This window comes from Panthera tigris, chromosome B2 (assembly GCF_018350195.1).
Source record: "Panthera tigris isolate Pti1 chromosome B2, P.tigris_Pti1_mat1.1, whole genome shotgun sequence".
NCBI lineage: Eukaryota > Metazoa > Chordata > Mammalia > Carnivora > Felidae > Panthera > Panthera tigris.
The window spans coordinates 46731222-46803310 of NC_056664.1; the positions used below are offsets into that span (position 1 = coordinate 46731222).

Below are 72089 nucleotides of genomic sequence, written 5' to 3' on the forward strand. Positions count from 1 at the left end.
AAGGGCGGGGTAAAATTGTGCCTCCCCTACCGTCTCCACATCCCTTTACCTTCTCCACAGCATGTTTTGACTCCTCCTCTGCTATTGCTTGGGGCAGAATCAGGGGCAACAGATGCTACTGTGAGCAGTTGGAGTCCGGCAGCTGATCTGCATAGAGGAGGAGGTAATCAGCTGACACAGGATGCAGCAATCGACTAAATGTTCTTTTCCAATTCTGCGTGGGCTGTTTAAGACTAAGGATTATTTCATGGTTCCAGGCTGACTAGAGAAACAACAGTGATGTATAAAAGGAGATAGTTTATGTTTTCAAGTAAAAACGAAAAGTGTTTATGACCCCCCTAAATGATAAATACACGGTCTTCATTCTACTGTTGCAGCTGATACTTTTCCTTTTGAAAATTTGTCTTACTGTGGCTTTAGAAAGACTCTTCTCCCCTGTGTGTTTCTCCTTTGTTTGCATTCATTTCACCCAGTAAATACTAATTTTCTCTAGGATTCTAAACTCAACCCTGTTTAAATAATGTAGATGAAGAGCCTGGCATAATGTCTATAGGCCATAAATAAGGTCTTTCCTTCCTTTCTCTTCAGACTCCCCCTCTCACCCTTTGTGGCCTTATTCACCATCAGCAATTCAATGCCCATCTCCAGCAGGAGCCTGCAAATCTGTCTCCAATCCTGAAACCTCTACAAAGGCCCAGGTCCATGTAGATAAATGTTTTTAGTCACTTCCTCAAATTTTTCAGTCATTTCAAAGTCAACTTCCACCGAACTGAAAATTTTTATCACCACTCTCTAAAAATGTTTCCCTCTCCTATGCTTCCTATAGCTGTCTAAGTTATCATAATTATTTGCCGCAAACACTGAAAATATTTTTATCCTCTTAGAGTTTCTCATTTCATCTTTCTTCTATTTTCCCTGCTCCTAGTCTATTCTACTCCCCATAATTTCTCACTAGGACAATGGCATCTAACACTTGTCCCTGCTTCCTGTGTCCTTCAACACCAGTATATCCATCCCTGTGCATCAGAATTATATTTTTATAATCCTTTCCATATCATCGTACACATCTTCTCTGAAGTCATCTACAGCTCTAGCTCATTGCCAGTTGCACCAGATCTCTATTTACTGTTCTTGATATGTCCATGTTGCAGCACCATTGTTGATACAACTTCTGCCTGAAATTCTACCCTTCTGACTTGATAAAATCCATATCACCCTTTAAACCTTAACTCAAATTTCTTCTTTTCACTGAAACTCGCTTTGCTCAGGCATGTTTCACCTCTGCTTTCTCTATATTCCTGTAGGAATTCATCAAACTTTTTAAAGATTTTAACAAATGTGTATGATTAATGAGTATACTTCAGTCTTTCTTCAATTCATCAACAGCTTGAGGTTTGCGATTACAACCTTTACTATACCATATCATTGGCCTATTTATATATACAAATCTCCCTTTCCTGTATATGTGTGCTTCTTGAGAAAAGGGGTGAAATCCTTGACACCTTCTTATACTCTGTGTCTACCACCAGTATCTTGCTTATAGAAAGTCCTGAAAATGTTGTTTCTCAATAAGCTTCACTGCACAAGAATTCAAATTAGGTAGTTTGAACTTTTGTATGAGTATCTCACTTATTTTTTGATAATTCCTCTTTATTGCTTAATTGCATATCTGTCACTACTGACACTTGGGAAAAGGACCCAGCCTTTCCAGTTCACATGAGATACCACTGAAAATGATGAATATTGGGGGAAAAGAGGAGTTAAGATGGCGGAGCAGCATGGAGACCCTCAGCTTGTCTCATCCCTGAAACGCAGCTAGATCAGCACCAAAACATTTTTCACACCTAGGAGATTGCTATGAGGATGAATACAACGATCTGCATAACTTGAGCCACAGAACTCAGCAGGGACACAGTGTGGAGGGGTGAACTGGGGGAGAGAGAAGCTGTGGAGGGTAGGAGCCTTTTTTTGTGGAGAGGACAAAGAAAGGGGGAGAGTGCAGTGCATTGGGAGAGTGCAGGAAAAACATTCCCCCGAAAGTACCTGGAAAGAAAGAGGGAGAAAGAATGAAAACACTCACAGGGAAATGAACAAGAAATCTGTTTCTCAAAACCACTGACAGTAAGAAAGGTATCCTTCAACACCAGCAGGATTAATACAAACAGTGGATTGCAGAGTCTGAAGTTTTGGAGCTCAAGTGCCTGGTGCTGGTGAGGAAGCAGAGTGAATCCCCAGAAGCAGGCAGCAGGGTCTGAGGGGTCCGTGTGCCACATGGAAGAAGTGGTTCCCTTGTTTGGCAGTGGTTCCCCCGCTTGGAGAACATTTGGTACAGCCCATATGGCCTCCCAACAGGCAAAAGTCCCAGCAGATCCCAGAGACCAGCCTCGGTTGCTGATACTGGGACCAAGACGCCAGAATGTGGTGAAACCTGGCCTTGGCTGTGTGTTGTGATTTGCCATGATCTCTGAAGCTCTGCCACTGCATGGTCACATGAACGTTTTCCAGGGCAAGTTCAGCGAGACTCTCCTCCAGAGAGTCAGCATGGGTCTGAGCCATACGGGTCTCCGAAGCTTGAGGTTTTGAAACACAGCCCCATCTGAGGTAAAACTCTGGAGGGAGGTGCTGCCGGGCAGGCCGATGGCTTGGACACCGACAGGGTAGAGGCGGGGAGTGGATGGAGGCCTGAGACAAAGGAGGGGTGCTTGATCGCGAGTTGGTCAGAGCACAAAATACCTGTGCCAGAGATTAGGGAACTGGGTGAAGCCATTACCACCTCTTCCCCACACACTCAGGTGTACCACACTGATCCACCCCTGTAACTTAAGCAGTGCCACAAGGTGGACAATGGAGCCGTTACATCAAGCCCCACCCAACTGCACCCTCCAAGCACATCCCCTAGAAGACCAACACGAGTCCCTCCACCTGCTTAGTAGACAGACTATAGAGTGCTTCCTAGTTTGAGTTCTAGGTGAAAGTGGTTATAACGTCATCCAGCTTTCATTCTGTTTGCTGGTTCATCTATTCTTTTTGTTTGTGTTTCTTTTCTTTTTCTTACATAAAGAAAGAGAAAATTTTATTTTTATTTTCTTTTTTTAATATTTTATTTTTTCATTATTTTTTACTTTACTTTTAAAATGTTTTTATTCGACTTCATTTTCTTTATTTTATTCTATTCTATTTTATTATATATTTTTAAATTTTTTAACCTTTTTCTTTATTTTCTTTCCCTTTTTTCTCCATTCCATCAAGCTTCTTTCAACAAGCAGACCAAAACACAACTAGGATCCAGCTTCCTCTATTTGATTTTTGCTTTTTTAAAAAATTTTTTAATTTTAATTTTTAATTTTATTATTTTTTTACTTCTCCAAAATGACAAAACAAAGGAATTCATCCCAAAATAAAGAATAGGAAGAAATGACAGCCAGGGCTTAATCAACACAGATATAAGCAAGATGTCTGAACTAAACTTTAGAACCATGATAATAAGAATACTTGCCAGAATTGAAAAAAGCATAGAAGCATAGAATCTCTTTGTGCAGAATAAAAAAAAAAAAAAAAGAAGAAGAAGAAGAAGAAGTAAAATCTAGTCAGGATGAGATTAAAAATGTTATAACTGAGATGCAATCTCGAATGGATGCCATGACAGCAAGGCAGCGAATCAGCAATGTAGAAGACAAAATTATGGGGAATAATGAAGCAGAAAAAAAGAGGGAAACAAATGCAAAAGAGCATGGTACAAGACTTAGAGAACTCAGTGACTTATTAAAAAGGAATAACATCTGAATCATAAAAGTCCCAGGAGATGAAGAGAGAGAAAAAGGGCAGAGGGTCTATATGAGCAAATTATAAGAGAAAACTTTCTGGGGAAGGACACAGACATCAAAATCCAAGAATCATAGATAACTCCCATCAGATCCAACAAAAAGTGGCCATCAGCAAGGCATATCATAGTCAATTCACAAAATACACAGGCAAGAATTATGAAAGTAGCAAAGGAAAAAAAGCCCTTAACCTGTAAGGAACACAGAAGAGGTTCTCAGCAGATCTATCCATAGAAACTTGGCAGGCCAGAAAGCAGTGGCAGCATATATTCAACGTGATGAATCAGAAAAATATACAGCCAAAAATTCTTTATCCAGCCAGGCTGTCATTGAAAATAGAAGGAGAGGTGAAGAGTTTCCTAGACAAAAACTAAAGGAGTTCATGACCACTAAACCAGCCTTACAAGAAATTTTAAGGGAGACCCTTTGAGTGGAGAAAAGACAAAACGAAACAAAAAAGACCAAAAGCAACAAAAACTAGAAAGGACCAGAGAACATCACCAGAAACACCAGCTCAACAGGCAACACAACGGTGCTAAATTCATATCTTTTAGTATTCACTCTAAATGTCAATGTACTAAACACTCCAATCAAAAGACACAGGGTATCAGAATGCAAAAGAAAACATACCCATCTATATGCTGCTTACCAGAGACCCATTTTAGACCTAAAGACACATGCAGATTGAAAGTAAAGGGACGGAGAATCATCTATCATGCTAATGGATGGCAAAAGAAAGCTGGAGTTGCTATACTCATATTAGATAAACTAGATTTTAAAATAAAGACTGGAACAAGAGGTGAAGAAGGGTATAATATCATAATTAAGAGATCTATCCACCAAGAAGATCTAACAATTGGAAATATTTATGTCCCCAATATGAAACACCCAAATATATGAATCAATTAATCACAAACATAAAAAAACTCATTGATAATAACATAATAATAGATGATTTCAACACCCCACTTACAACAATGAACAGATCATCTAAACAGAAGATCAACAAGGAAACAATGACTCTGAATGACACACTGGACTGGATGGACCTAACAGATATATTTAGAACATTTCATCCTAAAGTAGCAGAATACACATTCCTCCCAAGTGCACATGGAACATTTTCCAGAACAGATCATATACTGGGGCACAAATCAGCCTTCAACAAGTACAAAAAGCTCAAGATCATACCATACATATTTTCAGACCACAACACCATGAAACTCAAAATCAACCATAAGAAAAAAATTTGGAAAGACAATGAATACTTGGAGAGAGTAAAGAGCATGCTAGCAAAGAATGAATGGGAGGGCACCTGGGTGGCTCAGTCTCTTAAGCATCTGACTCCAGCTTAGCTCATGATCTCATGGATCATGGATTCAAGCTCCAGATGGGGCTCTGTGCTGACAGCTCAAAGCCTGGAGCCTGCTTCGGATTCTGTGTCTCCCTCTCTTTCTGCCCCTCCCCTGCTCGTGCTCTGTCTATCTCTATCTCTCAACATTAAATAATTGTTAAATTTTTTAAAAAGAATTAATGGGTTAACCAAGAAATTAAAGAGGAATATTGATGAAAAATACTGATAAAATTAATTAAATAATTATTTTCTCTTAATTAGAAGATAGGGTAAAAATGCTTTCTTGAGATGATTTCCTCTTTTATTTTTTTATTTGAGGAACTAGAGTAAAACCTCACAGTTAAAATGTTATCTATTTGCTTACTTACTTGATTTTATTAGTTTCTTTTAATATGCCAAATACAACACATAGTGTTTCTTATTGGCGGGCTATAGCATGCAAAGTCAAATAAGACATTGCCTCTACCCCCAAGATATTTATAGGTTAGTTCAGACTAGACATGTAAATAATTAACAACAAAAGCCAAATTAATCAAGTGATAAATAGAGGTATAGGCAGTGCTGTGAAAGAACAAAATAGGAAAAATTAGTTTATACTGAGACCAAGAGCGATGTCACCAAGATAGTAGCATAGGTTGTTTCTGACCTAACTCTCCCTCACAAGAACAACTAACAGCTACTCAAGAACAAACCAGCCCGAGAGAATCCTAGAATACAGGGGTGAGGCTGAAGTATCCTGTACCACAGAGAGGAAAACACCATTAGAAGGGTAAGAGAAGTGGCTACAAATTGACCTCATTGCCCCTCTCCCCAGCCAGCAGAGTACCACGTGGAGAGGTTTCCCCCAAGCCTTTGGTTCCTCCAGTGGGAAAAGAAAACCCTGAGTGGACAACCAGAATCCCCCCCACCACCAGCATTTTGTATTGCTTTGCAAGAACCCATACTCTGATCCCACACCTTTGAAATTTCAGGGGAATCTGTGGGGCTCAGCCACAGGGAATCTGACTGTGATGGAGAAGGGGAAAGGGCTTGAAGACTGACTTCATACCAGCAATACTCAGGTAGTAATACCAACCATCAGCTTTGCTCATCTGCAAAACAAAGTTAGGAGCACACATTGACCAAGGAACACAGGTGGGTACAGATCTGCCTGATGCAGATCCTCAGATAAGGGGTTTTTCTGGCAATAGAGCCTGGGTTTTCATGCCTGAGCAAGGAACTGAATCACAGCCCCACCTGTTCTGTAGAGTATCTTGTGGCCACATCTGACCAGAAGGGTTAGAGACAAATCTTGGAAGCTGTGAGGTCCAGGGGCACTTGAGCTGAGAGGTGGGCAAGAAAGACTGATCACCTGCAGAGCAAAGCCAGAATCAGGTACAGAGTGTCCCCATGCTATGCACAGGCCAGGGATGATTTATAGCCAAGGCTGAGGGTAGCTTCCAACTCCTCCCAACTGGAGAGACTGCTTGGGAATATGAGAGTAGCCAGAAGTGACTTTCCTCCCCCTGCACAGGCAAAAGAGCTAATAATAGCCTCAACCACTGTGGAGAGTGTGTTCTGGCCTCATCTGACTAGAAGAGCTGGTAAAAACACCTGGAAGCTGAGCTGCTGATACGTGAGCTAAGAGGGGATAGAGCTAACCACTTCCAGAGCAAAGCCAGTGGCCCTGTTTGGTCAGGGAACTTGGAGGGCAAGTCAGCTTGAGTTAAGACAACAAAGAGCTTTACCAGCTCTAGAGCTGCTTCTGCCGAACCAAAGTAGGGAATTTAATTCATAGTCCCACTCATTGTTGAATACAGCCTTCAGCCTGCTCAACCAGGAAACCTAACCAGAGCATGTGAGAAGCTGCATAACCCTTTCAACAACCCTAAGCAAAGTAGCACATGAACAGAGAGCACAGCCCATGGCTTCCTCCTTCTATGGAGCAAAACTAGTGGCCTCACCTGACCAGGTAATTTACCATTCTGATTTGGGTCCTCAAACAACAAACGGTATAGGTTCTGGGTCCCATCCAGCTGCCCTGCCAGGGCAGGGATACTAAGTCACAGCCCCATCTACTACTGAATATAGTACCTAATCCCAACCACCTACAAACCTGACCAGAGAACCAGGCAACTGTGAAGCCCATCCTTCAGCCTCCTTGAGTAGGGAACCAAGCTAGCAGTCCCATCCAACTATTTCAGCCAGTGCCACACTCTCTCATTCCCTACCCTCAGAGCTTGAACAGTTGCCTCACCCAAAATTGGACCATAATGGCAGGCCCCACCTACCCAAGGACATTACCAGTAGACACACCCAGAAACTAATAGATGACTGGTGAAAAGCTATCTCTGCCAAAGGAAATCTGTAAAGTCTGAAACAGGAGCCCAATTATTCAAATATGCAGGTACAAATGTAAGGATTATGAAAATCAGGTAAATATGACACCAAAAGTATAATAATATGTTATTGGGTACACAATATTTTTTTAAGTTTTTTAATTGATTTATTTTAGAGAGAGAGAGAAAGTGTGTGCAAGCAGGGGAGGGGCAAAGACAGAGGGCAACAGAGGAGGATCTGAAGCAACTCTGTGAGGAGAGCTGAGAACCCAATGTGGGCCTCAAACTCATGAATCATGAGATCATGACCTGAGCCAAAGGCAGATGCTTAACTAAGTGAGCCACCCAGGTGCCCCCACAATCTTTTTTAAGTCATGTAAATTTTAATAGTAATAACATAGAATATGAGTGAGAAGAAATACAAGTGTAAATTTTATGAATTCTATTGAACTTAAGTTGTTATCAGTTTAAATAAGATATTATAAATTTAAGACATTTTGTGTAAGCCTCATGGTAAACACAGGGGAAAATCCTGTAGTTATTACACAAAAGCACATGATAAAGAAGTCAAAGCATGCTAATGCGAAAAAACATCAACACACAAAAAAAGACAGCAGGGTAAGAAACAATGAACAATGGATCTACAAAACAGCCAGAAAACAATTAACAATATAGCAATAATAAGTCCTTAACCTGTCAATAAGTACTTTAAAAATAAAAGTATTAAATTATTCAATTGAAAAAGAATAGCTGAATGGATTAAAGAAAAAAACAAAACAAAACGCCAAGATCCAATAATATGCTGCCTACAAGAGATTTAGTTAGTCTTTAAAGATACACATAGGCTGAGAGCTAAGGAATGAAAAAAAAGATATTTTGCAATCCTAAAATTCATATGGAACCACAAAAGGCCCCGAATAGCCAAAGTAATTTTGAAGAAGAAGACCAAAGCAGGAGGCATCACAATCCCAGACTTTAGCCTCTACTACAAAGCTGTCATCATCAAGACAGCATGGTATTGGCATAAAAACAGACACATAGACCAATGGAATAAAATAGAAACCCCAGAACTAGACCCACAAAAGTATGGCCAACTCATCTTTGACAAAGCAGGAAAGAACATCCAATGGAAAAAAGACAGTCTCTTTAACAAATGGTGCTGGGAGAACTGGACAGCAACATGCAGAAGGTTGAAACTAGACCACTTTCTCACACCATTCACAAAAATAAACTCAAAATGGATAAAGGACCTGAATGTGAGACAGGAAACCATCAAAACCTTAGAGGAGAAAGCAGGAAAAGACCTCTCTGACCTCAGCCGTAGCAATCTCTTACTCGGCACATCCCCAAAGGCAAGGGAATTAAAAGCAAAAGTGAATTACTGGGACCTTATGAAGATAAAAAGCTTCTGCACAGCAAAGGAAACAACCAACAAAACTAAAAGGCAACCAATGGAATGGGAAAAGATATTTGCAAATGACACATCGGACAAAGGGCTAGTATCCAAAATCTATAAAGAGCTCATCAAACTCCACACCCGAAAAACAAATAACCCAGTGAAGAAATGGGCAGAAAACATGAATAGACACTTCTCTAAAGAAGACATCCGGATGGCCAACAGGCACATGAAAAGATGTTCAACGTTGCTCCTTATCAGGGAAATACAAATCAAAACCACACTCAGATACCACTTCACGCCAGTCAGAGTGGCCAAAATGAAGAAATCAGGAGACTATAGATGCTGGAGAGGATGTGGAGAAACAGGAACCCTCTTGCACTGTTGGTGGGAATGCAAATTGGTGCAGCCGCTCTGGAAAACAGTGTGGAGGTTCCTCAGAAAATTAAAAATAGACCTACCCTATGACCCAGCAATAGCACTGCTAGGAATTTACCCAAGGGATACAGGAGTACTGATGCATACGGGCACTTGTACCCCAATGTTTATAGCAGCACTCTCAACAATAGCCAAATTATGGAAAGAGCCTAAATGTCCATCAACTGATGAATGGATAAAGAAATTGTGGTTTATATACACAATGGAATACTACGTGGCAATGAGAAAAAATGAAATATGGCCTTTCGTAGCAACATGGATGGAACTGGAGAGTGTGATGCTAAGTGAAATAAGCCATACAGAGAAAGACAGATACCATATGGTTTCACTCTTATGTGGATCCTGAGAAACTTAACAGAAACCCATGGGGGAGGGGAAGGAAAAAAAAAAAAAAAGAGGTTAGAGTGGGAGAGAGCCAAAGCATAAGAGACTGTTAAAAACTGAGAACAAACTGAGGGTTGATGGGGGGTGGAGGGAGGGCAGGGTGGGTGATGGGTATTGAGGAGGGCACCTTTTGGGATGAGCACTGGGTGTTGTATGGAAACCAATTTGACAGTAAATTTCATATATTAAAAAATAAAAAAAATAATAAAAAAAAATAAAAATAAAAAAAAATAAAAATAAAAAGATATTTTAAGCAAATGGTAACCAAAAGAAGCAGGAGTAGCTATACTTACATTGGACAAAATAGACTTTAAATAAAAAACAGTAAAAGGATACAAAGGTCACCATATAATAATAACTGGGTCAATACATAAAGAAGATATAACAATTGTAAATATTTATGTCCTCAACATTGAGGCACCTAAATATATAAATCAAAAATTAATAGTGCTAAAAGGAGAAATAAACAGTAATAAAATAACAGTTGAGGCCTTTAATCATTCTCAATAACAGATAGATCATGCAGACAGAGAATCAATAATGAAACAGTGGTTTTGAACAACACTTTAGACCAAAGGGACCTAACAGACATATATAGAACATCCTATCCAACAACAGCAGAATACATATTCTTCTCAAGCATATATGGAACAATTTTTTTTAGAATAAACTATGCCTTAGGCCACAAAACAAGCCTTAGCAAATTCAAGAAGATTTAAATCATATCAAATATCTTTTCTAACCACAATGACATGAAACTATTAAAACAAGAGGAAATTTGGAAAATTCATGAAACGAAACACATGGAAATGAAACAACACTCTTCTAAACAATTAATGGATCAAAGAAGAAATTAAATTTGGGGGTAAATTTCTGGAACGTTTTTAATGAAAATGGAAACACAACATACCAGAACTTGTAGGATGCAGCAAAATCAGTTCTAAGATGGGAGTTCATAGTGATAAACACCTACATAAAAATCAAGATCTCAAATAAACAACCTAAGTCTACACCTTAAGGAACTAGGAGGAAAAAAAAAAGACACAGAGAGAACAAACTGAGCCCAAAGTTAGCAGGAGAAAGGAAATACAGAAAAACAATAGGAAAGATGAACCAAACTATGATTTGGTTCTTTGAAAAAATAAGTGACAAATCTTCATTAGAAAAATCAAGGAAACAAGAGAAAGAACCCAAATCAACAAAATTATAAATCAAAAAGTTGATATTAGAACTAGTAACACAAAAATTCAAAGGATTGTAAGAGACCTATGAACAATTTTATGCCAACAAACTGAACAACCTGGAAAAAAAATTCTTTTTAATCTTAAAAATAAACAATTTACTAAAACTGAATCAGGAAGAAATAGAAAATCTCAATAGACCACTTACTAGTAAAAAGATTGAATCAGTAATAAAAAATCTCCCAGGGGCGCCTGGGTGACTCAGTCAGTTAGCTCAGGTCAGGTCAGCTGACCTCAGCTGAGCTCAGTCAGCTCAGGTCATGATCTTGCAGTCTGTTAGTTTGAACCCTGCGTCCAGCTCTGTGCTGACAGCTCAGAGCCTGGAGCCTGCTTCGGATTCTGTGTCTCCCTCTCTGCCCCTCCCCTACTCATGTTCTGTCTTTCTCTCTCAGAAATAAATAAAAACATTTTTATGCTTTGACTGTTAAAAAACTGAGAACAAACTGAGGGTTGATGGGGGGTGGGAGGGAGGGCAGGGTGGGTGATGGGTATTGAGGAGGGCACCTTTTGGGATGAGCACTGGGTGTTGTATGGAAACCAATTTGACAGTAAATTTCATATATTAAAAAATAAAAAAATAATAATTTAAAAAAAAAAACAAAAAACAAAAAACATTTTTAAAAAATCTCCCAAAGAAGGAAAGCTCAGGGCCAGATGGCTTCACAGGTGAAGTTTACCAAAAATGTAAAGAAGAATTAACACCAATCTTTCTCAAAGTCTTACCAAAAAATGAAGAGGAAGGAATACTACCAAACTCATTTTAGGAAGTCAATATTATCCTGATCCCCAAACCAGAAATGGACACTACCAAAAACAAAAATAAAAACAAAAAACAAACAAAAAACTATAGACCAATATCCTGATGAATATAGATGTAAAAATTCTCAACAAAATACTAACAAATTGAATTCAACAGCACATTAAAAAGATTATTCATCATGATCAGGTGGAATTTATCCCTGGGATGCAAGAATGGTTCAACATTTGCAAATCAATCAATGTAATATATTACATTAATAGAATGAGAGAAGAAAATCATTTAATCATCACAATAAATACAGAAAAAAAAAAAACATTTGGCTAAATTCAACATCTGTTCACAGTTAAAAAAAAAATTAAGAAATTAGGCATAGAATAAATATACCTCAACATAATAGATGCCATATACGGAAAACCCACAATTAACATCATACTCAATGGTGAAAGGTTGAAAGCTTTTCATATAAGATCAGGAACAAGATAGGGATCTCCATTCTCACTATGTGTGTTCAATATAGTACTAGAAGTCCCAGCCAAACCAATCAGGTAAGAGAAATAAATAAAAGATATCAGAATTGTAAAGGAAGAAGTAAAATTGTCTCTATTTGCAAATGACATAATTTTATATATAGAAAATCCTGAAGACTCAACCAAAAAACTGTATATCTAATCAATAAAGTCAGCAAAGTTGCAGGATAAAAAATTAACATACAAAATCAGTAGCATTTTTATACACTAACAAGAAATTTTCTAAAAGAAATAATGAAATTTATCCCATTTACAAGAGTATAAAAAACAATAAAATACTTAGAAATAAATCTAAGGAGACATTGATGAAAGAAATCAAAGAAGACACAAGTAAATCAAAGAAGGTATCCTATGTTCCTGGATTAGAAGAATTGCTATTTTTAAAATAATAATATAACAGCCATCTACAGATTTAATCAAATTCCTATAAGGATTCCAGTTATATTTTTTACAGATGTAAAACACTTCTAAAATTTATATGGATCCACAAAAGACCCTGAATAATCAAACAAATCCTGAGAAAGAAGAACAAAGTAGGAGGCATCACACTTCTTTATTCCAAGGTATACCATAAGGCCATAGTCAGAAAAACAGTATGGTACTGGCATAAAAACAGATAAATATATCAATGAACAGGATTGAGAGCCCAGAAATAAATCCAAGCATATACAGTTAACCAATATCTGACAAGAGAGACACAAATATTTAATTGAGAAAGGTCACTTCAATAAATGGTGCTGGCATAATTGGATCACATGTAAAAGAATGAAACGGACCCATATCTTACTCCACTCACAAAAATTAATTCCAAATGGATTAAAATGTACTCCAAATGGATTATAAAATTAACTCCAAATGGATTAAAATATAAGACAAGAAACCATAACTAGAAGAAAACATAAGAATAAAGCATGGTAATTGCTTTTTGGATATGACCCCAAAGTACAAGCAACAAAATAAAAATCAATGAGACCAGGGGTGCTTGGGTGGCTCAGTTGGTTAAGTGTCTGATTTTGGCTCAGGTCATGATCTCACAGTTCGTGAGTTCAAACCCTGTGTCAGGCTCTGATTTGACAGCTGAGAGCCTGGAGCCTACTGAGATTCTGTGTCTCCCTCTCTCTCTGCCCCTCCCCAGCTCACACTCTATCTCTCTCTGTGTCTCTCTCTCAAAAATAAACACTAAAAAAAAATTAAATAAATAAATAAATGGGACCATATTGAACTAAAAATCTTCACAGCAAAAGAAACAATCAACAAAGCATAAAGACAACCTATTGAATAGGAAAAAAAATATTTGCAAACCATGTATCTGGCAATGGATTAACATCAAAACAATATAAACAACTCACATGACTCAATAGCAAAGAAACAATCCAATTTAAAAAATGGGCAAAAAACCTGAAGATATTTCTCCAAAGAAGATATATGAAAGGCAAAGAAATACATGAAAAGATGCTCAACATCATTTGTCATGAGGGAACTGCAAATTAAAACCACAGTGAGATATAACCTCGCATCTGTAAAATGGCCATCATCAAAAAGACAGGAGATAACAAATAGTGTTATGTGTGAATGTAGAAAAAAGGAAACCTCACACATTGTTGGTAGAACTGTAAATTGGTACAGCCACCATGGGAAACAGTATAGAGGATCCTCAAAAAATTTAAAAAAGATCTACCATATGATCCAACAGTTCCATTTCTGGGAATATATCCAAAGAAAACGACACCACCAATTCAGGAAGATATCTGTGGCCCCATATGCACAGCACAATTATTTACAATAGCCAAGACATGTAAACAACCCACGTGTCCATAGATGGATGAATGGATAAAGAAGTGTGGTATATATATACAATGGAATACAATTCAGTCACAAAAAATTAGGAAATATTACTGTCTGTGACAACATGGATCAACTTAAAGGCATTATGCTAAGTGAAATGAGTCAGACAAAGACAAACACTGTGTGATTTCATTTATATGTAGAATCCAAAAAGAAAAAAAGAAAAAAAAGAAGAACCAAACAAACAAACTCATAGAAAAAGAGATCAGACTTGTGGTTACCAGAGGTGGGGGGTGTGGGGAGGGGCAATTGGAGGCAGGTGGTTCAAAGATACAAACTCCCAGTCATGAGATCTACAAACACTTTAGATGTACTGTACCACATGATGACTACAGCTAACACTGCTGTATGATATACAGGAAAGTTCCTAAGAGAATAAACCTTGGGGCACCTGGATGGTTCAATCAGTTAAGCATCTATCTGACTCTTGATTTCAGCTCAGGTCATGATCTCATGGTTTGTGGGTTTGAGCCCTGAGTTGGGCTCTGTGCTGACAGCACAGAGCTTGTTTGGGATTCTGTCTCTTTCTCTCTCTCTCTCTCTCTCTTCCTCTCTCTTTCTCAGAATAAACTTAAAAAAAAGAGAGAGTGTAAATCCTAAGAGTTCTCATCAAAAGGAGAAAACTTTTTTCCACTTTTTTCTTTCTTTTCTTTTTATTGTATCTGTATGAGAAAATAAGTGTTAGCCGAACCTATTGTGGTAATCATTTCACAATATATGTACTATACACCTTAAACTTATACAGTATTGTATGTCAATTATTTCTCAATAAAACTGGAAGAAAAAAAAGAATATATTTCATGGAGGAGTTGGCCATTTAAAGGACATTTAGCAAATTCAGCCTTGATTCTTGGCCCATTTGTAACAATGATTAACTCACCTTGGATACCCTTATTGCAATTGCCTCAAACAGTAACTTGTTTATTTCTGTTCCATCTATTCTGTTTTGTCATAGAATAATAGAACCTTACACATTATGTTTACTTGTTATTTGTTGTTTAACCATTACAGAGTTAGGTACTATTAAATGCGACTTAACAGAATGTGTAGAACTTTCAAGTTAATTACCTGTAACAATGCTACTAATCGAGCATTTCTGAATTCAGGATCATTTGCAATAGCTGATAGATAATTTCAAAAAGTACTGCGGACTTCACTGATTATTTTTTATGAAAAAATGTCATTTTTCTTAATGAATCTCTTCGAGACAAAAAAGGATAGTTGTTTTAGGGTGCCTGGATTGCTCAGTCAGTTGAGCATCCGACTTCAGCTCAAGTCATGATCTGCCGGTTCGTGAGTTCAAGCCCCGTATCGGGCTCTGTGTTGACAACTCAGAGTCTGAAGCCTGCTTAAGAATCTGTGACTTCCTCTCTCTCTGTCCCTCTCCCGCTCATGCTCTGTCTCTGTCTCTCAAAAAATAAATAAATGTTAAAAAACAATTTTTAGAAAAGATAGTTGTTTTGAGGTACTTAAATTTACCTTAAGTAAATATTACATTTTATCAATCTATAAGTAAAAATTAGTTTGCATAAACAGCTATTCATTTATTGATTATAATTGGAATATTAATTAATCCACCTCTTTTGTAAACTACTTAAAATTGTTATCCTTAAAAAAAAGGCAGTGAAAAAAAGAACTTCTCTAATACTGACTTCTAAGGCAAAAAAACAAAAAATAGCCAAATTACTTTATTTTGTATTTTATGTTATCAGTATAAGCATAATAGAAAGTTTTAAAATGTCTCAAATTATTTGCAAGCTTTTTTCTGCATTCCTGACCCTGTTCCAATTTCCACAATATAATTTACAATCCTTTTTCCTACAACAATGGATATAAGGAATCTCATTCCTAGAATAAATTTATTCTTAGGATAAATTAAAATCTAGGAATGTATCAATCCAAAGCAGACTTCTACAAACTGGAAAGAGTAATCATTTTTGTGGAATAGTGGGGAGAATAATAAAAATATGTGCTGCTCTTTAAGCGTGTTCAGTTATAAATTCCTTTCCTAAGCCTCTGAAATTTTAAAGACGTTCTATGCATCATTAAGGTACTTATGTCAAGGAAAGGTAAATGATTAAAGAAACATCCTAGACAACATCCTCCACAAGGAATATCAAACAGACATAATGATTATTAAAGTATTAACTACTCATTAGTGGCAGTGCTGATTAATGGAACGGTTATTTGAATCTTAATAATTCTGCGTTGTTGAGCAAGATATGCTAAGTCTCTGCCTCATGCTTTATGTTTTCTTAAGCATAAGTCACGCACACAATGCCTCCAAGAAAGCTTCAAAGAGCATAGCACTTTGTACAGGCTTTCTAGAAGAGAGTTGTAACTAATTAAAGTAGTGATCATGCCATTGAATAATAACAATTTTTATAATTTTTTTTGCTTCTACATACACTATGTATATTTAATCCACTTTATAAGCTTTCAACAGCCTGGGATAGAAAAGAAGAAAAGGTACAGCTTATGAATCATTTCCTATACCTTAGATTAGTCCTTTATACTGCTATTCACCCTACTGAGAGCTACTGTTAGCTGAAGGAGAAGACATTAGAACAAAAGTGCTCTCTGTTTTTCCTCTTACTTTTTTTCATGGACAAGCAAGAATCAGGGAATATAGGGAATTTTATACTGCTTTCACAAGAAGGAAGGTAAAATCTGCAGTTTCACTGTTAATAAGAAAACTTCTTGGTAACTTCTATTGGACCTATTTCTACATCACTGAGACAAGTATGTCTGGGTCTGATGATGATGGCCAACAATTATTCAATGTTAACGCTATATAGATATTGTGCTATATACTTATACATGCACTCTTATTTGCCCCTCATAAGTTCCACATAAAGTAGACACCATTATTACTCTCATTTTAACCTATTTCACTGAAGGCATAATATCCAAATTATAGCCAAGAAAGAAGGGTAAAAGGACATAGGGAAAAGAGGTTTCATGGGGGGTTTTTGTTTGATTTTTGACAGGCTTTGGATTTTACTCAGAAAGGATGCCTTCTCCAGGGACTTTTGCCAATAGTCCAGCCAAAGTCATATGGCCCCCAAACTGTAAAGGAGCCTGAGATATCAAATATTAGCTTCTATCCTTGATAATAGAGAAATGCCAGGAAACAGGATTTGTGGCATTGTTAGAGAATAAGCCAACCCACAGAATCTGACACATTTAAAAAAGAAAGTAAGGGCACCCGGGTGGCTCAGTCAGTTGAGCATCCGACTTCATCTCAGGTCACGATCTCGCAGCCCGTGGGTTTGAGCCCTGCATTCTGTGCTGACAGCTTGGAGACTGGAGCCTGCTTTGGCTTCTGTGTCTCCTTCTCTCTCTGCCCCTCACCAGCTCACACTCTGTCTCTCTCTCTCTCTCAAAAATAAACATTAAAAAAAAAAAGAAAGTAAACTTCAGGTACATTAAATAACTGAATTTAAATTTAAATAAGATAAAATTTGTAAAAAAAAGTTAAGAAGAATATACATCTATCAGGACCAGGGGAGACATTCTTATACAAGACTGGAAAATTATACATAACAGAATAAAAAAACTTATTTAATAATATAATTTTAGTTACCAAAAAAAACCCCACAAACAGGGTTAATAAACAGAACATTCAGAAAATGACTGATATAGCTGGCAAACACAGATACATATACAAACACATGCACCCAACACACATACTCAACACAAATAGTCCTTACAAATACACAAGAGAGATATAAAGTGCAAATGAGTAAATGGGCAAAGATATTGTTGGCATAATTCATAGGAGTAAATTGAAAGAGAAAAATAACATAAAAGAATCTTCAACCTCCCCAGTCATAACTAAAATGCAAATTAGATTAATAAGAAAATATCACTTCTTATTTATTAGAACTGCAAACATTTTCTAAAAAGAGAGAGATATATGTCCTATGGTGAGAAGCCCAGCAAAAGGATATTCTTTTCCCAGTGGTGGAAATGTCAAGTTTTATATCCTTTTCAGAAACCAATCTGGCAGCATCTTTTAAAATCTGAAATACACACTTGACCTTAGAAATGGCATTCCTAGGAACCTAATAAAAATAAAAGCATTACTATGTAAGGATATAACTAAAGATTATTAATTGCAATATTATTTATAATGCCAAGAACTGGGGGAAAAGTTTAATATCAATCAATAGGAACAGGGTTGGCTAAATTATGTTATATTTATGTTTTAGAATACCATGTAGCCCACTATAAAAAATTTAAATTTTACCAATTGACTTAAAGCATTTTCATAACTTTCTGAGTGAAAAAAAAATGTGCAGAAAAAAACATACATGATCATCCCATTTGGGACAAAAATAACATATTTCTGATAGATAGACTTTTGTATGTGTGCACATATAGAGGCTTATATACAATTACATAAACATGAAGAAAATATGTAAGAAGAAATGCTGGTGTAAACATATGTTACAGAGTTGAAGAGTGGTTTAGGTGAAGCATGGGAGAAGATAGAGAACTTAACCAAGTAAAAAAGAAAGAGAAAAATACCACTAATAATAACTATATAACAGCAGATATGATCTGCTGCTAAGTGTGCATTCATGTAAAATTATATTTAAATACACATATATATGAATACATTTATGTTAAAAAATTAAAATAGTAACATGATATAGAATAAGGGTTGTGACCATGCTTATAATGTCATATGTGGTTCTAGGCAAATATAGAAGACATTAAGAAAAGAAAAGAGTTTTGTAAAAAATATTTAATGTAATTAAAATATACACAAACCTAAAATAGAAAAGTCAAAACAATGTGGAAGCAAGAATCTTCTACATGCATTACCTCACTAGCAAGATAGCGTTTTTTTTTTTTTTAATTTACCATATTACAACAAATGGCCTGTTGCTATTGTATATTCTGTATATGGCATGGTTATGTCTACAAATATGAAACATTTGGAACAAATCTGAGAAATCCAAACATCAAAAGTGTTTTCAAGTGCTTATATAGACATCATCACGTTGATAAGACAGCCAAATGATGACCAAATTTTTCAAACTTTATTAAGGTATTTATTGTTTTATAGATACAACATTTGTTCTATTTATTAAAATTATAAGTCTATGTCAAAGTGTGTGTAAATTAATAATGGAAACCATTATTTTTTTCCTAAAAATCCTAAATCCTAAATCATTTTACTAAAAAAAGAAAGAAAAGAAAAAAGATAAGAAGAAAAAAGAAAAGAGAATCATGAAACAAAAATGACAACTGAAATCATCAAGGAGTATTTGTTGTTTTACAGAACATTTGTTCTATTTATTAAAATTATAAGCCTATGTTAAAGTGTGTGTAAATTAATAATGGAAACCATGATTTTTCCTACACCATAAATAAATTAATTAATTAATTAATTAATTAAAAAAGATAAGAAAAAAGAAAAGCAGAGAATCGTGAAACAAAAATGACAACTGAAATCATTAGGGAGTGCAGGACCTTCAATTCTTCTAGGATTTTAGGAAAATGAGGATTAAGATGGACTAGTTTCCTCCTTTTCTCCTCAACAAATTCTACCCTCCTTTTCCCTCATATTTAACAGGTGGTTTTCCCACCCACTTCAGGGAGAAAATACTAATTCGTGGACTGAAACTCCTCAACTTCCTATTTCTGTGCATATAAACTTAAACCCATTTCCATGCCTTCCTCCTTTCCTCCCTGTACAGCTAAGACTTCGCCCCAAACTCTGGGATTCCACGCACACCCCTCCTTCTCGGAAAATGCCTTCTATGCATCGTCCCTCCTTGTCCTTTGGCATCTTCAACTTACCCCTCTTTAGGCTGTTAGTTGTTTTTTTAATTAGGCCTTACCTATATATCATTTTTTTTAATGTTTATTTTTGAGAAAGCACCAGCGGGGTTGGGGAGGCGGGGAGGCGCAGAGGATGTGAAGAGTGTTCTGCGTTGCGCTGATAGCAGAGCCGGATGTGGAGCTCAAACCCATGAACCATGAGATCATGACCTGAGCAGAAGTAGGACGCTCAACGGACTGAGTGCCCTAAATCTTTTTTTTTTTTTTTTTAATCCAAGTCTGGGCTAGAAAATGTAGCAAGTGAGTCTGTCACATTTTACATATCTGAAGACAAGAAAATTATCAAAAACTACTGAGGACTTGTCAAAATGACTCACCAGTTTTAAGAGGTTTGCAGGGTCCAAACATGGTATAGTTTAAGCATCAGTGAGAATAATAGCTACAGTGGGTGGAAACTTGTGAAGCCATTTAAAATTCTTGCATTCATAATAACCATTTTTGAAAAAAATTAAAAATGCCCAGGTATTCTTTGAAGGATGTCAGATAATTAACTCAGAATTTTGAAACTGGTCAATAAATGAAACTAATCACTGTCCATACAAATTATACCTCAGAGTAACCAAATAGTTAATGAGGAAAAGTCTCATTTACAGACTTATTCCAGCTAATGAATGACAAGTCAATATCACATTTTGCAACTCTTAATAAATTAATAGACCCAGGCAAAGGTTCTCAAAGGCTGCTGATTTCACAATAAAAAACACAACGGGACATTTTGTGCCTCCAGATGAAAGAACAAACTGCAACATGTGAAGCAGTCTTCAAAAAATAATTGAACTACAAGAGGATCAAGACTCCAGTTTTAAGTACCAATTTAAAGAAAATGTGGAGCATAGAAAACATGTTACATAGCACAGTTCAGCAACTAGCAACATCCAAACCATGAAACATTCTGCAGGACAAATGGTCCATTTGCTCAAAAAAATCAATAAGAAGAAGGAGTGCGGGAGAAGAAACCTATAGTTTAAAAGAGATATGGAAGGATTCCTGTCTGTGCTCCAAAGGAGGACACATCCTCTTTCCAATTGGAAGTCTCCTGCCCATTGGTGGTGGGTCTTCAGGGCTGGTCAAAGTATAGACCCTGGCCTGGTTCTGGTCCATGATGGCAATGGAAGAAGACCTCACCTCCTCCACAGACACACCAAATCCACACCTATTTATATAGCAATTCCTCCTGAAGAAGAACTGAGGGCTGACTTAATAGCTTCTGTATAACAAAAGATAAAGAGACCACGTAGAGGGGTGCCTGGGTGATTCAGTGGGTTAAGCATCTGACTCTTGATTTCCCAGGGTTGTGGGATCAAGCCCCACATCGGGCTCTGCGCTGAGGGTGGAGCCTGCTTAGGAATCTCTCTCCCATTGCCCCTCTCCCCTGCTTGTGCTTGCTCTCTCTCTCTCTCCAAAATTAAAAAAAATAAAAATAAAAATAAAAAATTTTTAAAAAGAGACCACGTAGAGAATGACGAGCAAGACAAAGACATGATAATGAATCCTCACATCTGATCCTGTGAACTGTAGTGGGGAGGGATAGTACTAAGGGACTATGAGCAGATTCATCTGTCCTAAGGCAGAGAAAAAAACCCCTGTGATTTAAAAGCAATAGTGGGGTGCCTAGGTGGCTCAGTTGGTTAAGCATGAGACTTCGGCTCAGGTCATGATCTCTTGTTTTGTGAGTTCGAGTCCTGCATCAGGCTCTGTGCTGACAGCTCAGAGCCTGGAGCCTGCTTTGGATTCCATGTCTCCCTCTCTCTCTGCCCCTCCCCCACTCACACACTGTCTCCCCCTCAAAAAAAAATAAACATTAAAAAATTTTTTAAAAACAAAGAAAATCCTAAGTACTCCACCCAAGAACTATTAGAACTGATAAATGAATTCAGTAAGGTTGCAGGATACAAAATTAGTACCCAGAAATCAGTTGCATTTCTATACACTAATAACAAAGTAACAGAAAGAGAAATTAAGAAACCAATGCCATTTATAAGTCACCAAAAAGAATAGAATAACTAGGAATAAAGTTAACAAGGAGGTGAAAGACATGTACTCTGAAAACTCTAAAACATTGATAAATTAATTGAAGACAACACAAACAAATGGAAAGGTATTCCATATTCATGGACTAGAGTCACTGGTATTGTTAAAATGTTCATACTACCCAAAGCAATCTACAGATTCAATGCAATCTCTATCAAAATGCCACCAGCATTTTTCTCATAGCTGGAACAAATAATACTAGAATTTGTATGGAACCACAAAAGACCACGAATAGCCAAAGACATCCTTAGAAAGAAGAACAAAACTGGAGGTATCACAATCCCATATTCAAGATATACTATAAACCTATAGTAATCAAAACAGTATGGTACTGTCACACAAATTAACACAGAAATAAATGAAACAAAATAGAAAGCCCAGGTATAAACCCACATTTGTATGATCACTTAATCTACAACAAAAGAGGCAAGAATATACTATAGGAAAAGGCAGTCTCTTTTTTAAGATGTAGATATTTTTACTTTTTATTTTCTTAATTTTTTATTTAAATTCCAGTTAGTTAACATAAAGGGTAATATTAATTCCAGGTGTGCAATAAGTGATTCAACACTTCCAAATACCACCTGGTGCTCATCACAAGTGTACTCCTTCATCCCCATCACCTATTTCACCCCTCCCCTTGCTCACCTCCCTCCTGGTAAACATCAGTTTCTTCCCTTTAGTTAAAAGTCTGTTTCTTGGTTTGCCTGTCTCTCTTTTTTTGTTTGCCCTTTGCTCATTTGTTATTTTTTCTTAAATTCCCCCATATGAATGAAATAATATGGTATTTGTTTTTCTCTGACTGACTTGTTTTACTTAGGATAATACTCTGTAGCTCCATCCATGTCGTTGCAAATGGCAAGATCTTATTCCTTTTGATGGCTGAATAAAATTCTATAGTATATATAACCACATCTTCCTTATCTATTCATTAGTCAGCTATTTCCATAATTTGGATATTGTAGATAATACTGCTATAAACATTGGGGTGCATGTATCCTTTTAAATGAGTATTTTTGTATCCTTGGGTAAATACCTGGTAGTACAATTGCTGAATAGTGGGGTACTCTTATTTTTAACTTTTTGAGGAACTTCCATACTGTTTTCCAGAGTGGCTGCAATGGTCTTTTCAAAGTGTCCTCAGAAAACTGGACAGCTACATGCAAAAAAGTGGAACTGGAAAACTTTCCTACACTGTACACACACACACACACACACACACACACACACACACACCCTAGAAGAAAAGATAGCCAGTGGTTTATTTGACAATGGGCATAAAGCACCATTTTCCTACATATGTCTTCTGGGTCAAGGGAAACAAAAACAAAACTAAACTACTGGGACTACACCAAAATAAAAAGCTTTTACAGCATGAAGGAAACCATCAACAAAACAAAAAGGCAACCTACTGAATGGGAGAAGATATTTGAAGATGATATATCTGATAAATGGTTAACATCAAAAATATATAAAGAACTTATATAACTCAACACCAAAAAATAAAATAAAATAAAAATAAACCGATTAAAAAATGGGCAGAGGCACTGAATAGACATCTCTCTAAAGAAGACATTCAGATGGCCAACAGACACGTGAAAAGATACTCAACATCACTAATCATCTGGGAAATGCAAATCAAAACCACAATGAGATATCACCTAACACCTGTCAGAATAGCTAGAACAAAAAGACAAATAAAAAGTGTTGGTGAGGGTGTGGAGAAAAAAGAACCCAGTTGGTGGAAATGCAAATTGGTGCAACCACCATGGAAAACAGTATGGAGCTTCCCCCCAAAATTAAAAATAGAAATACCATATGATCCAGTAATTCCTCTACTGGGTATTTATTCCAAGAAAACAAAAACATTAATTCAAAATGACATATACACCCCTATGTTTATTGCGGCATTATTTACAATAGCCAATATATGGAAGCAGTCTAAGTGCCCATGGATAGACTAAATGGCCAAAGAAGATGTGACACACACACACATACACACACACACACACACACATACACACACACACACACACACACACACACACACACAATGGAATATTACTCAGCCATAAGAAGGATGAGATCTTGCAATCTGTGACAACATAGATAGACCTAGAGGGTATTATACCAAGTGAAATAGTCAGAAAGAGAAAAACAAATACCATACGATTTCACTTATATGTGAAACCAAAAAAAATAATAATAAACCTATAAACAGAACACACTAATGTTTGCCAGAGGGAGGGCAGGTGGATGAATGGACAAAATTGGCGGAGGAGAGTGGGAGACACAGTCTTCTAGTTATGGAATAAATAAGTCATGGGGATAAAAGGTACAGCATAGGCAAATAGTCAATTGGACTATAATAACACCGCGTGGTAACTACACTTGCAGTGAGCATAGCGGTAATGACTTGTCAAGTCACTATGTGGTACACCTGAAACTAATGTAACATTGCTTGTCAATTATGCTTTAATAGTAAATAAATACATAAATACGTAAATAAATACGTCAGACAAAAGACATTATTAAAGGGTGATTCCGGGACTTAGCTCCGCTGTGTGTATGGGAAGTTCCTTCACACCAACAATTCTCCACGACACCAGCTGGATGTCCTACAATTTATCTCAAGCCTGACACTGTCTGGAGGTGGTGTCAAACTCCACAGGTTAAGGGGTAGTCCCACAAGACTGCCTCCCCGCCTCTCCCCGCAGCCACCACTTGAGACACCAGTCGCAAGCCCAGGTTATCCTGTGCTTCTGACCAACTAGCTATACATTGGAGGTTTCAGGAACTCCCTTCTTGGGTTTCATTAATTTGTGAAAGTGACTCATAGAACTCAGGGAAACACCTAAATTTACCAGTTTATTAAAGAATATGACAGAGGATACAGATGAAAACAGCCAAATGAAGAGATTCACAGGATAAGATATGTGGGAAGGGGCGGAGAGTTTCCATGGCTTCTCTCAGTTCCTTGTTCTCCTGTGTCCCATTATGAAACTACAAATCATCTGTGGTAGAAACCCCTCTGTCACCACATTCTTCAGGCTCTGGTTACTTTCGTATATGCCGATTTAAACCTCAGATTTATAAAAGTTACCAGGTTACCACCCAGATGCACAGTATCAGCATTCATGATGTAAGAATAGCTCTACGATGTATCGTGATCAGATAATCATTCAGTTACTGAATTGTAAATAATTCTTGGGATGGCTTCTTGACTTTAAGTCCACTGAATAAAACTATAAAATTGTACTCTGTGTTACCAGGCACTAGGATAGGGTACTGAAAATTGTGCATGCAGACACGTGACACGAGCCCCTTTGCACACAATTCATAGTTACGCAGTCTCCGTAAACACTTATGTTCACATGCACTATGTGTATGGCAATAGATCGTCTGTGTTCAGACAAAAGTAAAAGAACAGTTTTCTCAAGTTGTTTTTTGGAAAAATTTATGAAAAGCCGGCTGTATATATTTGACATAAAAAATTTCCATTTAGAGCCAAAATAATAAGAAAAATTAATCTGTATATTCCTCAGTTCCATTGAGTATACCTCTCCTTTATTTATACCTCTGCATTTCCTTCTGAGCTTCTCTGCTTGTTAAAATGCAGCTTCGTTGTAAAATAAAAGACCATTTTGTGATTCTAAACAACACTCAGTAAATACCACCAGTGTAGCATTGGGAATCTCCATACTTCTACTTGTTCACTAACTAGAAGCTTCCTGAATCCTCTGTTATTGGCATTTTATGGAAGCTTCCTCACATAACCATGATCAAGTATTAACTTCATTTTGAGCCCCTTTCCCCTCTCTGGAGGATGGAAAGGTAGACTGAAAATTCCAAGCTTCTAATCATGGGTTGGTCTTTCTGGTGACAAACCCTCATCCAGGAGCCATTCAGGAGCTCACCCAGTCACCTCAAAAGAACAAAAGGTGATCCTAGTATTTCCTTATCACTTGGGAAATTATACGGGCTTTAGGAGCCCTGTGCTAGGAAACAGAGACAGGACAAACTTATAGTTTGTATTATCTCACAATAATCAATGACAATGTAAAAGCTCTATTTCAATCCAAAATTAAATAAATAAATGGTAAAATGAATTACAGAATAATTGAAGCAATTTGAACACTGAATGGATATTTAGCAATACTAAGTAATTACTATCAATTTTTAGGTAGTACAATCATATTATGATTAATTTAAACAGCAGATAACTTTTGAGGGAAATAGACTACATTACATGTTAATGAAATTACACAGTGTTTAGGATTTGCTTAAAAATACTGCAGATGAGGGGTGCCTTGGTGGTGCAGTCGGTTAAATGTCTGACTCCTGATCTAGATTCAGGTCATGATCTCACAGTGTGTGAGTTTGAGCCCCGCATCAGGATCTGCAATGATGGCGTAGAGCCTGCTTGGGACTCTGTCTCTCCTCTCTGCCCCTCCCCCACTTGTGCTTGCTCTCTCTCTCTCTCTCTCTCTCTCTCAAAATAAATAAATAAATTTTTTAAAAAATTAAAAAGATAATTCAGACAAAGGGCACCTGGGTGGCTCAGTTAGTTCAACTCTTGATTTCAGCCTCTGTGCTGACAGTGTGGAGCCTGCCCCACCCCCATTCACACCCATTCTGTCTCTCAAAATAAATAAATAAACTTAAAAAAAATAATGCAGATGAAGGAGCAATTGGTTTAAGTATAATTGAAGCAATATTAGAAAATGATATTGTTTAAGCTGAGTGATGATTACATGGGAGTTTGATATTTTATGTACTTTTGTATATAATTGAAATTTTCCATATTATCTTTTTAAAAAATCTTACTTTGATTTTCCCTAACATCTCCTACGAATAGCTTCTATCTCACATTTCCGTCACAACAAAATGACTAAGTTATCCAGACTAATACTACTATGCCCCTACCTTCATTCCGTCTCCTTTCAACTTTTCATCCCCTGGCTTTCACTCTTACTACCACACTTGATCTGTACTTTCTAATCTTAGAAAAGACCTGCATACACTTAATTTCATTGGCTCCTTTTTAGTCCTTATTATGTTTAACTTTTTATCTCATCTACTCCTTTTATTCCTTCCCTTCTTTGCCGACATTTTCCAATCTTGGCTCTGTAACATTTTATTCTCTTGGCTTTTTGCCTATAGTTCAGGCTGTTTTTGCCACATCTATCTGTGGACTCCTGGCCTAGATGGGGCCACCTCTCTGTACTCTGTATGAACAATGGAGAGTCTTTAAGCCATATACTTTTACCACTTCCGATCAGTCTTTGAAATCAGAATCTCAACCCCAGGCATTATAATACATCATCCTCTGTTATTAAAACGTTTTCCTAATCCTCCCCACTCATCCCTCTTTTCTTAAGGGCTCCAACATACTGTACCGGTCTAACTTATTTTTCAAGACTTTCTTTCTGCAGGGACTCTCCCCTTCTCTAAACTAAATGAAGCCTTTATGCTCTCTGCATATAAGAGAATAGACTTCCTCTAATTATTATTAGACTCATCAGACACTGTTTGCTTGCTTATTAAATTATCTTTTTCTCTAAAAGATTAAGTTCTCTAAAAGCAGAAATCTTCCACCTCTTATTTGTTGTGTATTCTGAGCTCCTAGCAGTACCTGGATCAGAATAGAACCTCCAAATATGTGTTAAATAACATGTTTGATTCACTACTTGTTGGCCTGAAATGACTTTCACTGTGTGTGTATTTCACTCTTTGTTCCAGTACCCATGGAAAATTATTTGTACTTGCACCCAAAACTCCTGGATCAAACACAGTAAGAGCTTCAAAGAAAAATCACAAATTTATTTTAAAAATAAATTCGGTCAGTGTTTCAAATTGCAAGCATCCTTCTATACATTGGCGGATACTGAAGTCAATTTAGAATATTTTAATGAAATAGAAAAGAAAATATCAAGGTGTGTTGAAGAGTAAGTATTTATTGTTATTTTATTTTTTATTTTAAAAAATTTAATGTTTATTTACATTCTGAGAGAGAGAGAGAGAGAGAACGATCCGGGGAGAGGCAGAAAGTGAGGGAGACACAGAATCTGAAGCAGCTTCAGGTTCTGAGCTGTCAGCACAGAGCTCGAACCCACAGACCATGAGATTATGACCTGAGACGAAGTTGGACCCTCAACCCACTGAGCCACCCAGGCACCCCTATTGTTATTTTTAAAAATTAAATATATACATATATGAATATGTGTGTGTTACCTGCATGTGTGTGTACACTGAGTTAAGATGTAAAGTGTATCTTTTGTTTTCTGCAAGTCTCAAAACAGTGTGAAAGCCATCCACTTAGGATACATGCAACAAGAACAATAACGTAAGAATGATTTCTTAGCCAGCAGGCTTACTCCCAATGATTACAAAATCCAATTTTTTCACTTCAGTGATGACAACACGAATACAAATTGACTAAATGTGTGCATGCACTGACTGATAACCTTTCTACAACAGCATTTGGCTGATGGTAACTGTTAGATATATCCTGATTTTAGAAATGTTCGAATATCATCATCATCTTATTTTTTTTTAATTTATTCATTTTTGAGAAACAGAGAAAGACAGAGAATGAATGGGAGAGGGGCAGACAGAGAGGGAGACACAGAATCCGAAACAGGTTCCAGGCTCTGAGCTGTCAGCACAGAGCCTGACATGGGCCTCAAACTCACGAAACGTGAGATCATGACCTAAGCTGAAGTCGGACGCTTAACCCACTGAGCCACCCAGGCTCCCCTCAAATATCATCATCTTAGAATTAATGAATTGTGGTCTATATTTATAAAATATTTATAAAATATTCCTGCATAATACTAATTTGAATAAAAGAAAAGCCACTAATTCACTATCCATCAATTGTAGCATAGTATTAATATTGCATATGCACTTTCAAATTTTGTCAAAAGCAAAAATTCTATCCTGCACTCTAGATAATTTTTTTTATATATACAGTTGGATATACCTACTCAGAACTTATTCAAGCACCTCAAATTGAAAGTGGCCCATACTGAACTTCCTTCCTTTCACATCACCTCTCTTCATGTATCTTACAACTTGGTTAGTAATAGTATCATTTGCACAGGTGCTTCTGTTAGAAACTTTGGAAACAACTGTTTACAACCTTTCACCTTTATTCTCAACATTTGAAGACTTGAGTACCAAGATTTAAATATTCTATTACCAAATAAATCTTTGTGGCTCCACCTTTCAGCCTATCCTCAAAGTCATTGCATAAATTCATTTTATGTGAAGGCTTATGGGATTTGTTTTTTTTTTTTTAATGTTTATTTTATTTTTTAGAGAGAGAGCAAAAGCAGGGGAGGGGCAGAGAGAGAAGGGTACAGAGGATCTGAAGCAGGTTCCATGCTGACAGCTGAGGAGCCCAATGCGGGGCTCAAACTCCCAAACCCCAAGATCATGACCTGAGCCAACCAAAGTCGGGAGCTTAACCGACTGAGCCATCATGGCACCCTTGGGATTTCTGTATTATCCAGTTTTAAGACAGATTTTCCACACATTGATGCATTTAAAATGTGTGCATGTAATGCAGTTTTCTCCCTTTCATCCAGGAAGCTGTAATTAAAATAGTAATGCATTTTACAATAAGTCTTAGAACCAAATAAACATGATTGTGATGATTGCTCTTATGTGTCAACTTGACTGGGCTAAGTGGTGCTCAGAATACTGATAAAACATTATCCCTATAGTGTCTGTGAAGGTGTTTCCAGAGAGATAAGCATTTGCATCAGTGAATGGAATAAAGCAGGTGGCCTTCTCCAGGTTGTGTAGGCTTTGTCCAATCCACTGAGGGTAAGAATAGAAAAACAAGGCAAAGGAAGAGTGAATTTACTCCCTCTTTGTTCGAGCTGAGGCATCCATCTTCTGCTTTCAGAAACATGATAAAAGGCAAAACTGAAGAAAATAAAGGTTTAACTTCAGTAAGTATGTATGTGCTAAATGAAATCACATCTAATGACCTAACATAAACACCACTAATTTTTTTTTCAGTTTTACCTCTTATCCTTGCACAATAATTTTTATCTCATTTAATATCCTTAAACTTAAATTCTATCATTTATGGTTATTTATACCATCATTCCTGCTTTTTTGTTCTTTATCTGGACTGGGTATCCCCTTATCCATCCTGTCAGTTTTAACATTTAAAACTAAAGGCACTTTGTTTTCAATGTGTGTGTGTGTGTGTGTGTGTGTGTGTGTGTGTGTGTGTGTGTCTGTGTGTGTGTGTGTGTGTGCGCTAAGTTGTTTGAACAGCTTAGATTAGTGCTTTTCTTTTTAACCCAATATAAAAACCCCTTTTTCACATTGGTTGTAATAATACCCATATGTGATGCATTCTTCCCATTTTTATTATTTTCTATTTCACTTATATAACTTTCTAATCAGGAACTGATGGCTTTAATATTTTATAAACAAGATACCTACTACTTTCATATTTAGAATCACTGTTTTCTCCACAAAGGTACAGATTCTTCCCAGTCTTGTTTTTTTCCCAATAAGATTAGATTTTTAGAATATTTTATTCCACTTTCTCTCTTCCTTTGCCCCAGTCCTGGCTAAGACTTCTGGAACACTTTTACTTCCCACCCACATCCCTCACATTCCCAAGTCTTTCTGAGACAATTTAGTACCTACTAGAAATTTTCTCATGTACTTAAACAGCTCTTAATTGGCATTCATATTACAGACCCCAGGTAAGTTTATTATTATCTGCAAATTACTTATGTCACCAGGCTCATTTCCCAAGATTATTTACTTTTTCTTTATCTCCCCCTACTTCGCTACCTCTATTTATTCATTTATTTTATGTAGTCATTTCACAGGTGTTCTCTGTACATGGAAAATGCAAATAATACAGTCTCAGATTCCTTGCACATCTTTAATGTTTGTCTTTCTTCTAGAATGGGTGAATGATATTTTTGCCAAGTCAAGGACTTCTATCCTTTTGTTTCAGCAATCTGCTGGTTTATTCCAGTATTTTAGGTTCTGGCAGTGCAAATAAGGTGTGCAGTACCATCAGATATTTTGCTCTACACAAAAGTTTGTAATTTTTTATCTTGAAATGTATGAATTTTCTCTTCATTATAGGAATTCATGCTCAGATGTACAATTCATGTGTCAGGCTATGTTCAGATTCACATATTATTTTTTATCGTCCAGAATGGAAATTGGTAAAACTTTAATTTTACACTCAGATCTTTTTGCAGTTAGGGAAGTTTCTTTCCCTCTAATTGTTTAATTATTGTCCCTCCTTTATTGTTTTTCCTTTTTTGGATTTTCAATCTGGATCACTTATTTTACTCATATTGAGTAAAAGTGATCTCTCAAGTACTTTATCTTTTTATTTATGATTTCTTTCCCTTTCTCTTTCAATGCTCTGTTAGGAGCTCTTTGTGGCACATGAACTTCTCACAAGTGGTTATCTCCTATGATTTACTGAATGTTATATTTTAACAATCATGATTTTGGAACCCCAAACTCTCTTATTTTACATTACACTTGGTTCTTCTTGTGTGATTTTATTTTTCTTTTTACTTTCATTCCTCCTTCCTAGGACAGATTTTATTTGACTGTTCTCATATTCCAATCATTTCTCATTTTGAAAGACGAATCAGTTTTGATGGGTGATTGTTTTCTCTGTGTGCCAGTCGGGTTTATATCTGATAGCTGGGATATCATTAATAAAAAGAATCCTGCAGCTGAGAAAGACAACACGCTGTCCAATTTTGTGCACTATTACTCTACCTGCAGCCTGTCTGCTTTTAAGTGTCCCACACTCCTCAGACTTGTCAGGAAAGACTCATCCCACTTGCTCAGTTTCTCACTAGCTATTTGTGCCTCAGGGCAATGGACACTCATGTCTGGGTCATTATCAAACAACTTCCCTTCCCTTTCTCCCCCACTACATAGATCCAAATCACAAGAACTTCCTATGATTAAACTTGCTGGTCTGTGCCTTTAGACTTTGTATCTGTCTCCAATCAATTTTTCAGCACACAGGAGAACAATCCCTGAGCTGTTCAACAGAGAAAAGGAAACCCATCTAAACATAGAAGCTAGAAGTTCCCTCTAGCTCCTGGGCTCACGAGAGGCAAGGTTCTTGGCATTGAAGGTAGAGGGAAAGGGTTCCTGTTCAGATTGCTATTCCAGTTATTAATCACTGGAAATTAAAAAACCCAAAGCCCAACGTAATATGATTCTTTCAAAAACATTGTAGGCCTCTTATGTATCAAATTGTCTTTCATACCATTAGGCAAAAATCACATCCCCATTTCTTTCTAAGACATGTTCTTCTATATCTAGGCTGTATGTGTGGCCATTGTGAGGAAATGCCCCTAACATTCTTCAGAAGCACGATAAGGCATGCCCTAAATACAATTGGTGGCTCTATTATTTACCTGGAGGTGCAAACTTACACATTTCTGAGGACCTAGCAAAAAATATTATAGGTATACTTCATATTTTGATCTCTGCCCTGAGGCCATTTCTTTTTGAGAACATTTGCTGTTTGAAAAAAAAAAAAAAAAAAAAAAAAAAAACCTGTTCTGGGACTTCTCTATTTCCTCTAGGTTCTGTATGAAAACTAAATATTTCTTTTTTAATCCATCTGGCTCATCTCATATTCCCTCCTAGATAGTTGGCACTTTTAGCATCCTATCTGGAAAGCTCTTCAGCAAGAGCCTGAGATCATTAGATAATATTTTCTATTTCCCATGGTACTGCAGGCAAGAGTTTCACTGTTTTGCCAGAATGCAAATTTTCTCCAGCCTAAAATAATAGTTTTCTCACTGTCCTTTAAATTTTCACCAACCTTCTCAACTCCCTTCTAGCTTTCTCTAATCATCACCTTGTGGCTTTTCCAGATTTTTCTGTCACTGGTCCCCAAACCAATGCCACGCATATTAGTTTTGGGTTAGAGCAGCATTCCACTTTATGGCAGCATCCCAAATTCTGTTGCAGTTATCTATGCTTTATAACAAATTATTCCAAACTTAGCTGCTTAAATCAGAAGCAAATCTTTTTTTTTAATCTCACAAATCTTCGATTTGGCAGAACTCAGTTGAGGAGGATTTGCCTACGCTGCCTGTAATATGGCCAGGCTGACTGCAAATGGCGGGGGGGCTAGAACAACTTGGTGCTTCCTGGGAATCTCTCTGATCATGTGGTCTCATGGCCTCTCCATGGGGTCTCTCTACATGCTCTTTCTATTCTGCCACTTAGAGTGGTTTAACTCCCTCCATGGCTGCTCAGAGCCCTAAGAACAGCTATTTCAAGGGACCAAGCAGAATGCTACAAGTCCTTTTAGGAAGTACGCTTTGTGACCCAGGGCCCGCACTAATTCAATGAGAAAATGGGACTCCACAGGGGCATAAACAGGATTCTTGGGAGAGAGGGTCAACCTACAGGCTAACCACCACAATCAGCTTTCTGCTCTTACACCCCACCCACAAGTCTTTAATTTAACAGTTATTACATAGTATTGTAAACACCCACTACTTTATTTATTCTTTTATGCCAATAAGCTTTAGAGAGACTGTGCCTTTTTTTTTAAGTACCTTTAGGTGGTCATAGTCACAGTTTACATTTATTATTCAGGTATAATTATTTAGGGCCATTTTCAAGGGTCTCATTTTGGTGAGGAAATATTTGGTCACCCGTCTTGTTGTTATTATATCTCTAGCATCTCAAACAGTATCTGGGACATACTTGGTAAAAAAAAAATAGATGTCTGTTGAAATACTTATATACTTATATCTGACATTGGAAACAATAAGTAGTATGTTATAATTGCAGCTTTAAAGCAAGAGGTATTATGTTTTTTTGTGAAAGAATTACTCTAATGTCCTATTTGAGGATACTAATTGCTCACTCTTAAAAGTCACATCAATCTGCATATCTGATGAGTAGGGTCACAATGTACTAAAATAGTTAGCTTTTCACTTATAGCATTCAAAACGCATTGACTTTAAAGTTTCCTAAAATAAATGCACATGGATATTTTCTATTTTTCAAGACACTTCCTCAAGTCACTTACTTTTTTTTTTTTTCTATTGACCTTTGTTAGCTCATCCTTGCATCTTGCCCTAATTTAGAGAATACAGGATCAAACACGAGAGTCAAGAATTTCTAATGACATATTCTCAATTGCCTTTTAATACGCCCATAACAAATGATCTTTTTAGAAATAAGTGCTTCACAAATAGAACAGAAATGGTCTGATCTATTTTTGATGACATTTCCATTTTCTTATGCATTCCTTAAAGAAAGAGGGGAAGGAGGTAAACTTCAAAGAGCAAAAAGAGAAACAAGGTCACCTTTAAGATTCTGTCCCATATATGTCTCCAACGGCAGGAGTTCCTAGTTTATATCTGGCTTCCAAGTACACACTGGTATACAAATTTTAATGTATTTCCTGGTTATCATCCCTGCCATGGTGTCTTGGATGTAGTCACCAGTCAATGAGTATTTATTAAATAATTGTCTAATCTCATCTGCCATCATTTTACCAAGACTCTAAAATAAATGTTGCTTGTAAAGTTCTCACATTCTCACTGTGCCCTAATTATTCATCCATACCGGCAATGGTATTTATTTGTAATAGTTGTGCCCTTCCTGACAGTACTATGAAGCACAGACAAGAATCCAAACAGCTAGAGTTTATAATGCAAACAATGAAACAAGGTCTACCTGCTTTATTAATGTTTAATGTGGCTAGACTTAAGGACAATTTAACAAATTAAAACCACTATCTTGCCTAATATAATGGCTCTACAGCAGTATTTTTTTTTTCCAAATGTTTCCCCGTACGTTGTTCTGCCATGGTTCACTGTTGTTGTTTTTTTTAATTTTTTTAATGCTTATTTATTTTTGACAGAGAGAGAGACAGAGCATGAGCAGGGGAGGGGCAGAGAGAGAGGGAGACACAGAATCTGAAGCAGGCTCCAGGCTCTGAACTGACAGCACAGAGCCGGATGCGGGCTCGAACTCACAGACCGTGAGATCATGACCTGAGCCAAAGTCGGATGCTCAGCCTACTGAGCCACCCAGGTGCCCCCCGTGGTTCACTGTTAATAGGAGTTCACTGCTGACCATACAACTTCCCCAAGTACAGAAGTAATGCAACAAAAGCAGTGATTCAAACTTCAGATTAAAGAAATAAGTGTGTCAATTCCAGTTAGAATACAGAAAGTTGCCAAATAGCATTGCTCTTACCATAAAAACCAGAAATATCATGAAATCTTTTTAAAACGTGATTTTTATTAAAGTCATTGATGAGAATGGTAAGCAGAGAAGAGATGAACTTTTGTTTCTGGAGTTAATTCCTTGTCTGGATATTAGCACTTAAGAAGGTTAGAAGACTATACTGTAACACAGAAAAATGAGCTGATTATTTTTTAATGTGATAGAGCTAGAGACTAGTATGCTAAGTAAAATAAGCCAGTCAGAGAGAGACAAATACCATATGATTTCACTTATATGTGGAATTTAAGAAACAAATGATCACAGGGGAAAAAAAGAAAGAGAAAAGCAAACCAAAAATAGACTCTTAACTCTAGAGAACAAACTGATGGTTACCAGGGAGAAATAGGTGATGGGGATTAAAAAGGCCACTTGTGATGAGCACTGGGTGTTGTATGTAAGTGTTGAAATACTATATTTTGTGCCTGAAACTAATATTACACTGTATTAAATAACTGGAATTTAAATAAAAACTTAAAAACAGTGTGGATTGACATAATAATTAAAGTTGAAGAAGCCCTAAACACAAGGCTTATTCTCCTAAATCAACAATCCCTGCCCCCCATAGTTTTTTTTTTTTTTTTTTTTTGAGAGGTCAAGATCATGGGAAACAGAACTGGACTGAAAAACAGACAATTTTTTTTTTCTCTACAATGCTAAGGATCCAAAGCATTGCTGGGAGAAGGGTCCCAATCTCATCCTAAAGACTTTTAAGGTTAGAGGTGAACCAAACTAAGTAAGGGTGTAACCCAAGTCCAACACAGTTCAATCCCAATTTGCTCAAAGAGATCACCCCTTATCCTGGGATATCTGACATTTAAAACAGTGAGTACTTTCTGGAAAAAAGCAATATGCATTTCTATCTCTAATGATACCTTATCTACAAAATTTGGCATAAAATCTAGAAAAATACAAAATATATGAAGCAAAATATGTTCCCTATCTTCAGGACTAAAACCATCAAGGGAAGCAGACAAACAAATGACCCAAGTGTCCAAAACAGCAGATAAGGACTTTAAAATCTTTTGTATGTTAAAAGATTAGAAAAGGACAAAATGCAGAAGGAGTGGGAGTATTTATAAAAATAAATATAAACTCTAACAAGGAACCAAATGGAAATTGTAGAACTGAGAAATATATAATATTTGAAATTAAGAATTTATTGGATAGACTTTATGGTAGAATGCCCATAGACGAATAAAGGATCACTGAATCAGACCCCTGTTTGAAATTATCAATATGTAGTAATCAGAATCCAGAGAGAAAGAAGAAATGGCCACAAGAGATAATGGCTGCAAATTTTTACAAAATTCATGACAGTCATCAACCACGTGTTCAAGAATCAAGCAGGATGAATACAAAGATAATGAGAGCGAGGCATAATCATAGTTAAGCTGCTGAAAATAAAATAAAATTGGAAAACCTTAAACATAACCAGGAAAACCAGGCATATTATATTTATGAGAAAAAAAAATTAGATGTCTATTTCTCATCACACATAATTGACATAAGAAGCTAATTGATTGACAGCTCTGGAAAGTGGGGGAAAAACAAAACAAAACCCTGCAACCTATAATTCTATGTCCACTAAAACTGTCTTTCACAAATAACTGTGAAATAGTCACTTTCAAACAAACGAAAGCTCAGACCTGAACTATAAGAAATTAGCAGCAGACCTGCACTACAAGAAATATTAATATATATTATAAGTAAATTATATTCCAATAGAATAAAGGTATTCGGGGCAATGATCGGAATTACAGGATTTTAAGATTCTTATGTAGTTAATGAAATGATATAATGGTAATTAAGTTAGTCTGTCATAAATTAAGTCTACATATTGTTATCTATAGTTTAACCACTACAAAAAACACACAGAGGCACAGCTAAAAAACCAATAAAAAATAAAAAGAAACACTAATAAATATTTTACAAGTTTTTTAAAAGGCAAGAGAGACAAAAACAAACAACATTTAAATAGAGAACAAGCAGCAATAAGGTATACTTTTTTAAAACAAAAAATTTTAATGTTCACACATTTTGAGGGAGAGAGAGAAAGAAAGACAAAGCACAAGATGGGGAGGAGCAGAGAGACACAGAATCTGAGCAGGCTCCAGGCTGGAACCCACAAACTGCAAAATCATAACCTGAGGCTAAGTCCAACCCTTAACCAACTGAGCCACCCAGATGCCCCCAGGAACGTATATTTAATATTGAAACAAAATTAGATGTTGGCCCTTTGGTAACTTGGTACTCAGCTAAATATTTCCATCAAACCCTTGCAAAACAGACAATGATACTTTAGAAATATGATTTCAACACGAGTGATTGGAACTGATTGTAGGCAGTGACTAAAGTAACACTGAACATATAGCTATCTGATTCAACTTCTTGTTCCGTACTTATATAATCTGCAGAATGAGAAAGAAACACAGATGCTTTCCACTCCTTAACCTAAAAATAATAAACAAATCACACAATGATATATAATATCTATACAACATATATACAACATGTAATCACTTTAAATACAAGATAGATGTTAGATAGATAGATAGATAGATAGATAGATAGATAGATAGATATGTTATATATGTACACACATATATGTACTTTGCTGGAATATATTTCAGTGTGTCTGATAAGGACTGATGCTATGTACTGTAAAAATAATTCTTTTGATTTCTATAGGAGGTTATATTTCTTGGATTTCTTAAGTTTATAGAGCTATGTCTTTACTATGAGTCTTAAATTTGTCCACATTAACAATGATAATTATTTTACTTCAGTAGGTAATCAATGATCCACTAACTCTGGAAGTTAAAGTAAAAAAAAAAAAAAACTATGAAGAAATTGATATAGGGAAGTAGATATTTTCATTTCAAACCAGTTATAGCCTCTAAAATTGAAGTTTTAGTGCTTATTTATCTCATGGATGAAGTTATTTATTCATAGAAAGTCATTATATCATTAATTCTAACCCAGCAGAAGCCCAGTGACAGTTCACTAGTGATAACTTCGTCTTTCTATTTAAAATCCACCTATTTTTTTTAGCCCATGCTTATTAAGTTTCCTATTCCTTGAATTTAAATCAATCCTTTTTCTTCCATATTTAATCATCTCATACCCACAAAAATGATTCTTCATGGAAGTGGTATACTAAAAGAGTTTTCCATTATAATAGAATTTATTTTTTCCTTTTCATAAACATGTTCCAGAGGGAGTCTTCTAAGCAGTCTGATCTCTTCTATGGAAATGAGAAATAAATTTGAATTATGAAGAGCAATCAATAAAAAAGATTTTTAAGAAGTATAACATGATATGCTAACAAAAAAGAGAAATGAAATTGTATAAAATGCTCAATTAAAGTCACAAGAGGAAGAAAAAGAGCAGAAGACAAAAACAGGCAAAAAGAACAAGAGCAACAAAAAGAACAAAGGTAACAGAAAACAGTAACGAATATGGTAGATATTAATCCAACCATATCAATAATCTCTTTGAATGTCAATGGTCTAAATGCACTAATTAAAAGACAGATTGTCAGATTGCATCAGAAAACACCACCAGCCATATATGTCTATGAGAAAACCATTCTGAATGTAAAGACACATATACATTAAAAGTAAATGGATGAAGAAAATATACCATGCTAACACTAATCAAAATAAAGCAGGAGTAGATATATGAATTTCAGACACAGACGACTTCAAAGTAAGGAAATTATCAGGGATAAGGGAGATATTTACATATTCAAGGAGCAAATTCTGGAAGAAGATATAACAATTCTTAATATGTATGTATCTAACAATACAGCATCAAATTACATAAGACAAAAACTAATAGAGCCAAATTCCATATGTCAGCAAGATAAAAAAAGAAAAAAATCACGATTGTATCAATAGATGCAGAAAATGCATTTGACAAAATCCAACACTTATTCACAAAGAAACTCTTAGTAAGCTAGGACTAACGGGTACTTCTCTCAACTTGATAAAGACTATGCAGAGAAAATCTACAGCTAACCTTATACTTAGCGATGAGAAATTCAAAGCTTTCCTGCTAAGATCAGGTAAAAGGCAAGGCTGTCCCTCTTACCTGCCTTTTTCAACATCAAACTGGAAGTCCTTTCTTAAGCAATAATTCAAGGAAGAAAATAATATATATACAGATTGAGGAAGAATATATAAAATTGTCTTTGCTCACAGATCACATAATTTTCTATATAGCAAATCTGAAAGAACTGACAAAAGAACTCCTGAAACTAAGAAGCATTACAGCAAAATTGCAGGATACAAGGTTATTGCACAAAAGTATATTGCTTTCCTTGGCACAAAAACAGACACTCAGATCAATGGAACTGAATAGAGGACCCAGAAATGGACCCAATTAATCTTTGACAAAGCAGGAAAAAATATCCAATGGAATAAAGACAGTCTCTTCAGCAAGTGGTGCTGGGAAAACTGGACAGCGACATGCAGAAAACTGAACCTGGACCACTTTCTTACACCACACACAAAAGTAAATTCAAAATGGATAAAAGACCTAAATTTAAGACAGGAAGCCATCAAAATCCTCGAGGAGAAAGCAGGTAAAAACCTCTTTGATCTTGGCCGCAGCAACTTCTTACTCAACATGTCTCCAGAGGCAAGGGAAACAAAAACTAAAATGAACTACTGGGACCTCATCAAAATAAAAAGCTTCTGCACAGCAAAGGAAACAGTCAGCAAAACTAAAAGTCAACCAACAGAATGGGAGAAGATATTTGAAAACAACATATCAGATAAAGGGTTAGTATCCAAAATCTATAAATAACTTCTCAAACTCAACACACACACAAAAAAACTAATCCAGTGAAGAAATGGGCAAAAGACATGAATAGACACTTCTCCAAAGAAGATATCCAGATGGCCAACCGACACATGAGAAAATGCTCAACATCACTCATCATCAGGGAAATACAAATCAAAACCACAATGAGATACCACCTCACACCTATCAGAATGGCAAACATTAACAACTCAGGCAACAACAGACGTTGGCGAGGATGTGGAGAAAGAAGATATATCTTGCATTGTTGGTGGGAATGCAAGCTGGTGCAGCCGCTCTGGAAAACAGTATAAGGTTCCTCAAAAAATTAAAAATAGAAGTACCCTATGACCCAGCAATTGCGTTACTAGGTATTTATCCAAGGGATATAGGTATGCTGTTTCAAAGGGACACATGCACCCCAATGTTTATAGCAGCACCATCAACAATAGCCAAAGTATGGAAAGAGCCCAAATGTCCATCGATGGATGAATGGATAAAGAAGATGTGGTATATATATACAATGAGAATTATTCAGCAATCAAAAAGAATGAAATTTTGCCATTTGCAACTACGTGGGTGGAACTGGAGGGTATTATGCTAAGCAAAGTTAGTCAGTCAGAGAAAGACAAATATCATATGACTTCACTCATATGAGGACTTTAAGATACAGAACAGATGAACACAAGGGAAGGGAAGCAAAAATAATATAAAAACAGCGGGGGCAAAACAAAAGAGACTCTTAAATATGGAGAACAAACAGAGGTTTTTGTGAGACGGGGGATGGGCTAAATGGGTAAAGGGCATTAAGGAATCTACTCTGAAATCATTGTTGCACTATATGCTAACTAATTTGGATGTAAATTTAAAAATAAATAAATAAATAAATAAATAAATAAATAAATAAATAAATAATTTTTTAAAAAAAAGAAAGAAAGAAGGGCTCATCTGATCCCATGGACATTAAAGAATAAAAAAAAAAACTAACTATATTGCTTTCCTATAGACCAATAAGAAACAAGTGGAACCTGCAATTAAAAACACAATGTCATTTACATTAGCACCTCAAAAATGAAATACTTAGTTATAAATCTAACAAAATATGTATAAGTCCTATCAGAGGAAAAACTACAAAATTCAATGAATGAAATCAAAGAATAAAATAAATGGAGGTGCGCCTGGGTGGCTCAGTTTGTTGAGTGTCCGACTTCGGCTCAGGTCATGACCTCACGGCTCATCAGTTTGAGCTCCATGTTGAGTTCTGTGCTGACAGCACAGAGCCTGGAGCCTGCTTCAGATTCTGTGTCTCCATCTCTCTCTCTGCGCCTCCCCTTCTCATGCTCTCTCTCTCTCTCTCAAAAATAAACATTAAAAAAAATTTTTTAAATAAATAAATGGAGAAATATTCTACATGCATGGATAAGGAAGACTCAATATTGTCAAGATGTCAGTTTTTCCTAACTTGATCTATAAATTCTGTGAAATCCCAGGTCCCAGCAATTAGCTGATGGATATAGACAAACTGACTTTAAAGATTATACTGGAGGGGCGCCGGGGTGGTTCGGTCGGTTAAGCATCCGACTTCGGCTCAGGTCATGATCTCACGGTCGGTGAGTTCAAGCCCCGCGTCGGGCTCTGTGCTGACTGCTCAGAGCCTGGAGCCTGTTTCAGATTCTGTGTCTCCCTCTCTCTCTGCCCCTCCCCTGTTCATGCTCTGTCTCTCTCTGTCTCAAAAATAAATAAACGTTAATTTAAAAATAAATAAATAAAGATTATACTGGATAAACAAAAGACTCAGATGGCCAATGCAATATTAAAGGAGAAGGACAGAGGACTGCCACTACCTGTATTCACGATTTAATATAAAGCTACAGTAATCAAGAGAATGTGGTATTAGTGAAAGAATAGACAAATAGATCAATGGTAAAGAATATAAAGCCCAGAGATAGACCACCATAAATATAACCAACTGATCTTGACAAAGGAGCAAAGGCAATACACTGCAGCAAAGATCATCTTTTCAAAAAATGATACTGGAACAACTGGACATCCACATGCAAAAAAATGAATCTAGGCACAGACCTTATACTCTTCATATAAAGAAACTCAAAATGGACTGGAGAGCTAAAGTTAAAATGCAAAACTATAAAAACCCTAGCAGATAACGTACGAGAAAACCTAGATGACCTTGGAGTTTTTAAGTAAAACACCTAAAAATATGATCCACGAAAGAAATAACTGATAAGCTAGACTTTATTAAAAATAAAAACTTCTCTGTGAAAGACAATACCAGGAGAACTAGAAGACAAGCCATAGAGTAGGAGAAAATGTTCCAAAAGACACACCTGATAAAGTCTTGTCATCCAAAATATACAAAGAACTCTCAAACTCAACAATAAGAAAACATGCAACCCAATTACAAAATGGGCCAAAGATCTTAACAGACATATCACCCAAGAAGATATACAGATGGAAAAAAAGCATTTAAAAAGATACACAACATCATATATCATCAATGAAAGTCAAATTAAAACAATAATAAAATACCACTACACACCTATTAGAATAGCCAAAATCCAGAACACTGGCAACACCAAATGCAGGTGAGGATGTAGAGGAAAAGGAACTGTCATTCTTTGCTAGTGGGAATGCAAAATGTCTCAGACACTTTGGAAGACGGTTTGGCAGTTTCTTACAAAACTAAACATAATCTTATCATATTATCCTTCAATTGTGTTTGTTGTTATTTACTTAAAACATTTGAAAATGCATCTACACAAAAACCCATACATAGTTATATACAGCAGCTTTATTTGTAATTGCCAAAACTTGGAGAAAAAAAAGATGTCCTTATAAGTAGGCAAATAGATAAACTATGGTGTATCCAGATAATGGAATATTATTCAGTGCTAAGAAATGAGCTATGAAGCCCTGAAAAGACATGGACGAAACTTAACTGCATATTACTAGGTGAAAGAAGTCAATCTGAAAAGAGTACATCTTGTATGGTCCCAATTATATAAAATTCTTGAAAGAGAAAAACTGAAAACAGTAAAAAAGATCAGTGATTTCCAGGGGTGTGGTAGGAAGGGGGGGCAGGGATAAATAGGCAGGGCACAGAGGATTGTTAAGGCAGTGAAAATACTCTGTATAGTATTATAATGATGGGTATAAATCATTATACTGTTGTCCAAAGGCAGCGAATGTACAACACCAAGAATGAACCCTAAGGTAAACCTATGGGCTTTGGGCAATTATGTTTCAATATGTTCATCTTTAGTTTAAAGAAAGAAACAGGGGCGCCTGGGTGGCTCGGTCGGTTAAGCGTCCGACTTCGGCTCAGGTCATGATCTCACGGTCCGTGGGTTCGAGCCCCGCGTCGGGCTCTGTGCTGACAGCTCAGAGCCTGGAGCCTGTTTCAGATTCTGTGTCTCCCTCTCTCTGTGACCCTCCCCCGTTCACGTTCTGTCTCTCTCTGTCTCAAAAATAAATAAATGTTAAAAAAAATTTTTTTAAAGAAAGAAACAAATAACCACCATTTTGATGAGTGATTTTGATAATAAGGGAGATGATGCATGCATAGCGCAGTGGATATACATGGGAAATCTCTGTGCCTGCGTCTCAATTTTGCTGCAAATCCAAAACTGCCCTAAAAATAGTCTATTAAAAATTAAATTATGAAAAATTAATAACAAGCAATTTTAATCGTATCTTTGAAATATTTTGTTTTAAAAGTCTTTCAAGATTTCAGATCCAAATTAATGTTTAGTTGACAATTTCAAGCAGTGGTGAAAGTTCTAAAAAAGAGAGAGTTAGAAAAAGGGCAGAGAGGCTAAATACCATAGTGCAGTCTCTGTGAACACACAATATGTCTTAATTTTCATCATTTGTTTCTGCTCATTCTTTGTCCTGCTGTAGATAATATGCTTTCGTATTTTAACAGGTTATTCTCATGATGTTGTCATATAAATGCAAATTTCTTCATTTTTGCTAAAAATGATGTCATCCTTGGGGCAATGTTAACTTAAACCTTTATTTTTGACTGTGGATTGATTGCTCCAGCTGGTATACAGCTGAAATAGGCAAACTGATAGCCCTGGAGACTCCAGAAAGAAATAGACAAGTACAAAGAAGATTGTAGAAAGAAAAAAGATAAGAAAACAGAAAAAAGGCATAAAGTCAGAAATTAATATAATTAGCTAACTTACAGAATATAGGTGGTAATATGGTAGAAAAATCAGTGCAATTAAAATGGGGTAGAAAGAATGGCTCTGAGGTTGCCTCTGGGTATAATTCTGACTTTTAGTACCACAGTAAAGTTTGATATATGCATGATATACACACATTTTGTAAATAATTAAAATTATCCAGAATGTGGGAAAGCACAAAATGAGGTACAAGCAGTAATAAAGCAAACTTACTGTATTACAAATGCCTAACAAAACCACACAAAACTGTGTGGGGAAGAAAAGAACTAATCTGTTAACTCAGTAAAACATTATTTGCATTATTTGACTGTAAGCTAACGGGCTAAGACAAAATGAACTACATACAAATATTCTACTCTATACTCACAAGAGTATAATTAGTAATTATAAAATTGGGATTTTTGTCATTATGAAATTAGGATTATTCACCTTCAAATGAATGTGAATAATGAGATGCAGTTTTCTTATTGTAGGAGAAAGGAATTATAAATATGAATTGAGGAAGGCTAGAATGAACCCTTGGGTGTTGGACTTACCAGATGAATCAGTATGTACTAACAATTCTTAACAAACACATAGAAAAATACATAGAAATCAATATAGATATTGGTATAGATGTCCATGTGTACCCACTAAGAAGACCTAGAACAGTAACACTACAGTAGCAATGAGCATAACTAGTGCCCATATTTTGTTTTCTGAACACCATTCTTCAATAAAAATGAAAGGACTCTGAGAAAATGGCTGATTTCAGGAAAAGTACTAGATTAGAATGGAATACTTCATGTTGCCTGAAAGTATGCGAATGCTTAAAACAAATTATTGGAGATATAGAAAGGAATAAATTTGAAGGGATTCCCATGACCAAATCCGGGATAATTTGAGCAAAAATAAATAATAATAATGAACTATGAATCATAGAATAAAATATCCAGGAGTCAATGCCAATATAAATATACCATTGAAGAAATAAAGGGGAAAATGGGCTGTTCTTCCTTCTAGTAAAATTCCAATTAATAAATGTAGAAGGGATGATGGAAATAAAAGTCACTATTTGGCAACATCACAGTAAAAATTGCCACAGCAAGATTCATCCATGAATGCTAAAATTAGTAGGCAAAAGCTTAATAAGAAACAGGATATTAGCATAATTAACAGTATCTTCCCACAAGATAATTATTATTTACAAAGAGAGAAAATTACATTACAAAGAGCATTACAATGGAGAAACTTTTAAGTACCACCTGAACCAGGTTGTCTAGCATGACCCTTAATAACATCTATAAACATTACGTGCCTCCTACTATGATATACTGAGAAAGACATGGTATTACTTTTCTGGCACTCTTACAAAGAATGCATAATCTGAATTTAATCATCAAGAAACATCAGACAAATCCAAATTGGGAGACATTCTACAAAACAATTGGCCATGTCTCCTCAAACGTAGGATCATGAAACACAAAAAAAAGACTGACATAACTAAATGCAATATGGGATCCTGGATTGGACAATTTGGACAACTGGCAATTAAACAGGGTCTATAGATTAGTTAATAGTATTGCATCAGTGTTAATTTTTATTTTGATCCTTGTACTTGAGTTAAAGAAACTATTACTTTTTGTGTAAGAATTTTCAGTTCTATTTCTGCAACTTTTCAGTTCTCTTTCAGTTCTCTCTTTGTGTATGTCCGAAATTATCTCAAAACGAAAGATTAAAAATATACAAAAAGCAAATCATTTTTACAATCAACTAAAGCTCTTTTTAGTTAAAATGCAATTACAAAAGAGTGAGACAGATCTTTTAATCATAAGCATGCCATAAATTACATATCAAATTATGCTTCGTATTTCAGAAAAGTATCTTCTTTGGGAACTATTTCAGTAATAATTCTTTAAAAAATGCCTCACAAATACTTTTTCTGGAAATAATTTTGCCACAAAAGTAGATCATGTGCCACTGAGAATATTAGTTATTTTATTTTAAAAGTTGGGATTTTTTCACTATTACCCAGATAGGATAGATAGGTGATAGATAAATAGATGATAGATAGATAGATAGATAGATAGATAGATAGATAGATAGATAGATAGATGATAGATAGATAGATAGATAGATAGATAGATAGATAGATGGATAATAGATAAATGATAGAGGGATATATAGACAAATATATAGAAACATATACATATATATTCATATATTCATTCTTCTGTCTTGCCTCCAAAACAATTACATCTATTTTTAGATATTATGATCCTCCACATAGAATAGATTTTCTGCCCTTGAGAATATGTAAAATAGTCCATTGCAATAATTCTTAAAGTCACAAAATAATCTTGAACAATGATAGATGTGTTGGAATTGATGCACAAACTTCTAAAGTGACAGCTTAAAATGTAGTAGCACCCCTAATTTCTGCTATGTTTATAAAATTGGTTTCATTCAAGGTTTGATGAGAGACACTTTAAAGACTCAAGGGTACATTTGAAAGCTGTAATTCAACAGCATCAGGCTAAAAGGGCTTGACTGACTTCTCAAATAGGACTTGCCCTGCTATAATTGCTGTGATTATGTCATAAATCAGCACAACTGAAAACAATGTACATTTGTTGGCTACATTTTTAAAAGACAGAAGAGTTATGGATAACAGCAGTAACTCTGAATGTTCCTATAAAAATCTACATTATGGCTTCCCCTACCCAATAAAATGAGAATGACTAGCTTTTGCATTTTAATTATTGCACAAAAGCATTCTTAGGGTATTAACAACCAGCTGGTAATGGCCTTTTCCATTTCATGGCATAACATTGTTTAACTGTAAAATAATAGTCATGTTTTATGTCACTTTTTGCCATTAGTTTTTCCATCTTGCCCTCATCAATCTGGTAATTTTTATGTGAAAATCAACTTGTAAGTTCTTTAATGGCTAGTTTTATGAAACATCAATTTAGTATTATTTACATGCTGGAGAACACAAATATAATTATGAATTAATTGGATTAATTTTATCAATCCAACATAGCCGCATATTAGGAAAATGTCATTCTTTCTTGTATTGATTTTGTTCTATATAAAATCTGCAATAATTATATTATTCCAAACACCACAATTAGCTTGAGATGTCATTCATTATCGTTCAAAATAAATTTACTCAGCATTCTTTATACTATACTTTTGAATATTCTCTTAAAGAGATGTGTTTTTAAACACAAAAAGAAATGAGAAAACTCTATATTGGTTTGAAATAACACTAAGTTAAAAATTCATTATGTTTTCCTTCATTTAATATTTGGCTTCACATCCCAAGATTATTGTAGAATTTAGGACCTAGAAACACAGTCCACAATTTTTAGCTTTACATGTAATTGAAAATATTTGAGTCAGATAGCTAATGAAGATCACAGCTCATACTTTAAAAGTGCTTTATGGCTTAGAAAGAACGTATTATTGTGTCCTTAAAAGATAAGGAAGCTAAGTCTCAGAAATGTCCAGGCTATGCAAGTATAAAGTGAAAGAACAAAAGCTATAAATTCAACTCTCCTGATTTCATTGTTTTCCCAAACATAACACAGCTGCCTTTATAATAAGGCAATCTGATAACTCTTCCAGCTTCTCCTGGCTGAGGAAAAAAAGCAGTCAAAGAGCAATTTGGCTAAAGGAAGTACTTTCCTAAACAAAAAGCATTCTATAGCTAACATAGCTAAGTTACAGGTGTTATACTCCAGGTATACATACATGTAAGGATCCTCACTCCCACATTTCATTTATAATATTTCTATGAAATAATTTAACAACTCCATTCACATTAATTTTTTTTTTGAGGCCTTAGTGTAGTTTTGGACAGTAGTGATCTACTTCATTGCTATCTAATTTTACCATGATTAATCATTTTCTCTCTCCCAGTGGATTGTAAATCTTATGAGCCTAATGTCCAATACTGGCAGTACTGTATTGGATACATGATAGTTCATACAATGATTATACATACATAATAGCAGTAAAATAAATATTGTTGATTTATTGATTAACTTATTCAGGACAATGAGTGCTACATATTTATATTATTTGCAGATTAGTCATACAGTATGTGACACATGTATATTTTATCACTGGATGCAGTTATTTTATATTTCAGTCAATAGAAGGGATTACCTTCATGGCACATAATAAAAGGAACTGGTATGGGCTACGAATATACATTGAGTGTAGATAAAATGACTGAAAAAGCATGAGAATTATGATTTTCTAAGCATAAGACAATGTAAAAGGATAAGGATACGGGCTAGTTTGGGAACCAGGAAACATAATCTAACATATGGCCAGTCCCAAAAGACAGCCAGAGCATAGTGACAAGAACTACAGCAATGGAAGATGTGAGGAAGGTGAAAACACCCAGCTGAAGCACAAATATCAATTTTGTAAAGGGAAGATGGCAACTCTGGCAAGCCATCAATCAAGGCACAGCCAGAGGAGTGTGTTGCCACCTCCTAACCAAGAGAAGTTGGGAGAGTTCTAGGAAGGGTTTTGCAGAATCTAGACATTGTAGTTAGCTGTTTTGTTTTTTTTTTAAAATAAAAACTCATATTGAATAATACAGAAATAAAGGAAGACGTAAATAAATCCTGAAGCTTTGTCATTGGGCACAAATCTTTCTGGTTACAGTGTTTTCCTATTGAATTAACTCCTATATCATTTATGAAGTGTCCCTTGTTATTTCTGATAATGCATGCAGTTTTGAAATCTATTTCATCTGATATTATCTGAGAGCAAACCTTCATATTTTTACTTTGCATTGTATATATTTTTGTCTATTTACTTTCAACCTATCATTATATTTAAAGAACATTTCTTTTAGAAAGCAAATAGTTGGATTTTGTTTCAATTTTTATCCATTCTAACAATTTCTGAACTAAATTAGCATGATTAGTCCATTAACATCTACTACAATTATCAACTGTGTCCCTGAAAGCTCATGGGTAGGATTCTTGATGGAGTCTGTTGTGTTACTAGTAGAATCTGCATCCCTTTAAAGCCCTCTGAGAGTCTCATTGGCTGTTCTGCTTCCTCTTTCCATCCACCCCCCCAAGTCATGCAACTCATGATGCAGTATTCTGAATGAAGCAAGAAGCAAATGGGCTCTTTGGCAGCACAATGCACAGATAAGGAAACAGGCACCCATTCATATGCTCTTACTTTCCCCCATAGGAGAAATCAGGAGCCAAGAACTCTTTGCACTAGGCTGTGCCACATGGTGGAAGAGGTGATGCAAGTAAAGTCAAATGTTCCTCTTACCCTCTCTAATGCATCCAAACTCACATTTTTTTCTTCCAACAATGTGCAAGAGTTTCTCTTGGGTGGGTGGGTGGATGGGTGGATGGATGGATGACAAATTGTTATAGTTGAGTGTGGGATATGAGTGATGAATCAGCCATATGCTGATGTCATTCTAGAAATTCTCAACTTGGGTTTTAAAAATTAACTCAGCCATATATATTTATGAAATACACCTCAAACACATATATACTGAAAGCTGGAAAATAAAGAAAAAATATTTTAATTAATGAAAACTAGAATCTTATGTTTGTATCAGAAAAAATAGACTTTATATAAAAATATTAGGTAATATTCAATGTCAGTCTATATTTAAAAATGATTCTTCATATTTGCTAAATATATTTAATGTTTACATTACATATTTCATATATATATTTCATATAAATTTCATATATATATTACAAATACATATATTTCATATACATATATTTCAATTATATTACTTCGTATACATATATGTAATACATATATTTTTCACACATATATTTCATACATAAATTTCATATATATTTCATATATAGTTAATATATATAGTTCATTATATATTTCATATATATGTGTGTATATAGTGTATACAAAATATATACATATGAACTATATATATGAACTACATACACATGAAATACATATATATGCGATACATATATGCCATATATATAAATAAGCAATATATATATGGCATATATACATCGCATATATATATATGCAATATATACATATGCAATATATATGAAATATATGTGTATTTCATATATAAATAAGTAATGTATATAGATATGCATATATATTGCTTATATATATATTGCATATTTATCTATATGAAATATAGATAAATAAGCAATATATATATGCAATATATATTATTTATATACATATTTCATATTTATATGTTATATGCATACAAAAAATATATATATATGAAAAATATGTCATATGAAAAATATCTATATGAAATATGTATATAAATAAGCAATATATATGCTATATATATGTTGTGTATATATATTGGATATATATGCTATTTATATGAAATATACATATGCAATATATATTTATAAATAAGCAACATATATATATTGCATATATATATACACTATATATATACAATATATATACAAAAATATGTATACGAAACATACAATGATATATATGTTATATCATTGTAACATATTATGATATATATAATATATAATATATTATGATATATAATATATATGAAATATATATAATACATATATACAAAATATATATATGAAATATATAAAAATAAGCAATATATATGCAATGTATATATTACAAAGTATATACACGTTATATATGAAATATATGTATAAATAAACCATACAGATGCGTATACATTACTTCTATATATATACTATATATATAATACATATATAAGAAATATATATACGAAATGTATACATGGAATATATATATGCAATGTATATATGCAATATATATACAATATATATAACTTACATATATTTCATATATACATTGCATATATATGTATATATATTTATGAATATTTAAATATGTATATATAAATACATATATATACATTTATATATATTTATTGCTTATATATATTCCATACACACACACACACACACACACACACACACATATATATATATATATATATATATATATATTTATTTATTTATTTTAGCCTGACTGGAGGCAAGACACTGGTCCCCCCACTTTCCTGGCCAGGCCTTGTTTCCTTGTGCCTGCAAATGCCTCTGACTATTGTACGGAACCTTCAAAGAAATTGGAGCTTAATTCCATTCTCACCCAGATGAATGCCAGCCTGAGCCTGAGGCTTTGCAAGGCTAACACCAGGGAGGTGGGCGTGCAGGTGAGCCTGCGGATGGACAAGTCTGTATCGCTGGGTTCTCACACTGTTCTCCCTCTGGGGCAGCACAAGCCACAAGGTACCCCTGCTGGTCTGGGGAGTCTATTCACCAGGGATAGGTTATAGGAGCTTTATCCAGCTGCAGAAGGAGGGGGAAGACCAGGAGAGGAAGGTACTTTGGAGTCCTGCAGAGGACAGCCAGCAGCACCAGAAACCACCAACTCCAAGTTCTGAAGAGTTCAAAAGGGAGTAGCTTTGCCAGTATGAGCTGGGGGGAGGAAGCTGTCTCAAGCCCTCAGGAATGGAAGAGCAAGCAGACGGGAAGTCAGTGGAACAGATTTGCTCAGAAAACCCAACTTCCAGTTTTTGGAACCAAAATATGGCTATTTTCACTGCAAAGATTGTAAGACCAGGTGGGAGAGTGCTTATGTGTGGTGCGTTTCTGGAACTAATAAGGTTAATTTCAAACAACTGTGTTGCAAATGCCAAAAGAGTTTAAGGCTTATCAAGTAGAAGCATTTCAATGTCAGACCTGTTCAAAGTCTCGTTGTTCCTGTCCTCAAAAGAAAAGACACATTGATCTAAGGAGCCTGCATAGATAGGAACAGTATAACTTGTACAGGACACCCAAACTTTCCTTGTAACTTATGGTACTGTTCCTTTTTTGCAACTTAGCTCTCACCTGGTATTGGAAAATGGACTAGGCTTTTGTACTTTTTGTAGGTTGTTTAACAATTGTACAATGTGAGTAGAATAACATAAATGCATGTAAAAAAATATATGAAATGCATACATATGAAATATATGATGTAAACATTAAAGTTATATATATATTTCATATATAAATATTTCTATTTTTCTATTTTATCTGTTGCCAAGATAATTGAGTTAGGAAATCTCTACTATTGTTAAGTGATTTATGAATAATAAATAGTAAATAGTGATTTATGTAGTTCTAACAATGATTGTCCATTTGGTCTAATTGTAACATAGTAGTGATTATTATGGTAATGTTTTAGTATAAAATTTTCCATCTTTTTATTGTAGCATATTGTTTCCTTAAATTTATGTGTGTCTCTTTCCAGAACATATGCTTGAATATTGATTTTCTATTCAGCCTACTAATCCCTACCTTATACTTAAAGTTTTATTCCAATTATATTTAATGTAATTACCTATATGGTTGGATTTAGTAATTCCATTTTGCTTTCTATTTCCCTTTGTCTAACTTTTCATCTGTGTTCCTCCATTCTTCCCTTCTTTCAGAATAATCAAATGGTCCCTTGTATTCTGTTTTGATTCATCTGTGGTTTTTAGCAATTCACCTTATTTTATTAGTGCTTGTTCTGGGAATTAAAATATGCATTTCTAAACTATTATAATTCAGTTAATGTTAAAATTGTATTGTTATATGTAAATATTGAAAATCTGAAATAATGTAGCTTACTTATTATTTTCCATCCTTTATGTTTTCCTTTTATATGCAAGTATATATATTACAGACCCTATAATGCAATGTTAAAGCCTTTTGCTTTAAACATTCATATGCCTTTTGGTGGGAGTTAAGATGGCAGAGGAGTAGGGAGACCTTAGGGCTGCTTCGTCCCTCAAACACAGCTAGAAAAATATCAAATCATTCTGAACACCCAAGAAATAGGTCTGAGGACTTAAAGAGCAAAAATGCACAAATAGAGGTGAGGGGCACCTGGGTGGCTCAGGCTGTTAGGTATCCAACTTTAGCTCAGGTAATGATGTTGCTATTCATGAGTTTGAGCCCTGCATCAGTCTCTGCTGACAGCTCGGAGCCTGGAGCCTGCTTCAGATTCTGTGTTTCCCTCTCTCTCTCTGCTCCTCCTTCATTTATGCTCTCTCTCTCTCAAAAAATAAATAAATAAACTTAAGAAAAAAACAAATAGAGATGAAAAAAAACCACTGTGGTAGGGTCCCCTCCCTAAGGAAAGAAAAAAAAAAACTTAAGGCAACTTTGCTATTCAAGTATTTGACAACATCCCTTGTGACCTTGTAACATGAGACCACTTAATCAGACTGCATGTTTGTGTGTTACCATATATGGGAGACAAAGAAGTAAAAAATATAATATAAAAAAAAAAGACTACGTCACGTGGCATTCGGGGCTCAGTTCTTTGGGTACGAACCCAACTGAATGGTGCCAACAGGAATACAGTTGTTTCCTGGAAAGACAAACCTCGGTGTCATGACTCTCTATGCAAGAATCCTGCTACACCACCACATCATGGAAGGTAGGAGCAGTGGAGAGTTGATGTGAGGGGAAGAAGAGTTGATGGTGCTGCGATGGGGAGGGAGCCCTGATAGTGGAGAGAGGAGAAGAGAGAGAAAAAAAGAGAAAGAGTAAAAGTGCGTGTGTGGGTAATTTCAGAAGAAAAACTCTTCCCCAAAAACATTGACTGGGAAAAAGAGAGGGGCTGAATATGGCAAGTTTTGATAGCCAGCAGAGCACCAAATATTAAGTTTCAAAGGTCCATGCCATCATCAGGGTCACACCTGGTAGGCCTACCGGTTCTCCAGTGGGGGTGGAGGATGGGAACACAGGAGTGGGAAATGTAGACTACAGATCCCTTGGTTCCCACAGGAGCAGAGTTCCCCTGTTTGGAGTGCATCTGGGAGAAGGGACACAGCCTGTCCAGGAGCAAAAGACCTGGCAGGCACCACTGAGCTGCTCTGTTCACTAATATAGGAACAAGGATACTGACTGAGGGCAATAAGCCCTGGTGATAGCTTTCTGCTGCACTCTACTGTAAATTCTGAACCAGTGCACAGTTGTGCATTCAATTTCTGGGACAAGCCTGCACTGGCCAGAGTGCAGCAAGACCTTCTCCTACAGGATCAGCTTAGGTCCATGCCACATGACCTCTAAAATTGGGAGGTTTGAAACCCAGCCAAGTGCTTGAGATAAAACACAATGGTGCTATACTGCAGGCAGGCTGACAGCTCAGACATAGGACGGTGAAGGCAGGGATCTGGTGGAAGCAGGGGACATAAGACAGGTGGTTGTTTTCTCTTCTGTGGGGGCTTCTTGAAGAGGGGCAAGCGGAGCTCTCTGCTCTGGGGATGACAGAGCAGAATGATGCATTTTCACCCCACCCATCAGCACAAAGGACTTCAGTGAGCAAAACAGTGCCACCAAGTGGAGGCCAGAGCAGCTTACACCAAACCCCACTCTTCTGTGCCCTGCAGGTACATCTTCAATAGGGCAAGTCCACCTGACAATCAGCACAGCAGGCCTCACTCCCAGAAGACTAGCACAAAACACTCACATGCACCAAGTCTACTGACCATAGAGTGCTGCAATGCTTTATTTGTAGGGGAAGTAGGATATAGCTTCCTTTGTTTGTTTTGTGGGTTTTTTTACCTTGACAATATGACAAGATGGAGGGATTCACCCCAAAAGAAAGAACAGGAAGAAAGGACAGCCAGGAATTTAATCAATACAGATATAAATAAGATGTCTGAACTATAATTTAAAACAACAATTATAAGGATACCAGCTGCATTAGAAAAAAAAAAAAAGCATAAACAACACTAGAGAATCCCTTATTGCAGAGATAAAAGAGCTAAAAACGAGTCAGGCCAAAATTTAAAATGCTATAATTGACATGCAAATCCAAATGGATGTCAGGACAACGAGGATGAATGAAGCAGAAGAAGGATTTCAGTGATATAGAATAACAAATTATGGAAAACAATTATGCAAAAAGAAGAGGGAAACAAAGGTATTGGACCATGAATATAGATTTAGGGAACTCAACAATTCCTTAGAATGTAATAACATTCATACCATAGTAGTCCCAGAAGATGAAGAAAGACAAAAAGAGGTAGAAGGTTTATTTGAGCAAATTATAGCAGAAAGTTTCACCAGCCTGGGGAAGGAAACAGACATCAAAATCCAAGAAGCACAGAGAACTCCAAATTCAAAAAACACCAGACATCACCAAGACACTTCATAGTCAAATAACAAGATATACATACAAGGAAAGAATCCTGAAAGCAGCAAAGAAAAAAAGTCCATAAGCTACAAGGGAAGACAGATCAGGTTCACAGCAGATCTATTCACAGAAATTTGGCAGGCCAGAAGGGAGTGGCATGATATATTCAGCATGCCAAACAGGAAAAAGATGCAGCCAAGAATACTTTATCCAACAAGGCTGCCACTCAGAATAGAAGGAGAGATAAAGAGTTGCCCAGATGAACAAAAAATAAAAGAGTTTGTGACCACTAAACAAGCCCAGCAAGAAATATTAAAGGGGACTCGGGGCGGGGGGGGGGGGGCGGTGGTGGTGGTGAGAAAAAACACTAGAAAAAGCAAAAAAAAAAAGACTAGGAAGGAACAGAGAACATCACCAGAAATACTAACTTTACAGGTAACACAAAGGCACTAAATTCATATCTATCAGTAATCACTCTAAATATAAATGGGCTAAATGCCCAATCAAAAGACATAAAGTATCAGAATGAATTAAAAAAAAAAAGACCTATCTATATGCTGCCTACAAGACACTCATTTTAGACCTAAAGGTACCTGTAGATTGAAAGTGAAGGGATGGAGAACTATCTATCATGCTAATGGACGTCAAAAGAGCTACAGTAACTATACTTCTATCAGACAACCTATATTTTAAAACAAAGACTGTAACAAGAGATGAAAAAGGGCATATTAACATAATTAAGGGGTCTATCCATCAAGAAGATCTACCAATTATAAATATTTATGTCCCCATATTGTCAGCACCCAAATATATAAATGAATTACTAACAAATGTAAAGAAACTCATTGATAAGAAAACAAAAATAGTAGGGGATTTAACACTCCACTTACAATGGACAGCTCATCTAAGCAGAAAATCAACAAGGAAAACATGGCTTTGGATGAAACACTAGACCAAATGGACTTAACAGATATATTCTGAACATTTCACCCTAAGGCAGAAGAATACACATTCTTTTCAAGTGCACATGAAATATTCTCCAGAATAGATCACATACTGGGTCACAAATCAGTTCTCAACAAGTAAAAAAAGACTGAGATCATACCATGCATAACTTCAGACCACAACACTATGATACTTGAGGGAAATCAGAAGAAAAAATTTGGAAAGACCACAAATACATGAAGGTTAAAGAAAATCCTACTAAGGAATGAATAGGTTAATCAATAAAGTAAAGAAGAAATTAAAAAAATACATGGAGGCAAATAAAAATGAAAACATGACAGTCCAAAACTGCACTAAAGGCAGTCTTAAGAGGAAAGTATATTGCAATACAGGTCTACATCAAGAAGCAAGAAGAGTCTAAAATACAAAACCTACCCTTACACCCAAAGGAGCTAGAAAGGAAACAACAAATAAAACCTAAAGCTAGCTGAAGAAGGGAAATTATAAAGACGAGTAGAAATAAATAATATACAAACAATAACAACAACAACAACAAGAAAAAAAACCAACAGTAGAACAGATGAACAAAACTAAGACCCAAAACTGATAAACCCCTACCCAGACTTATCAAAAAGAAATGAGAAAGGACCCAAATAAATAAAATCATGAATGAAAGAGGAGAAATCACAACCAACACCATAGTAATACAATTATAAGAGAATATTATGAAAAATTATATGACAACAAACTGGACAATCTGTATGAAATGGACAAATTCCTAGAAACATACAAACTACCAAAACTGAAACAGAAAGAAATAGAATATTTAACCAGACCCATAATCAACAAAGAAATTGAATCAATAATCAAAAATCTCCCAAAAACAAAAGTCCAGGACCAGATGGCTCCCCATGGGAATTCTACCACACATTTAAAGAAGAATTAATACTTATTCCCAAACTGTTTAAAAAAATAGAAGTGGAAGGAAAACTTTCAAACTCATTCTATGAGGCCAGAATTACCTCAATTTCAAAAACAGACCAAAAAAAAAAAAAAACCCAACCATTGAAAAGGAGAATTACAGGCCAACATCCCTGATAAACATGGATGCAAAAATTCTCAACAAAATACTAGCAAATTGAACAACAGTACATTAAAAGAATTATTCACCATGATCAAGTAGGAATTATTGCTGGGTTGCAGGCCTAGTTCAATATTCGCAAATCAATCAATGTGATACCCCACATTAATAAAAGAAAGGATAAGAACCACATGATCCTCTCAATAAATGCAGAAAGCATTTGACAAAACACATCATCCTCTTGATGAAAACCCTCAAGAAAGTAGAGATAGAAGGGACATACCTCAACATCGTAAAGGCCATATATGAAAGACCCACTAAAAACATCAGTGGGGGAAAACTGAGAGCTTTCTCCCTAAGGTCAGGAAAACAACAAAGATGTCCACTCTTACCACTATTGTTCAACATACTACTGAAAGTCCTAGCCTCAGCAATCACACAACAAAAAGAAATAAAAGGCACCAAAATCGGCAAGGAAGAAATCAAACTTTCACTTGTTGCATATGACATGATACTCTATGTGGAAAACCCAAAAGATTCCACCAAAAAAATTGCTACAATTAATACATGAACACAGCAAAGTTGCAGAATATAAAATCAATGGCAGAAATTAGTTGCTTTTCTATACACCAGTAATTAAGGAGCAGTAAAAGAAATCAAGGAATCTATCCCATCTGCAACCACACCAAAAACAATAAGAAACCTAGTAATAACCCTAATCAAAGAAGTGAAATATCTGTATGCTGTAAAGTATAGAACACTTATGAAAGAAATTGAAGAGGACAAAAATAAATAGAAAAACATTTCATGTTCATGGATTAGAAGAATAAATATGGTTAAAATGTCTATACTACCCAAAGCAACCTATGCATTTAATGCAATCCCTATCAAAATACCAGCAGCATTTTTCACAGAGCTATAACAAACAATCCTAAAATTTGTATGGAGCCACAAAAAACCCTGAATATCCAAAGTAATCCTGAAAAAGAAAAGCAAAGCTGGAGGCATCACAATTCCAGACTTCAAACTACACTACAAAGCTGTAGTGGTCAAAAGAGTATGATACTGGCACAAAAATAGACACATAGATCAATGGAACAAAATAGATTACCCAGAAATGAACCCACAACTATATGATCAACTAACCTTCAACAAAGCTGGAAAGAATATCCAATGGAAGAAAAACAGTCTCTTCAACAAATGGTGTTGGGAAAACTGGACAGCAACATGTAGAAGAATGAAACTGGACCCTTTCTTAAATGAAGTAAGTAAGTAAGACAAATATCACATGATTTCACTCATGTGGAATTTAAGAAACAAAACAAATGAGCATAGAGAGAAAAAGAGGCAAACAAAGAAACAGATTCTTAACTATAAAGAACAAACTGATGGTTACCAGAGAGGAAGTGGGTAGGGGATGGGTGAAAGGTAAGGGGATTAAGGAGTGTAATTGTCATGATGAGCACTGGGTAACATATGGAATTATTGAATCACTATACTGTACACCTGAAATGAATGTTATACTGTATGTTAACTAACTGGAATTCAAATATAAACGTTTAAAAATATCTATTTTAGATTGCTTGTTAATGTCTTACAGGTTTTTTGTCTCTGTTCATTTTTTTCAGGTTTTACTAATATTTCAGGTTGGATTCAAGTTCACTGACTCTCTCTTCTGCTAGCTCCAGCTGATTATTAAACCTATTCAGTGAATTTTTCATTAAATCTATTGTACTTTGTAGTTCTAGAATTTTCATTTGGGTCACTATTATAATGTTTACTTATTTGCTGACTTCTACCCATCTGTTCGTTCATTAAGGAAGTTTTCCTATAAACCTTGAACTTATTTATATGCCCGATTTAAATAACTGTAACATCTTAGTTATCTCAGGGTTGGCCTTTATTGACTGCTTCATTCTTAGATATGGTTCATATTTTTTTCTCTTTTTTCATATGTCTATAACTTTTGGATGAATAAAGAAGACTACTCTATAGTCTCTGAATAGTGATTTTGATTCTGGTACATTTAACCCAGATAAACTAAAAATCTAAAGCTTTTCTTCTTTATAGTGGGCAACAGTTGACATTTCTGCTTAGTTTTTTGTTTGTTTGTTTGTTTGTTTGTTTGTTTAGCTTCTTGATGCTACTTTTTCATGGGCCCCTTGGTGTCTATGTATAATAATATAATTTTTTTCATTTTGAATTGTGTGTAATTTAAGAGTTAGCTAATTATTTGGGCAGATTTGGGGACTCAGCTTCCCTCTGATCCTCTCTCTTTCAGAATATTTTATTTAAAATTCTTAGTTCTCTAGCCCTTAACTCTATCTTTTGACACCTCAAGCTTATACACTTGTGATTTTCTGAATTTCAAGTTTATTTGTGAATCAGGGTGTTCTCTCAGGCAGAGGTTCACAAAGTCACAAAACTTTCACATTCCAATTACTCTTTCAAGGATAAATTATACAGTTTCTGTTAGCTGCTTATTGCTCTCCAGTACCCAGAAATAGTTGGGTTTTATAATTGTTATCTCTAGGAAAATTAGAAAGTACCAAGCTACTCCGCCATTATAAGCAGCTGAAACTCCAATGTTTTTTTTTCTTTTTCTCCAATTTTTATTTGCATGTGTATTTTTTCCTTAAGTTTGTATATGAATTCCAGTTAGTTAACAGACAGTGTAATATTAGTTTCAGGTGTACAATATAGTGATTCAACACTTCCATACATCACCAGGTGCTCATGATCACAAGTGCCCTCCTTAGTCCCCATCACCTACTTCACCCATCTTTCCACCCACCTCCCCTCTGGTAACCATCAGTTTGTTCTCTATGGTTAAGGGTCTGTTTCTTGGTTTGCCTCTCTCTATCTCTTTTTATTCCCTTTGCTCATTTCTTTTCTCTCAAATTCCAAGTATGTGAAATTCCAATGTTTAAATCTAGAGAAAGTTTCATCTAAAAAAAATCAAGATCACAAAATAACCCTTATCTTTTTCTTTCAAAAATTTTGTTAGCCAAGATGTTGTACTTAAATCTTAAATCTATCTTAAATCTCTCAAGTTGTTCTTCTAGTTCTCACAGCTATTTCATGGTCCACCAGTTTCAGTCTTTTTAACATATAGAATGTTCAAAGCATAAAATCATATTTGCTAGCATATAGGAAAATCACATTTATTAATGTCTAATCTGTGACAAGCACTGTACTAAGTATTTTGCACACTATTTCTTTTAACATATGTCTTGTGCCAAAGCCCATGCTTGACTTGAAATACTTAACACTCCAATTTACTTCCTATTGGATGTGAATGATAATGATAATGGTGACAACAATTACTCGTGGATCTGATATCTGCCAAATTGCTGAGACTCCTATCCTTGACACGACAATCACAGTATGGTTCATAAATTCTCATTTGTATTTTTTAATATTTGCCCCTGACGCAACTAGTCTCTTACACCATTTCACCCCCTAATGACTTTAGACACTACTCTCCTGGTATTTTTTTTTAATTATATGAACTAACCTTGGAGTGACTTTGGTTTTGGCTACATCGACATCATTCCTTCTGTTTTTATATTTTACAAACACAAAAGCTACTTGCTCTTTGAGAGCATTGTTTCTCCCCAGCAGTGCTGAAGTTATTTTAAATTTCAAAACACAGTGACTTGCACCATTGATGCTGGTCACTATATACTAACATAATTTAGGTTGGCTCCGAATGGTTCTGAAGCCAGTCCAACAAGAACGGATTCCAAGGCATCTGCCTCTTCACACTCATTTCTTTTCTTTTTTTCTATTTTTTTAATATTTATTTATTTTGGAGAGAGAGAGCGCAAGTGGGGGAGGGGCAGAAAGAGAGGTAGACACAGAATCAGAAACAGGCGCCAGGCTGTAAGCTGTCAGCACAGAAACCAATGCAAGGCTTGAACTGACAAACCGCAAGATCATGACCTGAGCTGAAGTCAGATGCCTAACCCACTGAGCCACCAGGTGCCCCTTCACACTTATTTCTGAAGCTAAGTCTCACACGACTATGTTTAATGGCTATCCGCTAGGCTGTACACATTTATGCCCTAGCTGCTAAGGAAGCAGGGAATGTGTTTCTGACTCCCATCACAAGTGACTTATGAAATTCCCCAGATTCTTAAAGGTACTATTCAGCCAAAAGCCTAGCACATTTTTCCTAGATAGTCATCAGCATATGGGTGAAAATCGGGCCATGGATTTAGATGCTATGAACCAGGAAAGGTAGATGATATAGCTATTCACCTTACTTATTTCTTTTGTTATCCCTAAAAAAGAATTTGTGTACTGTCCTATTTTTAGGGCAAAACAGAGTCCATAGAAATATGTGGAGAAGACTTAGATATAAAGATAGATTATCAATAGAGTTGCAGCCCATGCAGAAAGCAGGGCAAACGTGTATTTTACAAAAAAGTTTGCCGGCCTCTATATTCCTAAGATCATCCTTATAAAATGAAACAATTTAGGAGTGCCTGGGTGGTTCAGTCGGTTAAGTGTCCAACTTCCGCTCAGGTTTGTGAGTTCTCAGGGTTTGTGAGTTTGAGCCCTGCATTGGGCTGTGTGCTGACAGCTCAGAACCTGGAGTCTGCTTCAGATTCTGTGTCCCCCTGTCTCTCTGCCTCACCCTGCTTGTGCTGTCTCTCTGTCTTTCAAAACTGAATAAACATTAAAAAAAATTTTTTTAATGAAACAACTTAGAAGACACAGAGAGGGACCTAATTTCTGGAAACACCGGGAGCTAGAAGAGAAATTTTAATGGAGATTTATACTTATATAATTATCGGATATATTTTACATATTATAATATTATCTAATTATTGGATATATTTTACATATTATAGTATATATTAAATAATTACATATTATTTAATATACATTATATATTATAAATATATTTACATATTATATAATATATTGTTATATATGGTTATGTTATATTATATTATATATTATTGTAGTGTTTAGTGGTAATGCCTCTTTCCTGAATTGTTATTCTCTTCCTCAGACAAGTTTCATGTTTTTACAGAGATTGAGTTTTTCACAAGCAATATAGAAAGTCTAAACACAAATAGTAACAAGTCACAGAGTGAGAAAAAAACAGCAACAATAAAATTAGCTTATTTTGTGACAAGTTGAAGCAGTGATGTCTCAGATATGCTTGATTAGAGTTGGAGGAATAGGATACTTTTTGCAGAGTTTTTAATTTTATAAATCTTGAAGACAAAGCTGCAGTGAGAATTTGGCGCATTTACTTCTGTTATGGACAATAGGAAAAATCCAAGATCTCCAAATAAAGGAATTCCCAACTTTCCCAAGACCCTCCCCTAGAGATTCCTTTAAACAGATTTGTTCTCTAAGAAAAAAAAAAGCATTTATATATAATAGGAGACAAAATCAAAAGCTCCTAGAACTTTTTTTATGATTCTCTTTTAAATCTTTCATAGAGAATTCTGTAAAATAATTAAGAGTCAAAATCTGACATGTAGAGTTTATTTGTTTAATGTTGGTGACTTTTTTAAAAATTATTTTGCTTTGTTTGTGGTGTTTAGATTACTGCAATGAACTCCGAGTTTTGTTATCTCACAGATTTTTTCTTTCAATAGATAGCTGAAATAGTATCTCATGATGGGCCTGGTATATTTCTTCTAGGGGTCTTTGTATCTATCTAACCATATCATCAGATATATCCTTGATCTTTATTCACATCCCATAATGTAACAGATTTCTTACAATAAATCCTAAATGTAGAAAATGTATGGTAGATTCAGATCCAAAAATAGGCAAACACTGAAGTGGAAACACAGATTCAGTTAAAATGCAGAGCAGAAGGGCAAGTGAGGAAACAAGTACAGCCATAGATATTTACTTGGATCTATTCATCTCTCTTAGGAAACATAGAGTAGGGTCCCTGATTCCATGATGTCATCACCACCTACGAAATGTTCTTCCACTCAGCAATGTCCACAGATCACTAAAGATCACAACATTGCCTAGCAACCCTGCACATTTTCCTGGTATGCTTGATTTTCCACTGTCCAAAAAGACCATTTCAAACTCTTCTGTTGACAAGTCGGCCACACATTTCCCCCTCCCCTGCCCCAGCGAATGGCTTTGTCTTTCTTTTCATTAGAAAAAGAGAAGCACCACAGCTAGTAATCACACACCTAGGAGCCCCATCTGTCTGTCTTTTCATCTGTAACAGTTCTGCTTCCACACCAAAGAGATCAGTGCAGTGCCTGCTCCCCCCGAAAGGCTCACACATCTTCTCTGATTAGAATTCTATTCCTCTGGCAGGGAGCTTCTATCAATTTCCTTCTTATATTCTACCATACCAATTTCTATGTCGCTAGTGCATCCTTCTCCATCACTGCATAATACTTACTACCTTAAAGAAAAACAAACAAAAAATACAAAAAAAAAGTCATTCTTTTCATATCACATTCAGCTTCCCTCTCAATTCTTCAAAATAGCTAGCGAATGAACATGACTGGAAAATACTCTTTTTATGGCAGATTTACGACCATCTCTGCTGGTTTTGATGCTACCTATTTTGACTCCTTTTCTACCTTTCCCTTCCCTCTGCTTGACATATTAATATTGGGATGTGTCCAAAGCTGTCCCGGGTCTCTTTCTCTTCTCTCTATATATTACCCATCCAAGGAAGCTTATCTATTTCTCTGATTTTAAGTTCTAACTACACATCAATGAACCCTAAATTATTCTCTCTAGCATAAATGTTTCGCTATGTTATAATCTTTATAAAACTTCCTATTTCCAGCTTAAAAAGAGAACTATCCTCCATCACCAACAACTAATCTATCCTTCTCAATAAATACTATTGCCTTACATGCAATATTTTAAGCCAGATATGCAGAAATTATTCTTGTTTTGTTTTTGTTTTGTTTTGTTTTTCATGCAACTTAATTGTCCTGTAGGTACCTGGCTAATTGGACTAGACTGTATAAGGGTTCATAGACAGCTTTTGACCAAACTAGCAGCAGGCATTAGCTTAGATAAAAATCAGGCTAATTTATTGGGTCTCTTTTCCAGGCCGGTCCTCCAATATAAACCTTCTCAATACTGCTACCATGACATGATTAAGATTCAATAAATGAGGATTTCAAGGAATATCACATGAAGTGGAGAAAGAAAGTCCATTTGTCCCATCATAGGCTTATTCACTGTAATATCTATTGTTGATACTTCAATATGTTAGTGATGCTTTAAATAAAGCTTTATCTAAGAATATGCAGGCCAGATGGCCATGGCCACCCTGCTTATTCTGGAACGTAGAATGAAGGAGAGGGTCTGAGTTCACACCAGAGAATACTGCATGCCACTCATTTTAAAACTCTCCAAATATATCAACACACATATCTCTTTATTTTATTCTACTCACTATTTAATGGGTATTCACTTTGTTTCCAGGTTGTTTGGGGTGTTGTCAGGTGATAGGAGGGGTGGTGGTGTTGCTGCAACAGTGATACATTAAATACAAAATTATAATTTGTTGGTTTGGGTTTTTCTAAGTTCTAAAGTATGCTTACTTTATGGATGCTTTTCATTCTTTTCTTCAAGTTCAAAATTATAGAGCTGTCAACTCTGATTTATAAGATACAATGTGCATACAAAGTCTGTATCTATCTCAGAGTAAGGGGGTGGAAAACACAATGGAAGTCACAAAGTTTATTTCTGCCCTTGTGTAGCAACAGCTGCTGGATCGAATGTAATTGTGTTTCCGTGTCTCAGTTTTATCACCTCTGTCAAACTTTCACAGGGAAAATGTGAACATAAAAAGAATACATAAGTAAAATGTGCCCCCATAAAGATTTGCATTAAGATTGCCATGGGAAAGGACAACATTTGCTTCCCCATCTGCCCTGACTCTAGAAAGCCTAGACCTGGCCTAATTATTCATAACAGGGTTTCTACTTATATTTTAATAATGATACTGAATAAAATTATACATGTGCACACACGCATCGTTGACATAAGCCATTCTAAAACATTTTCTTTAATGAGTGGAAGTTCTAAGAAAGTGACACAATATTATATTTATGGCCAAGGTGTTTTTGATGAACAGAAAATGTATTGTGTGACTAGTTTAGAGACTGCGACTCTCTATTTGTTCTCCATTCATTTCCCTACACAGGGCTCTCAACGTAGGCACTGTTGACATTTTGGGCAGGATATATCTCTGTTATTGGAGATTGCCCTGTGCCATATAGAAGATTTAGCACATTTCTGTCCTCTGCCCACCAGATACCAATAGCACACCTACACCCCCAATTTTCACAACCAAAAATCTCTTCAGATACTGCCAAATGTCTTCTGAGGGAGAAGTGTGTGCAAAATCACCCTTGATTGAGAACCACTGTTGTAACAGAATTAGAAATTGCCTTCCTTGGAGATGACTTTCCTGGGAATTAAGAAATAAATTATGTTTTATTACTATTTTTTAAAATTTTTTTAAATGTTTTTATTTTATTTTTGAGACAGAGAGAGACAGAGCATGAGCAGGGGAGGGGCAGAGAGAGAGGGAGACACAGAATCCGAAGCAGGCTCCAGGCTCTGAGCTGTCAGCACAGAGCCCAACGCGGGGCTTGAACTCACAGACTGTGATATCATGACCTGAGCCGAAGTCGGATGCTTAACCAACCAAGCCACCCAGGCGGCCCTGTTTTATTACTATTTACATGCACACGATGAGGTTAATTTGGGGGACCTATTTCCAAAGCAGAATGGAGAAGAGACTGAAAAGCAGAGAATGTAAGTATCAGTCCATATATATGTGTCCTATTCACCATCATATTGAAAAATATATCAAAAACTTTCTGTTGGATATTGATTATGAACTTAGAAAATGCTTAAGATCAGTGCCTGGGGCAAGAAGGAAAGAACTACATGTATTGATTGAAAATCTGTGGTCCAGTATGAATCTGTGGTATTCATATATTGTTTTTCCATTAAATCCAGTGGGTAAAACAAGGATTCTGCAGAAGACAAGCCTGAATTTGTTCCATTTTAGTCAATTTGTGGTTGTGCAACGTTGTACACGTTATTTAACCTCTGTGAGCTACAACTTCCTCCTTGGTACGTATGGTTAATAACAGTTTCTACCTTGCAGGATTATTGTGAGATTTAAATGTGGCAGTGCATGAGCAAAGTCACCAAGTCTCAAGATGTAAATAGGCTCAGATGTGAAATAAAGTAAAATAAAGTAGAGCAATTTACAGGTCCTTTAAACGTCACGCCCTTCAAATAAAATTTCAATGATTTCTTCTCCTTATCTATTTTTTTTTTTGCATACATTGCAGTTCTTCAAGTTTTTTTTTTTTTAACTGCAAGAGATTAATGCTGTATTGCAAATTCTGTCAGATTAAAAGTAATAATATCTTTTGGCTTATTTGCACAGTAACAACTACTGAGCTATTTTGAGACCCAGTGTCATCTGTAAAAACAAAAGCCTGAATATTCAACAGTGAATGTATTTTTAATGCACTCTATGCATAATAATAATGGATTATAAACTGACAATATGTCAAAGAAGGGAGAGTAGAAATCTCACCATTCCCTTCCTGATATTGTTTATCTTTGATATCATCATTTTTATATAATTATTAAAAAGCAGAATTTTAAACACTATGTTTCATTTTATGAGTATAATAGTCACTTGAAATGCTCAGTTTTTGTCAATTTTGATATCATAGTGACACAGAAATTAGTGCTGACCTAGTAATTGTACAGATAACTACTTGATTCTTATTTTCTCTGTCTCTAAGAAAGCTAAATTAGATTAGAAAGTAAGTATAATATCATTAAGTTATCTCTTCATATAGATGATTCTTGGATTACTAATTTTGGTAGGAATTCTAACAGATGAATTTTGAAGGGATCTAAATCATAGACTATTGAGGGGCAACTGAACAAATTATATGATTCCACATAGTACTTGTTGTATTTCAATGAGAAAAGCCCAATGATAAAATTCCTACTCTAGGGGCGCCTGGGTGGCTCAGTCCGTTAAGCACCAGACTTCGGCTCAGGCTCAGGTCATGATCTCATGGTTCATGAGTACCAGCCCTGTGTCGGGCTCTGTGCTAACAGCTCAGACCCTGGAGCCTGCTTTGAATTCTGTGTCTCCCCCTCTCTCTGCCCCTCCCCTGCTCACACTCTGTCTCTCTCTCAAAAGCAAATAAACATTTAAAACAAATTTTTAAATTCTTACTCTAGACTTAAATGTCATTTAGGCTTATACATTTTAATATCAAATGTTAAAGATTTATAAACATTATACATATTAAATATCAATTTATGACCAGATCTACAGAACTACTAAGTTTCATTTACATTAAGATAGTATACAATTCCTACAGAATCCTTACAGGAAAAAAAAGTGTGTCTTTATTAAAAAAAAAGTGCTTGAAAAAGTGAATCACTACATCAGGAAAGTATAGATAATTTTCAAACATTGCATCAACTGCAACCATAGTAGTTAACTATCTCCCACATATAAAGAAATTATTTCATAATGGGAAATGATTGCTAGACATGTTACAGGGTGTTAACTAAAAGGCTGAGCTTAGACTCCTGTATAATTTCTCCTATCAGTATGTGAGACCCTTTCAGAAATATCTTCCATTCTGTTGCTGGTGCCCTCTCACTGCAAATAAACAAAAGAGTCGGCTTATTCTCCAAGTGAACATTTATAGTGCCTACTTCAGCCCCGGATTCTTGTTGGCTCATTTCTGCACAGACACTGCATCAGGACCTCACTGCCCCCCAAGGCAGCCCTCCTGTACAAAGCTTCTTTAAAATGGTTCCAGGGCTGCCTTAATGCTCGGATCTCTTTAACCACACTGTTTTGTATTCTCCCAAAGAAACTTCCAACCTTGGTCTTAAGCCACTTCCTTGGTAAATAAGTTTAAGTAGTTTTGCACCTTGCTTTGAATGTGAGAATTTTTGACATCTGTTGTGTGGTTCTTGGTATGTGGGGTCTTGGCTGAAATTACACAGTCCCAAATAAGCTTCCTTTTTCAAGGACAATAAAGATTGCATTCATACATACTACATACATACATACATCCAACTTAATTTATTGAAGGTCTGCTACTGTTTGGGATCCAGAGCAGAGGAAGAGGAGTTAGCTATGGTTAAGAAGAGGGATTCTTCCTCCCACCTAATAAGAAGAAAAGATGATTACAGATGGAGGTAGTTTGTAAGTTTGGTGACAGTTTAGGCTTACTTTTCACTTCTATCCAAATGTTTTCTCTTCCAACTGCATATGAAATAGGAGATTAAAATATTGTGTACACATGATGAAATCTTGGCAGAAAAGTTTCAGGAAATAGAAACAAAGCTATCATAACAATGTTGATGAAAGATTAAGTGTTCTTCCTTTAACATTGGATGGAATCAAGTATATTATAAACTTATAAGCACAATCATTAACCAAGCCTTTTTATTTCTGCGGTACAAAAATAAATTAAATTGGAAAAAATTAAAGGCTACCATTTCCTGTGTTTGCTGAAAAGCCGGCATACCAGGTGCTATTAATTTATTATCCTCAACAAAGAGCTTTCAGAGAGCAAACTGACTGTTTTAAGATAGGCTCCAATTTTTATTAAAACGCTCTGAGGAACAATTAAGATAAAACATGTGTAATATACAATTGATGTCTTTGTTGTGCATTGTAGAATTAGAACAGGGAGAGCCATTAATTAGCCATCACCATCTAGAATGTATAACTCTCTATGCCTTGGTATCCTTTATTTTTGTTTGGCCAAAAATGTGAAGAATAAACTTTACTGCATTTCATATGCTGCAGAAAGGAATATTTAATACTGTCAGAGAATCCTGTGGTTATGCAGATGCATGAGATATTCTAGGAAGAAAAAAAAAAACCATTATGTCTCTGGCATGTGAATGACAAAGGGAAAATTTCTTCCTACTTCAAAGGGAAAGATCATAGCACTACAGAATTTAAAACCTTAAGATATCATTATAACCATTTTCTTGTCAGAAAGTGTCTAAAACATCAGATTTTAGGAAAACAATCATTTAGAATTATTCATCTCAGAGTGATGCCTCAAACCCCAACTTCAACAGACAGGTATGACTAAATATTCCAAGGTCTGTTGTGACTCATTCCTTTTTGATAAATCATAGTACCCATTTTTCCTATCTTTCAGAGGATGGAATGCACTGGAAAACACAGACATGGGAACAGAATCCCTGGGATTACATTCTGGCTCTAGAAACTCTCATCTATAAAATCATGAATTTAACCTTTCTCTTCCTGAGTTCCTTTATAATGTTAAATAAATATAATAATTAATTTATCTCAGAGGGTCCTGAGGATTAAATTGGAATAGTTCCTAATGCATAGCAACTGCTTTTTATAAAATTTAACCATTAGTATTAACCACAGTTCATTTCTCTGTGCCAATTTTTGCATTTTCCTATACTTACAATTTTTATATGAAATCATTCCTCTCATTCTGATGTCAGATATTGCTTTTTAACCCCATCAAGCTCAATGCATATAGTGAGTGCTCAGCAAAGCTTTTTCTAATAAATGTAGCTGTATTTAAAAGTCTTTGTCTGTCTTGGTCAAAAGTGGGAGAGAAAACATTTTGTACGAGGAGATGGGTTCACTGTGAAATAAACTGTAAAACATTACAATGATGTGGTTTAAACCAGTAAGAGGATAAATAGCACTTCAAATGGCAAGAGCTAAAGGAAGCAGATCACAGAACAGAGAAACCTGAGGGTGAGAATTTTACTGGACTTATAATGTGAAAATGTACCAGTACCAGGATATTTTCTTTTAACTTTCTACTTACTCCCAGGTTCAGGAAAAGGGAACTTGAAGCAGAAAGCAGGCCCTTTACCCTAACAAGTTTCTTTTTTTTTTTTTTTTAATGTTTATTTATTTTTGAAAGAGAGAGAGGGTGTATGTGCAAGCAGGGGAGGGACAGAAAGGGAGACACAGAATCTGAACAGGCTCCAGGCTGTCAGCACAGAGCCCAACATGGGGCTGGAACTCACCAACCAGGAGATCATGACCTGAGCCGAAGCTGGATGTTTAACCAACTGAGTCAGCCAGGGGCCCCTTCAAAAAACTTTTGAAGAAAATTTCCTTGTATCTCTGAAAATTATTATGGTTGTAAACAAATATGAATATATTTGCTCTTCAAGTTAAAAGATTTGGAGTCACTTTTGGAGCATCTGGCTGGCTTACTCAGAGGAGTGTGCCAACTCTTGATCTTGGAGTTGTGAGTTTAAGCCCCACCTGGGGAGTAGAGATTACTTAAAAATAAAATCTTAAAAAAAAAGGGGGGGGGGCGGTTAGAGCCAGTTTAGTAGGAGGGTCATAGGATTACCTGTAGCTTTGTTGTATAACAAACATGTTCTTTTTCTCTGACATATAATCTTGGAGTCACCCCTGAATCTTCTCTTTTTCACACCTAGTGAATCTAATACACAGAAAATCTTTTTGGCCCTATTTTAAAAATATATCCTGTTTGCAACATTTCTTCCAGCCAACCATTCCTACTCTGGCTCATGCCTCTAACACCTCTGCCTGGATAAGTGCAGTAGTCTCCTAACTGATTTTGCTGTTCTTTCTGCCTTTGTTTCTTTAGATTCTTTTCCATGAGGAAAAGAGAGAGAGAGTAGGAAAAAGAAATGTTTTGTAAAGAATGTTCATTAATATTCTTATTGAAAATTTCTCTTTTCTGTGCCATCAGACTGACAATTTACAAAAATGGAAGTCTGCTTTAAAACATTTTTCTCATTTTAGAAAGTAGGTCTGTGACTTTAGAAAGTACTCCTTTTACAAAATGCCTGTTAAAAAATTGAGAGACTAGGGGCACCTGGGTGGCTCAGTCGGTTGAGCATCCAACTTTGGCTCAGGTCATGATCTCGCAGTCCGTGGGTTTGAGAATCACGTTGGGCTCTGTGCTGACAGCTCAGAGTCTGGATCCTGCTTCTGATTCTGTGTCTCCCTCTCCCTCTGCCCCTCAGCCATTGGGCTCTGTCTGTCTCTCTCAAAAACTAAATAAACATAAAAAAAATTTTTAATACAAAAAAATTGAGAGAACTGTATTCTGAGCAGAAGTTTAGATACTTTGAACACCTTCCTCATGAAACTAACTAAAAGTGCAAATAATGAATATGGAGTCCAGAGGGTTAGAAAACAAGCAAGCTGAAGCTTCTCTTTTGATAGTCACATATGACACGGAAAACCATATATAAAACCTGTGTGTGTCCAATATGGTGAGACCCAATTGGAAATCCATAAATTAAGTTGCTATTTTTTTTTATTTTTTTAAGTTTATTTATTTATTTTGAGGTGGGGGAGGAGCAGAGAAAGAGGGAGAGATGGAGAGATTTTCCAAGGAGGCTTCTCACTGTCAGCATGAAACCCGACATTGGGCTCAAACTCACAACCTGAGATCATGACCTGAACCGGAACCAAGAGCCAGCTGCTTAACCTACTGAGCCACCCAGGTGTCCCAAATTATGTTTAAATTTTGCCAGCATTGAGTAGTAAGAGATAGGTTCTCCCTTGAGCCTATGCATATTTGTGGCCAAAAATTATTTATACTACTTGTG

General features: G+C 35.7%; 1 pseudogene; it reads left to right on the forward strand.

The window, feature by feature from the left end:
* Positions 1 to 7078: 7078 nt before the first annotated feature.
* LOC102970493 lies at positions 7079 to 52063 on the forward strand (annotated as a pseudogene).
* Positions 52064 to 72089: the final 20026 nt, after the last annotated feature.